General features: G+C 41.0%; 3 protein-coding genes across 9 annotated transcripts; 1 reads left to right on the top strand and 2 right to left on the bottom strand.

Annotated features, from left to right (window-relative positions):
• Positions 1-27,905: 27,905 nt before the first annotated feature.
• On the bottom strand, positions 27,906-32,664 carry ARMCX3 (armadillo repeat containing X-linked 3). 4 transcript variants are annotated; one of them, XM_066249351.1, is made up of 6 exons: positions 32,530-32,656; positions 32,381-32,422; positions 31,939-32,046; positions 31,561-31,641; positions 31,229-31,300; positions 27,906-30,951 (listed from the first exon to the last, which is right to left on the bottom strand). In XM_066249351.1, exon 6 carries the CDS (start codon positions 30,806-30,808, stop codon positions 29,669-29,671), a length of 1,140 nt encoding a protein of 379 aa, XP_066105448.1. In that variant the 5' UTR covers positions 30,809-30,951; positions 31,229-31,300; positions 31,561-31,641; positions 31,939-32,046; positions 32,381-32,422; positions 32,530-32,656; the 3' UTR covers positions 27,906-29,668. The 4 variants fall into 4 exon arrangements, with proteins under 4 accessions (XP_066105448.1, XP_066105446.1, XP_066105449.1 ...); XM_066249349.1 differs by lacking the exon at positions 32,381-32,422 and having other exon boundaries at positions 32,530-32,664; XM_066249352.1 differs by lacking the exon at positions 32,381-32,422 and having other exon boundaries at positions 31,939-32,026; positions 32,530-32,663.
• Positions 32,665-37,972: 5,308 nt separating this feature from the next.
• LOC136316796 (protein ARMCX6-like) lies at positions 37,973-40,857 on the top strand. 4 transcript variants are annotated; one of them, XM_066248976.1, is made up of 4 exons: positions 37,973-38,090; positions 38,406-38,483; positions 38,800-38,912; positions 39,264-40,857. In XM_066248976.1, exon 4 carries the CDS (start codon positions 39,409-39,411, stop codon positions 40,288-40,290), a length of 882 nt encoding a protein of 293 aa, XP_066105073.1. In that variant the 5' UTR covers positions 37,973-38,090; positions 38,406-38,483; positions 38,800-38,912; positions 39,264-39,408; the 3' UTR covers positions 40,291-40,857. The 4 variants fall into 4 exon arrangements, with proteins under 4 accessions (XP_066105073.1, XP_066105071.1, XP_066105072.1 ...); XM_066248974.1 differs by having other exon boundaries at positions 38,800-38,918; XM_066248975.1 differs by having other exon boundaries at positions 38,774-38,918.
• An 11,398-nt stretch (positions 40,858-52,255) lies between these two features.
• On the bottom strand, positions 52,256-54,739 carry LOC136317672 (protein ARMCX6-like). Its single transcript, XM_066250466.1, has 3 exons — positions 54,711-54,739; positions 54,610-54,628; positions 52,256-53,320 (listed from the first exon to the last, which is right to left on the bottom strand). Exons 1-3 carry the CDS (start codon positions 54,737-54,739, stop codon positions 52,823-52,825), a joined length of 546 nt encoding a protein of 181 aa, XP_066106563.1. The 3' UTR covers positions 52,256-52,822.
• Between the last annotated feature and the right edge of the window lie 17,350 nt (positions 54,740-72,089).

The following is a 72,089-nucleotide window of genomic DNA, read 5'->3' as shown; positions in this document are numbered from 1 at the left end:
CAGTAGGACTCTTATTAGGCAGAAATAATTTAACTATGAGAGAATCTTTTGTTCTTACTGGAGTAATAGACTCGGATTATACAGGGGAAATTAAAGCAATGGCTCACACTCTGAGGAATATAGTCACTATCTCCCTGACATGAAAATTGCTCAATTAATCCTTTTACCTCCTTTAGGACAAGGCCAAACTCTGCTAAAGGGACCTCGAGAGAATCAAAGATTTGGTTCCACTGATTTTGCCAATTGGATTTAAAAAAATAGGTCAGGAATGCCCTGAAATGGAACTAACAATACAAGGGCATAAATTTAAAGGACTTTTAGATACTGGAGCTGATGTATCTGTTATTGCTAAGCTACATTGGCCTTCTTCCTGGCCCACTCATGCAGCAGCCGCAGAATTACAAGATATAGGGCAGAGCAAATCCCCTCAACAAAGTTCTAGTTTTTTTACAATGGGAAGATAAAGAAGGCCATTCTGAAGTTTTCCAGCCTTAGGCACTCCCTGGATTGTCAGTTAATTTGTGGGGTAGAGATACTTTGAAAAATATGAGGACATTGCTTGTCAGTCCTAATAATTTAGTCAATACTCAAGTTTTAAATCAGAAATTTTTGCCCGCTAAGGGACTAGGGAAAGAACAGTGGGAAATTCTCACCCCCATAGAAGTGGCACCCAATACCAGAAGGTGTGGATTAGGATATCAAAATTTAGCATAGGGGTCTTAGTAGCTCCTGCTACCCCAATAATGCATTATGCAGACCAAATTACTTGGAAATCAGATAGTCCTGTATGGGTAGACCAATGGCCTCTTTCTCAGGAGAAACTTAAGGCAGCTGCTCAATTGGTACAAGAGCAGTTACAGCTTGGGCACATTGAACCATCCAATAGTCCATGGAATACACATATATTTGTAATTAAAAAGAAATCAGGAAACTGGAGACTATTACAAGATTTGAGAGCAGTAAATAAAACTATGGAAATTATGGCTCCTCTACAGCTGGGACTCCCTTCTCCTACTGCCATTCCACGGAATTTTCACTTTGTAATTATTGAATTGAAGGATTTCTTTTTTACTATTCCTTTAAGCCCTCATGATTGCAAGCGTTTTGCATTCAGTGTTCCTTCACTTAATTTCCAGGCTCCAATGGAGCAATACCAGTGGAGAGTTTTGCCTCAAGGTATGGCTAACAGTCCTACCTTGTGCCAAAAAACATGTTGTTCAAGCTATCTCTTCAGTATGAAGGCAGCACCCTAAGGCATACATAATTCATTATATAGATGATATTCTTATTGCTTATCCAGATGAAGACACTATGACTTTATATAGCTCCTAAAAAGGTACAGCAATCTTTACCTTTTTTTTATTTAGGACAAATTTTTGAGAGACAACAAATTCGCCCACAAAAATTAAAAATAGACCTTGAAATTAACTATTGGGGAACTGAAGCCAATTTTTGATATTCTTAGAGGCTCAGCTGAACCAGCTTCTCCTCGGCTACTTACATCTGTGGGACAGCAAGCTTTAAAGCTTGTAGAAAAAGCCTTGCAACAAGCACAACTAAAATACATAAATCCTGAAGAATCAATTGCCTTACTAATTTGTCCCTCAAGTTACACTCCAATGGGACTACTGTGGCAAGCTTCAGGTCCTATTGAATGGATTCATCTAGATGTTACTCCTAAGAAAGTTTTATCTCCATATTTTGATCCTGTTGCCTCCTTGATTATCAAAGGGTGTAGGCAACTCTTACAGCTTATAGGTTTTCAGCCTCAGATTATTGTTGTTCCTTTTTCAAAGGATCAACAACAATGGCTCTGGGAAACTTCCACTAAATGGCAAATTCATTTTGCAAATTTTACAGGACAAATTGATTCTCACTACCCAGCTGATAAAATAGTTCAATTTTCATTAATTACTACATTTGTATTTCCTAAGACAATTGTTAATAAGCCCATTCCTGAAGCACCTACAATCTTTTCTGATGGGTTCAGCTCAGAAATAGCAGGCTTAATAATCGATGGACAAGGTTTTTTCTGAAACAGTTGCTTTAAAATCAGCTCAAAGAGGCCCTGACCGGTTGGCTCAGCGGTAGAGCGTCGGCCTGGCGTGTGGGGGACCCGGGTTCGAGTCCCAGCCAGGGCACATAGGAGAAGTGCCCATTTGCTTCTCCACCCCCACCCCCGCTCCTTCCTCTCTGTCTCTCTCTTCCCCTCCCGCAGCCAAGGCTCCATTGGAGCAAAGATGGCCCGGGCGCTGGGGATGGCTCCTTGGCCTCTGCCCCAGGTGCTAGAGTGGCTCTGGTCGTGGCAGAGCGACGCCCCGGAAGGGCAGAGCATCGCCCCTTGGTGGGTGTGCCGGGTGGATCCCAGTCGGGCTCATGCGGGAGTCTGTCTGACTGTCTCTCCCCGTTTCCAGTTTCAGAAAAAAACAAAAAACAAAAAAACAAAAACCCCCCAAAAAAAATAAAATAAAATCAGCTCAAAGAGTAGAAGTACATGCCATTATCATGGCTTTTCAGCATTTGCCATGTTCCTCCTTAGTCTGTATACAGACAGCAAATATTTACTTATGGTTGTTTCCACTATAGAGACTGCTGTCTTAGGGAAAACTACTGATGAGGAACTATTGCAGCAATTTCTCCTTCTTCAAAGACTTGTATGTCAACATAGAGCTCCATGTTTTATAGGACATATTCAAGCTCACTCTATACTCCCTGGTGCTTTAGCACAAGGGAATGCCCTTGTTGATCAAACTACCCAAAAGAAAATTATTGGAGCAACCATGAAAAATCAAGCAATCCAGTCTCATATTATTCATCACCAGAACACTGCAGCCCTACGTAACAGTTGCAACTTTCTCAGGAAGCAGCATGGCAGATTGTTAAATCCTATCCAAAGTGTCCTATACTACAATCTGTTCCTTCATTTGGAGTTAACCTTCGAGGACTCCTACCAGGACAACTTTGGCAAATGAATGTTACTCATATACCTTCATTTGGCACACAATCCTTTGTCCACATTACAGTGGATACTTATTCTGGATTTATAGTAGCCTCTGACAGAACAGGAGAGGTTGCTAAGCATGTTATAGCTCATTGTATGTATTTTCTATTATTAAATTGTCCTAAACTGGTTAAAACTGACAATGCTCCTGCATATATAGAAAAAGCATTTACTATATTTTGTCAAACCTTTTGAATTATGGGTATTTCTTATAATCTTTAAAGTCAAGGTATTATTACAGTATACCCAGCAAATATTTAAGGTCAATTTATAAAAATATAAAAGGAGGAGTCATATCCTGGAACTCCTGCAACTCTACCTTATCTTTAAAAAATTTCTTTTGAATGCTGATGAACAGGAGATGTCAAATCTTTTTCTCCTACAAACTTCTACCCTCTTTTATTTGATTCAGCTTATAACACTGTTTTTTCTTTTTCCAAATAGCTCCAGATATGCGGAAGAGGTTTATATAGGTGGATGGGGATCCTCAAACCTCTAGCGAGATCTTCTGAGCATGGCTTTTAAGATCTATAATGATCAAGAGGCAGAAAAAGCCCAAAAGAGATCAGGTGAAATACCAGCTCTTGGCATATGCCCTTAAAGGCTCCAACACCCCAAAGGGGCCTCATAGGACTCCATCTGGGCCCTGCTTCAAGAGTGGAAAAGAAGGTCATTGAGCTGAAGCCTACCAGGCTTCTCGGCCCACACCAGGATATGCCTTTGCTGTGGGAGAAAGGGATACTGGAAGGTAGGCTTCCCCCTCACTCCTCTAAGGGAGGGTTCCATCTCTTCCAGCCCTGTTCCAGCCACCTGTGACCTAAGCTTGCCTAACTTGCTGGGACTTGCCACTGAAGGTTAAAGGTGCCCATAGCCATTGGCCCCATCTCATATGGACAAGCCTAGGGTATTTCTTCCAAGTAGCAGGTAAACTGATCTCATTTCTTACGGACACAAGGGCGACTTACTATGTCTTGCCTGAATATTTGGATTTTTATTCATTCCCTCAAAGATCTCTGTTGTGGATGTTGATAGTCCTATTTTCTGCTGCTTTGTTTAATATATAGTGTTTCCTTTGTTCCTCCTGCCTCAATGTCCCATTCATATTTTAAGCTAGGACCTACTCCTAATTTAAGGCTCTCTTTCTACTTTTTGCCAACTTACAAATTTACCTCTGCCACCCAGCTTAGTGTATCCCGAGGTTATCTTCACCACCCAATGGCTGTGAAGCTCCAGGGAAAGGCCCCCTGGGTCCATCTTTTTAGTTAAAGAAAACAGAATCTCCATCTTCATACGTGCTGCTGAAGATGGCTTTTCCAGTCTACCTGAATCGTTACCAGCTAGAAGCAATGGTCACTGGGACTTGGATGCAAGCTGTGAAATACAGAAATATGACAATTACATGCGGTGTGGACTTTTCCTGGACTCCCGCTCCTTGTGACAGCTTTTAATGGACTGAACTGGAGTTGAGTTGCATTTTCAGGGATGTGAAATGATGATGTGTCAGCATGGACTTGGTGAACATGTTAAGGACATTCAAAACAGCAAATACTCTATTATAGAGTATTCTAATACATTATAGGAATTAAAGCCTTGTTATATTGGCTAAGAATTTGCTTAAAGGCTTTAATTCCTGTAATGTATTAGAATACTTGTTTGGGTATCTGTTAGCATTGGCTATACTAATTTTGTGTTTGTTCTGTATTTTTTTTCAGTCTGCCTCCAAATTAGAATCTGGAAACTAGGAAATCAGATGAGTGCAAATCTCAGCACACAAATTAAAAATAGAAAAGAAAAGGAGGATATGTTGTGGACCGTAAATGGCAAAAAGCCTTTGTAGATTCGAGGCTTAGCAAAAGGCTAAGTTCTCCCCCCTCCATCTTTATATTGGCTATGATGCTGAGTATTTTCACTCACTTCACTTGCTTGCTTAAGTTGCTGGAAGCAATTTACATGCCCTTCCTCTTACTCTTTGTTTGTTCAGATGTTGGTTGATTTCATTTATGCATGGTAGGCGGATTCCTGTTTATGCCTTGGGAGAGTTCCTGTTTTAGCCTCAAATGTGTAACTTTGTATCAAGGACTTCCTTGATTTGCATAAAGCTATATAATAAAGCAAACTGGGGCTATGGGGCACTCAGATATTGCCATCAGCATTGAAGAGTCCTCCCGATCCCATCCTTTTCTCTTAATAAGTCTATTTCCTTAATTCTGCACCATTCTTAGGAGCCGTGCTGTTCCACAACAGAGGTGAATAAGGCTGGTGAGGTACAAACCTTTGATTCTAGGAAACTCGGATAAGTCAGTGGTTTGGGGAGCCTGAATGGAAAGGAAAGTGTTTTCCCACTGTGTGTATTTCTCGCCCACTGGGTGCAAGCTAGGATTAAAGCTAATGTCCCACTAGTTCTTGGCTCCATTGTTTCCTTACCATCTGTCCAAATCAAATGTGAACCTGCATGGGCCAGGTGGCTGTGATGGTGGCTGCAGCAACTGGCTTTACATTTGGCATTGTCAGCAGGATTCGATACAGATTGGTATGGAGCCACCACCACCTTTGAGTGGTGGAGTAGAGAACTGGCTGCTGTTGTGGTTCCCCATGCTGTCCTTTTGGGGGCCGTAGGCTGGCTGACTTTTACAGCCATGTGTGAGGAAACTAAGAGCTCTGTGGAAGAGGCTGCCTGGGACCTGCAAACCGAGCAGTGGAAGGAACTGGAGCAAACATGGGAGAAAGAGATGCTGACCCTGGAGCTGGAGCAAGCACAGGAGAAAGAGGCTGATCAGGTTCGTGAGATTCACTTGAAAATGAAGCAGCCACTGGGGAAGGAATCACAGGTTCATAAGTTGGTAATTGCCCTGGACATTGTGGAGAGCCAGCAGCAGCAAGAGGCCTGGGCTGAGGCCGGAGCTAGGGCTACAAGGTCCACAGAGCAGAAGGCGGCAGTGGCCCAGGGCTTAAGCTCGACAGCAGGAGCTGATGTTTTCAGTTCCTCTTTGAAGGATGAGGAGAATCGGGCTGGAGTTGCAATCCACAGTCTCCAGAAGGCGAGAGCCCAGCAACAAGGAGTACCTACTATGCCCCAGTAGGTCTGCAATTTTGGAACATAAGGATGTGTAATACCATCACGCTCTCTGGAGCAGAGATAGAAATGCTGACTGCCATTGCCACATGCTCTTCTCTGGACAGTGTAAGACCTGCCAGGACAACAGAGGTGAGGGGGGTGGCTGAGGCCCCATGTGTGTGGACTGATTCCTGGACTACAACCAGAGTGGGCACTGGCTCCTTTGTTGGATGGACTTGCAAACTTTGGACAATGTGAAATACCCTGATGGTGGTGGTGGGGGGTGGCCTTGTTAGAAGCCCTCCCCCTGTCCCAGAAAGCTTTTCCCATGACTAGAAAGAAGGCCAAGGACATTTTGTGCTTTTGGCAAAGTGCTCAGAGACTGGTGAAATGTACCTTTGTAATTGTTAAAATTGTATAATTTGTCATGTTGTTGTAACTTGTGTAATGTGCCTAATTTCCTTGTGCAGGGATACTTGTGCTTTAGATTGTGAAGTGAGCAAAAGGGGTGGAATGTTGGTCAAATAATTTTGTAAATATGTATATGTTTGCTCGCTTATAGTTTGTGTTGGGTGTGGGGGACAGGCTGTAGGCAGGCAGGGTCATTATAGCCTAAGGCTTAGTTTTAAGACTAAGCCTTTCCCACCTTAAGTGACTTTGTATCAGAGACTTCCTTGTTTGTATATTAGATTAAAAGTTTTTATTTCTACACTATAAAATGGAGCAGACCAAGAGCTTGCTCTCTCTCGGTTCCTGAGATTAACATTAGAGAGGAAAGCAGAGAAAGGCCACATGGAAGAGAGAAGAAGCAGCCAAGATGGCAGAGTGCTGAAGGAGAAGACAGTTTGTGCAGAGAGAAGGAGATGGGGAACAGAGGTGAATAAGGCTGTTGAAGTACAAACCTTTGATGCTAGGAAACTCGGATAAGTCAGTGGCTTTGGGAGCCCTGAATGGAAAGGGAAATATTTTCCCACTATGTGTATTTCTTGCCCGCTGGGTACAAGCTAGGATTAAAGCTAATGGCCCAACAGTTCTTGGCTCTGTTGTTTCATTACCGTCTGTCCGAATCTAATGCGAACCTGCATGGGCCAGGAGGCTGTGATGGTAGCCATGGCAACTGGCTTTACACCCCCACACACACACACCAGCTTCTTCTCTCTTTTCATTCATGGTGTCTCCCTAGGCCTAGGCCATGTCTGCTGCTTCTTACTTAATCTGAGGAGTAAAGTTTATTGGGTCTCTAATCCCAGTTTGTCAGGGAAACCAGGAAGAACCTAGCCTGACTGCAGAGGTTCTGCCTACCAGTCCACCTCTTCCCTTGTGGCCCTTCAGCCAGGCTTAAGCTAATACTCAAGGAACTCTTACCCACTGGCCATATGGATTAACCTAGATCAGGTATTCTCTGGCCAAGTCTATAAACACCTGGAAAGTATATGTAAGGCTATGTGTTAGGAGTGAAGGGATGTGTATGTGGATTTTTCAGGAAAAAAAGCTATATTTACCAGCACATTCTTAATGGAAAGTGTGACTCTCAAAGATGAATCACTGGCTCAAAATTTCTATGTTTGTATCTGTTCTAAAAAGGATGATTTTTATTGTCTTTAAATAATGAGAGTAATACAGTCATGGTAAAAATATTCAAACAATGAAAAATGTACCCATTTATTTATTTAATAAATATTTTAGTGTTTATGTAAGAATACAAAGATAAAAAAACAAACTAAGTTTTTGCATTTATGAAACTCACAGACTGGTGAGGGATATACATTAATCAAATAATCACACAGGTGTATGTATAATCATAATTTTAGTACAAAGAAAAAAATGGAACACAGATATACAAAACTATACAGCAGAAGAAGACACACTCTGAGGGGATAGATAAGGGACAGGAAAAAATTACCTAAGGAAGTAAAACTTGAGCTGAAATAAATAAAAGTATAGTTAACTAGACAAAGAAAACAATATAGATGTTTTGTAATCTCACTGCTACAGAATGTTATGGCTAATATAGTGTGGCATATACTTCCAAATGTTTTACTTATCCATATACAAATATGTATGAGCATATATATGCATGTATTTATGTTTATCACAAACTCAAGTATGTAAGACATCCAACTATTATATTTTATATGAATATTTCTATAGCAATATTTATAATCTCTATTTTTGTCTTTTCATTCCATAGGTGTGACTGAAACATATCAGTTTAAGATTTACTGTTTTCTCCATGGTTGTTTCTAAGTTCAAGGATGTTTACAGAATGCCTTAGAGTTGTTGGAAGGAAGCAGAATGTGATATTTTAGCAACATTGTTCTTCATAACTGATCACTCTTATTCCTTCCTTGTGGTCCCTTCAGACATGGTGATTCTCTATTTTCTCTATTTGCTTCTGTGTCATCCTTGAATAGTCAAGACTTTCTCTGCTGGTTCCCTGCCATTGTTATGTGGGGATACAGAAAGTTTGGTTACACTATATATCATCTGGCTAGAAATAATATGAAACAGGCATACCTCCAGATGTCTCTTGAGAGGTATGACACAAGTCACCTACACGATCCAACAAACTATCTGAAGAACTTTCAATCAATAATAGCCTGAACCAGCTTGGAAATTTTTCTCCTTCCCACTTGAAATTCACAGAAATGATAGAATGTGCACCACCTTCTAAAAATAGTAATATAGTCAAGCTCATAACCATAAAATGGAAACCCTCAACAAACAAAGAAAGAATGAATAATATTTCTCAAGCAGGAGATAACAACAGACAGATATAGTCTTTAAGGTCAGAGACCAGGCTTTTAATCCCACATGGTGAGTGTTACTGGAAAAAAGACCCACCCTGAGTGGGGATGCCATGGGCCAGGGAATAGTGTGTGAGTTCTTGACTTTGAGCAAGAAAGATTTCACAACACAAGTCAAGGTAATTTTGAAAGTACATTTATTAAAGCTGGAGACTGAAACAAGAAAGGGCTTAGCATAGAAGAAGAAATAAGAGAGGTCCCATGCAAAACTGCTTTGGCTCACTGAGACATCAGAGAAAAGGGATCCTTGGAGACAGTTACAGGGAGTTAGCCCTGAATGAGCTGCCACTGCTCATTGTTCCTGGTTGCAAGTTTCTTGGGGTCCCTTAGAGTTTAAGAGATACATGCTGGTGGGAGAAGAAGAGGGGGAAGGGAAAGGTGCAGGCATGTTCCTAGGTGGGAGAGTGCATACTGGATGTAAGGTCGGTGGACAATGGGGAGAGGTCACATGAGGAACCAGATTCTGGATCTTTGGCTAGAACTGCCCACACCCATGCGCACCAAGAAATAACTTACCAAAAGTCGTTTGGAAAAAAGCGACTGTCCATCAGCCAGTGGGATTTAGCCATGTCATATCAACTTGCCTTCATCCTAAGGACCCTATAAATTTCCCCCAGGCAGTTTTATCCATGCGACTTCTCTGATCTCTGTCCCTAGGACCAGAGAATATCTTCTGGGAAGCGCTGTACTAAATAAAGCATTTATTATTCCACACTTCATGGCTATGGCCTTCCTTCTTCCTCAGCAGAAAAAAATACCTTACATTTGGTGCCAAAACCTGGGAGGAGTTGAAGCCCACTGGGGCCACTCCTCTCCCTTTCCCCTTTGAAAAAGAACCAGGATCTTTGACTTTCCATCCACTTCAGCACACAGTGCAGTAAGTCCCCTGCCTCCAGCCTCCCCTCAGTTCTTTCTGCTGAGACTCCTTATTCGTAATCACAGCTGTGTCAGGGACCTCTTTTCCATTCCAAGTGTGTGTGTGTCTGTGGAGACGTCCCAGGCACATCCACTTTACCTAACCATCTGGTGGCCAGAGCTTGAGTTGCGGGGTGCCGATTCTCATCTCTGACCATTCCAAGGATTGAGGGCAGCCATAGAGGCACAGGAATCTAAACCTAATCCAAAAACACTCCTGGAGTTGCCTTATCCAAAATCTCTCCTTCCCTAAAGAAGAAGAAACTGTTCTTCTCTGCTGTGGCCAGGACACAGAACCCACTGGATAATCAAACCAGGTGACCTCCTGAAGGGACTTTCGATTTTAACATCCTCACCAATTTAACTATCACCAAAAGAACTGGGAAATGGTTAGAGATCCCTTACATCCAGGGCTTCTATTATTTGTGCTCCCGTCCTAATTTCTGTGCTGCCTGCTACATGATGCAGGCCCTTTTTGGCCAGAGAAACCTCACCTCAACCCTCCACTCCTGATCTTTCCTCCTTCATCTGATCTCCAACTCTCTCCCCCCCCCTGCCTGACCACCAGAGGCACCCTTCTCTTGGGACCCCTCTCTGGTCCCTCTGCGGACCTCTTTCACTTGGGTCTCTTCCCTGCAGGAGCCCCCTGCCCTGCCTTCACAGGATCCTGTTTCTCATTCACCTGCAAATACCATTCTTTCTCCTCCCTTGCTGGCCAAGGGCCCCTTCTTCTCCACTGTGTTCTTAAGCCCCTCCCCTGTCAGGCAACCCTCCGAGGGCCTTGACTTTCATGTCGGTTTTCAGTTCTCCTTGACCCCACAGCCCAACCCCGATCTTCTTGTGGAACACCCGCCCTTGTCCTATTTCTGGCTCCAGTGTTTCTGGCTGGATCTGGGTGCCAGGCACCCAGGAGCCCCCCTCCTCTTATTCTCAACCCCTAAACCCCTATCCAAGACCTGTGAACATGGTTTTTAAAGTTTTTAATGGTCACGACTAGTAGAAAAAGGCTGAGGCTGTTCTCCAAGCTCACATGCAGCAGAAGGTAACTCTCCAAACTCAGGTCTTGTGGCAGCCCTGAGGCCGGCAGAGCAACAGGGGCAAGGCACAGGAAGTGCCCAACCCAAGTCCAGGCCGCAAAGAGATTCCCTACCAGGAGTTTGCTTTAAGTGTGGCAAGGAGGATCACTGGTCCCGACAGTGCCCCTGACCTGACTGCAAGCAGCCCAGTCACTGGCAGAGTGATTGCCCTTTTTGGGCAACAGGCTTTTCCTCAGCGCATCTATGTGGAGGACAAGCCACCCAACTGGGAGGCCAAGCCAGCCAGGCAGGCCCACTGCTCAAACTCCTAGACCTCATGGATGACTGACACGACTGGACTCGGAGACTCCCATCACCCTCACCAAACCATGGTTAGTGCTACAAATAGTGGGTAAGTCCATCCCATTTCTTGTGGTCATGGGAGCTACCTTCTCTGTTTTGCCATGACAGTCTGAACCTCTAGTTCTCTCACAGGTCTCAGTTATGGGAGTGGATGGGACCCCTTCCTTTCCCCTTTATATGCCACTTCTGACATGCAGTTTTGCCTCAAGTTTGCCTCCATGCAGGACTGCTGGTAGTCGGAATCACTGGGCCCTACCCATATCTGACTCACCAAAAGGCTGGGCCCTGCAGATCCCCCTATTACTCCTCTTTTTTTTTAATCCTTACAGGACCGCATCTGCTAAGTTTCTCAAGTCACGGTCAAACAAATGTTCATCCTGACTCCCCTCAAAGCCATCACTTTCCAATCTCCCCTCCCCACGACGCCTCTAACCAGCAGGAAGTAGCCAGACAAATAGTGGCACCCTATTTAACACAAAAGGTCGGAATGTAAGGTGGTGGGCAGTGGAGAAAGGTCATGTGAGAAACAAGACCTGGGAACTTTGGCTAGAAACTCTCACACTCATGCGTGCCAAAAGAAACTTCCCAGGAGTCCTTGGGAAAAGAGCGAATGTCTGCCAGCCAGTGAGATTTCGCCATATCATATCAACTCGACCACCCTAGAGACCCTTTAAATATCCCCCACATGGTTTAATCCATGCAACTTCTCTGGTCTCTGTCGCTGGGACCAGAGAGCCTCGTTGGGCGGGATGTGCTGTACTAAATAAAGCTTTTATTATTCCATACTTCGTAGCTACTCCCTTCCTTCTTCCTCGGTGAAGGAAAATACCTTACACTGGGTCTTTCATTTTAAGCGTTTTTTAAAGGTTGGGAGTTTAGGTGAGGATCCTAAGGAGGATCTCAATAGAACATTCATCAATTTATGCTGATTTGCCAAAATGAGATTTAGTCCCTTAACTTCATTTGTCCTTGGGTGTGGTTGGAAAAGGTATTAATTGGATTCTGCTATCTTCCTAAGTAAGGTGATTTAAGCTATTTACCCTCTTGTTGAGGAAAAGTGTAAACCATTTACTTTAAGTGCCCTTAATTATGAGAAGATAAGGTTTTGTGTTTACCACATGGCTGTAAACTGCTTAGCCATTTAACTGTCTCAGTTGTTTCTTTATTCCATTTATCCTGGCTTTCTAGCCAGTCTCAACAGGAAGCAATATCTCTAGGCAGTGGAAGATGAGAAACTAGTACAAGCTCCTGTCCAAATTCAGACTCTTACAGAAGCACAACCAGTGCACAAAATGATAACTAGGAAACCGTTTCTCATAGCAAAGATATATGGTAAGAAAACTTGTCCTTTATGTGAGCAATAAGAACCCAGAACCCAGGTCAGTTCCACCTGTAGGTGTCAGGTTGAATTCACAGTTCTTACATGTTAGAGAATCCAAAAGATATAAAATAACAAAAATTAATCTGGAATTGGTGAAATTTGTATGACCCAGCAGAGGTAAACACCAAAACAAGGAGATAAAATATTCAAAGAGCACAGGAACTTCATTGTAACAGCACAGGAACTTCATTTTTTAAATATAACATTTTCCTTAATTCAAGCTAACTTTGGGCAGTCTAATAGCACCATAAAATACTGCATGTCCAGTCTTAATTATTTAGTCCTTAGAACAGGGGTCCCCAAACTATGGCCCGCGGGCTGCATGCGGCCCCCTGAGGCCATTTATCCGGCCCCCGACACACTTCCGGAAGGGGCACCTCTTTCATTGATGGTCAGTGAAAGGAGCATAGTTCCCATTGAAATACTGGTCAGTTTGTTGATTTAAATTTACTTGTTCTTTATTTTAAATATTGTATGTGCTTCCGTTTTGTTTTTTTACTTTAAAATATGTGCAGTGTGCATAAGGATTTGTTCATAGTTTTTTTTATAGTCCAGCCCTCCAAAGGTCTGAAGGACAGTGAACTGGCTCCCTGTGTAAAAAGTTTGAGGACCCCTGCCTTAGAACATTAGGTTCTTATCAGCATCAAGTCTGTTGATCAAGGGGAGAGTTTCACTCAAACTAAAGATAACATCTTGACCTCAGTTGTGTTTCATCCCCAGGCTCATGAAAGCAGATCTTACCTACCACACCCTCATGTAACTAAAATGAACTAACTTATGGCTGACATCATGACCTGATAAAGTGATCAACTACTTCTTACCCTGGCCCCAAACAATCAGTAGAGCCTGTAAGCTCAACTCCGTTAGTCACCATGATTGATGATTTTCCCCGTATATAATCTATCCCATAGGAGCCTTTGGGAAGCCAAGCGTTAGAGCACTAACTCACCTGTGTCTCCCAGTTTGGCACTATTTACTTAAATAAACCTTTACTAACTGTTAGGCAGGAAAAACATATTATGCTCACTTTGTTAAAGATGGTGCTGCCCACATGGAAGCCCGTTGCCCAGGTGATTGCTTGGGATGGGTGTGATTGTATTAATGTGTGTTGGGGGCACGCTGTGGGCAGGCAGGATCCTTGTAGCCTGGGTCTTGGCTTTGGGACTAAGCCTTTCCCACCCTATTTGCTGTAGGGTGGTGCACTCTTATGAGCAATCCCATCATGCCTCAGATAAGTGACTTTGTATTAGAGACTTCCCTATTTTGTATATTGAATTAAAAGTTTGGATTTCTACACTATAAAATGGGGGCAGACCAGGAGCTTGCTTGCTCTTGGTTCCTCAGATTAGCATTAGAGCAGAGATCAGAGAAAGGCCAAGTGGAGGAGCAGAGAGAGGCAGCCAAGATGATGGAGTGCTGAGGGAGAAGCCAGTTTGTGCAGAGTTTGTGTAGAGAGAAGGAGATGGGGAACCAAAGAGAATGAGGCTGTGAGGTAGACACCTTTGATTCTAGGAAAGTTGGATAAGTCAGTAGCTTTGTGAGCACTGAATGAGTGGGTTTTGGAGCCCAGTGTGTGTTTTTACTTGCCCGCCGGGTGCAACCTAGGATTAAAGATAATGGCCCACCAGTTCGTGGCTCTGTTGTTTCATTACCATCTGTCCGAATCCAATGCAAACCTGCATGTGAATAGCCACGATGGCAGCTCCTGGCCTTACACTTATTTTGCTGGAAAAAATAATCACCCACAATGCAGTACACACACAAAAAAAGTGTAGTGTTACAAAGTATACAGAAGGTAGAAAACATGGAAAAAATAATGGAAAGTATCAAAATATGCCTAGAAGAAGTTCATAAATAGAGTCTGGAAAGAATATTGTAAAGCCAGTAGCCACAGCCGCCTGGCCCATGCAGGTTCACATTTGATTGAGTGGCCCCTTGTGCAAGCCAGTGACCATGGGGTCATGTCTATGATTCCATGCTCAAACTAAATAGTGACCCTGGCTCAAGCTGGTGAGCTCTTGCTTAAGCCAGATGAACCTGTGCTCAAGCCAGTGACCTCGGGGTTTCGAACCTGAGTCCTCTGCATTCCAGTCCAATGCTCTATCCACTGCACCACTGCCTGGTCTGGCTTATCTCCCATAATATTTCTTACTTTCTCATTTTCCCCATTCTTTCCTTCAGGAAAAGTTCATGGAAGGGCTTTGTAATTTCCCAAAGCTCAATACACATGAAAATATCATGCTATGTATAATTGATGCTCTATACTGAGATGTATCTAATTATGATTAAGCATGTTCAATAAGAGGATTTGTGTCTTCCTTTAGTTGTTGAAAATTTAGTGCCACAATCTCTTCAAATATTGCCCTTTCCATCTTTGTTGGTCAAATAAGTTATTAAATACGATATATATGTTTGCTCGCTTATAGTTTGCATCGGGTGTGGGGGACAGGCTGTAAACTGGCAAAGTCATTATAGCCTAAGGCTTAGTTTTAAAACTAAGCTTTTCCCCCCGCACCCTTGACTGTTGTTTGATGTGGGGTGGTGCACTCCCGTGAGGAATCCCATTATGCCTCAGATAAGTGACTTTGTATCAGAGACTTCCTGCTGTAGCTCTCCAGTCAAGGCACATATGAGAAAGCAATCAATGAAGAACTAAGGTGCTGCAACAAAGAAAAAATGCTTCTCATCTCTCTCCCTTCTTGTCTGTCCCTATCTGTCCCTCTCTCCGTCTCTTTCTCTGTCTCTGTCACAAAAAAATAAGACATATGTTTATATCTAAAACATAATATTTTATTATATATGTATGCATGTAAAAATGTATATATTTATAATCTCCTGTGCAATATTAATCTCTATTTTAAGAAATAAGAAACTATTTTCAAGAAAATTGCATTTTTTCCCCAGGATTCCAGTGAGAGAGTACATGAAAATGTTCAATAGTTTTTGGTGTCTTTCACCCCATCCCTTAGTAAATCATTGTATATTTAGTTCTTTTTGACAATTCAGAGGATTCCCTTGGACCCATAAACAGAATGAGCCCACTGGGAAATGGTATCTTTCAGTTATAGGCCAAGCCACAGTTTCTACACAGCTTTTTTCCTTGTACCCTGTTTCCTACTATATCCTAAATTCTGAACAGAGTTTTTTAAAGCTACAAAGTAATCAATGTACAATGCAATTCAATACAACACAACAAAATACAATACAATACAACACAACAAAATACAATACAATACAATACAATAATGATAGCTGGAGCACTAAATTATGGGTAACAGTCTAAGGATATTTTCTGAAAAATCATAAATCTACCACTTAAGTAGGCATCACTAGGTATGTCTAAGAATCAATTGTGAAGAAAATGTGGATATAGCGAAGAAAAACACAGAATAATAATATTCATTTCAATCAAATCCCAGTCCTTGTTGAACTATGCAATCATAACATCTGTACTTCTCTGTAAGTAAATAAAACATTCAATAAAACATTCATTTCAAAATATATCCTTCACAGTAAAAAAAAAAAAAAATCCCAGTTCTGCCTCCCAGGGATATCTCCAAGAATACCTTGTTTGGAGTTTTATAATCTCCAAATCTCTTTAGTCTCTTGTATTACTTCCATTGGTGACTATTAATATCATTATCTGTGCACTTCAAAAGTTACATTATTTCTCACTGAAATAGAACTAGTAAAAGAGTCAGATATAGTCTTTAGCACAATAAGTAATAACAACACTGAAAAGAATAATACAATTAAAGCAGAGAAAAACAGTTTCTGGAATTGAAAAACATGGTTTTCAAATTTAAAAACAGATTAAAACTGGAATACAGTCAAAAGAGGAGAAAATTTATAGGCACATCCTTTTATGTTAACAAAATAAAATAGAAATAAGTGAGGAAAGATCATCATAAAAGGTATCTGCATGATAATATAGCACTGTTCACTAAAATAAACTCTGAATTAAAAAGGAAATTTAAAATAAAACTACAAGCTATAAGGAAAGCAAAGAAAAACCCATGGGGCATGGCTAAGGCAGTACCCAGAGAAAAATAAATTGTCTTAGTTACCTTTATTATTTAAGAAGACCATAAAAAAATAAATAGCCTTTTCTTAAAGAATTAAAAAAGCACAACAGCTCAAATTTAAAGGTAGAAAAATGGAGTAAAGTTAAAGTTAAAAATAGTGACCAAGAAAAATAATTGTAGAAGTGATAAATAAAAAACTGGTTCCTTGAATAGTTCAATAAAATAAACAGACTTTTCATGAATACAACCAAGGAAAAACACGGAGAAAGCAAAAGTATACAAATTATAAATAATAAAGGATTTAACTACATAAATAGATGTGATTAAAATAAATATAGTTTTACATGCAATTCTATGACATCAAATTTTAAAATCTAAAGGTAATGTATGATTTTCTAATGGAATTAAAAGTTACCAACATCGTTGGTCAAATAAGTTTGTAAATATGATATATAAGTTTGCTCGCTTATAGTTTGCATTGGGTGTGGGGGACAAGCTGTAAGCAGGCAGGGTTGTTATACCCTAAGTGACTTTGTATCAGAGACTTCCTTGTTTGTATATTGAATTAAAGGTTTTGATTTCTACACTATAAAATGGGGCAGACCGGGTGCTTGCTCTCTCTTGGTTCCTGAGATTAGCATTAGAGAACAGAGCAGAGAAAGGCCACGTGGAGGAGAGGAGAAACAGCTAAGATGGCAGAGTGCTGAAGGAGAAGCCAGTTTGTGCAGAGTTTGTACAGAGAGAAGGAGATGGGAAACAAAGGTGAATAAGGCTAGTGAGGTAGAAACCTTTGATTCTAGGAAACTCAGATGAGTCAGTGGCTTTTGGAGCCCTGAATAGAAAGAGAAGTGTTTTCCCACTGTGTCTATTTTTCGCCTGCTGGGTGAAAGCTAGGATTAAATCTAATGGCCCACCAGTTCTTGGCTCCGTTGTTTCATTACTGTCTGTCCAAATCAAATGCGAACCTGCATGGGCCGTGGCTACTGGCTTTACAAACATTAACTCAAGAAATAAAAAATTGGCTGGACAAATTACTAGAGATAAGATTGGAAATGTGATTATAGATTTACTACCCAAAAAAAGAATCAGGGTGTGCTCACTTAAAGCACATCTGCTTGTACCCTTCCTTTTCTCGGGTGTGTACTTTTGCTCTCTTTGTCCTAAACCCTAAGGGTCCCCATGAGGTTTGCAATCAGGGCAGCAGGGGACATCAGCAGGTTATCCCAGGCTAAGCCAATGAGCCTGTCCCCAAGGCTTCCTTTTCTCTTACTTTTCAATGAGCTAAAAGCAGTCCCACCTTGGCTCACATCTGTCACTGTGACTTTTACTTTTCCATGAATCCATGCAGCCCTGCATGGCTCACTTCTTTCTTATGTTTCTAGAGGACCAAAGAGGCACAGCTTAAGCCCTCTCCTGTTGTTTCTTATATTTTAAACCTTTCTTTTGTTTTAATATCTCCAGCTATAATTAATGTACTCTCAAAATAAAAGAAAGAAACCAGGATCAAATGGTTGTAGTTCAGTTTTATCTAACCACTAGTTGTACCTGGCCACACGTTGCTGTGGCTCAGTCTGGTTAAATGGAAAAGAAAAAAGAGAGAAAGTGCATGTTTCTAATATGTTTAATTTCACAATGCTTGTGGCTATACAATATTTTTGTTGTTCCATTGTCTGTGCAGATATAGAGATTGTCTGGTTTGCCGACTCTAGAACACGCAACATGTAATTGTCCATGTGAGAAACAATCCATGTCTAGATCTAAACCGCACAATCCTAAAGACTGGCCCTGAGCTTTGTTGATGGTGATTGCAAACGCCAATCGAATTGTGAACTGCAATCTCTTAAATTGAAATGGCATATCTGTGAAATCATAGAAATGCGAGGAATGAGGACATCTTCACCTTTGAAAGGTCCTGTCAAAATTGTTGCTTCTACGATGCTGCTCATTAATTATTTTACTGCAAGCCGCATGCTGTTACAAAGCCCTGGCTGGTTGATATTTCGCAACATGATAATTGGCACGCCGATTTTCAATTGCAGTACGTGCAGTGGCATCCTTGGCAGATCGAGTGAATTCAAAAATTCTGTTGGATAATTAACTGCTTCATCTGCTTCTACAACAGTGCCGACAGATTTGTATGTGACTGCCTCGCTTTGAATGTTAGACTGAATAATATTGTTAAGTTCGTAGATGTCTTTGTTCTTGGCTGCAAGAATAGCTCTCTTTATGTGTCGCCACAAAGTAAAGTATTTCAGGCAAGCATTTATTTCATCTGCTAGTGTCATCGAGGAATTACAGGTAATGTTTGCCTGAAATCTCCTGCAAGCAATATTAATGTGTTCCCAAGTGGTCTGATGTTTCCACGCAAATCTTGCAATGATCGATCAAGAGCCTTGAGCGATTTTTTGTGCACCATTGTGTATTCATTCCAAACAATAAGTTTGCATTTCTGCAATACTTTTCCCATGCCGGATGCTTTGGAAATGTTGCACTTGGGAGTTTCAATGAATTGCATGTTCAATGGCAATGAGCAGAATGAACGGAATGAGTAGTTCTTCCACCTGGTAGCAATGTCGCAGCTATTCCAGATGACACAAGAGCTAAGGCTATGTCATTTTGGGATTGAATTGCTGCCAGAATCAATCTGATTAGGAACGTTTTACCAGTTCCTCCTGACGCATCTAAGAAGATTTCTCCAACCCCGTTATTGACAGTTTGCATTATTTGATCATGAATGCCTTTTTGCTCAAACGTTAGCTTAGGAATATTTGATTGCACATACAACAAAAGATCACCCATGTTGTAATTTTGTTCACGATGTAATTCTACATTGAACGAAGCAGCAGCAGATCAATTCAGTGGTGGCATTCCCAATTGATTGAGAACTTTGTTTGCGATTTCTAAGCACATATCTTCAATCATTATCAACGCTTCATTGTAGATTTCTGCTGTGAAATCCATGTTCATATTTGAATTTTTCTTGCATATTCGACGAAAAATATCTTCAGCCATGTGCAATTTATATTTCTTCCATAGCACTAAAATGGAATCGTAAAATATTTAGTATAGTGTGTGTTGCATTTACATCCAACAGATGGCGCTGTTTTTCAAAAAAAATGTTTTTACTTGTCATAGGTGTGACATCTACATAATAGTAGGTATATAAAAACATGCACGTATTTGAATGCAACATTGTGTCAAAATTTCAAAGCAATTGATGAAGAGCTTTCAGAGATTTAAGATTTTGAACAAACATTTATATTTTTCTTTATATAGATTAAGGGAGAGATAATATCAGTGTTATTTAAACTCTACCAGGAAAGAGAAAACCAAATTAAAACTTTAGCAATGAATTTTATAACTCTACCAAACCGAAGACCAAAACCAGTTAAAGATTGTACAGAAAGATAACTATTAAAATACAGATAAGTATAAAAATCAAAGTAAAATATTAACAAATTATAAAACATATAAACAAATAGAATACAGCAGTTTGGCAAGAAAAAGCTATACCATGGTCTATTATTAGGGACTGATCCATAAAGACAAAAAATTGTTAAATAAAAAATTCCATCAGTATAATTTATGTCTTAAAAAATTAAAGGAGAAAAAATTACATTTCTGTCTATAGACATTGAAATGCCATTAAGGAAAAAATCAGAATTTACTTCTGATGGATACTAACAAAAATAAAAGGGAATGACTTAACTATCAAAAGGGCTTCTTACCAACAACTAATAGCAATCCTCATTCTAACTATTAAGTGCCAAAGTCACTAACACTAAAACCAGTAACAAGTCAGGGTCACCCACAACCTCCATTTTTATTCAAAAGTATTTTTGGAAATTAAAACTATTGAAATGAGATAAGAAAATAAATAATTAGTGTTAAACTAGGGAAAGTTAAAACTAAATTCTATGCACAATTGATATGATTGTATTTGTCTAAAACACAAAGGAATATTTAAAAATCACAAAGTCAATAAACAAATTACAAGAGATAGTGAGACCTAAGACAAATACAAATATAATTAATAGCTTTTCTCTATTTCAGCGAATTTTAGGGAGTATTACACTGTACAGACTATGTATTAATATTTCTTTCCTTCTTTCTCTCTCTCTCTCTCTCTTTCTCCCTCTTTCTTGTTTTTCCTACCTTCCTTCCTTTTCTTTCTTTCATTAATTTTTGTTTTCTTTCTGTTTTTCTTTTTTTTATGTAAAAGGACACATATTACAGGTGAAAGGAGTATCATCTATCATATTCATCTATAGAATGTGTTCATCAATTGCTACCTCAAGCAATTGTCTTGGTCTCAATGGTCTGCTGATATTTATTTCACTTTTTCATTCTATTATTTTCTTTATTTGTACCCATGTTTCATTAATTTAAATCTTTATATTTTCCAGTTTTTTAATAATATTACTTTATTTTGTAAATGTCCACTAAAAAGTACTTCTAGAACTGACAGTTCATTTCACGTGTCAAAAAGAGCAGTTTCTTGCCTGACCAGGTGGTGGCACAGTGGATAGAGTGTTGGCCTGGGATGCTGAAGAGCCAGGTTCAAAACCAGAGTTCACTGGCTTGAGCATGGGATCATAGACATGACCCTATGGTCACTGCCTTGAGCCCAAGGTCACTGGCTTGAGTAAGGGGTCACTGGCTTAGCTGGAGCCCCCCTCCCCCATCAAGGCACATATGAGAAGGCAATCAATGAACAATTAAGGTGTCGCAATGAAGAATTGATGTGTCTCTTCTTTCTCCCCTTCTTTCTGTCTGTCCCTCTATTTCTCTTGCTAAAAAAAAAAGTTTCTTAATTTTAATTTCAAGGCACACATTAAAATCTGTACTAACTCTCTTGCTTGGAAGATTGAATTAACTAGCAGATTTTCAAACTCTCAAATACACTGAATATACTGATTAGCTCACTCATTGTCATGTGCCCCAGAACAACATAAAGATTGCTTTGAACACAAATTGTGACATTTTCATAGCCTAAAGTGCATTGCATTTATCTTTTGTTGTTTTAAATGTCTTCATAATAGATAAATAGCACAATGATTTACGAGTATCAGAACCCAATACTAATTAATGCCATCTTAAATAAAACAGGTTCTATGATACAAGACTTCATCAACAATCCTCAGAGCATCTTATTTCAAAGATAGCAAAAAGAGCAATATTTTCCTTTATAGAGAAGAATAACATTTTGTAAATAACTTATGACTAATAATGTATGAAAAGTTCTGACAAAAATGGAGGAAAAGATGGCTTATTCAATGTCCGAGTCTGGGCAAAAGAAGTTAAAATTACATCTCTACTTCATAATACACATAAAAGTATATATGAGAAGGACGAGAGAAAGAAAAAGGGAGAGATAAGGAAAGCTATTTTTAAAAGCTTGAATAAAATTATATTAAGACTTTGGGGTAAGAAAAGGCTGTGTGGGCAATAGCCCAAAACCTAGAAAGCCTAAAGAAAAAGGGTGAGTGATATGACCACTTAAAAATACAGATTATCTTCAGGGAAAAACACCATTCACAGAATTAAATTAGGTAAGATAGGAATAGAAAGGTACACATCATGTATTTTAAGTGAAATAAAAGTTGTAAATCAGAACCATATATGGACTATGAGTTCATTTTTGGATTAAAATGTGAATATGTATTTCATTTATATTTGTACATGCACAGAACACATTATACTGGTAATAGTAGGTAACTGTAAAGACAGGTGAGAAGAGGGCAGTTTTATGTTTTAATTTATATGTTTATCTGTTTTATTTTTAATAGCCATGAGTTATTTCTATGGCTTAAGGAAACACAATGAAGAAGTTTAAAATAGAACTCATTGTGAAAAGTAACCTCTCAGAAGGCTGACAACTCTCAAATCTATCTCAGACTGATAGTCATATACTCAGTTGGAATGTACCATCCTGTCCACCAATGCATTGGCTAAAATAAGCCCCTCATCCCAAGACATTAATTTTTCTCCTTCCTGAGTTGGAACAAATATATCTGGAACTTTTATTAATAGTTTAAAAATAGGTAAAAAGCAATTCTAGAGTGTTACTAATATCTTCATACTCTCTCAATTATAACTACATCCAACTAAACAAATATGACTACATATGTGTGGCATATACTTATGGACATTTACAAGATATGATATTTATTTATTTATTTATTTTTATTTTTATTTTTTTTACAGAGTCAGAGAGAGGGACAGATAGGGACAGACAGACAGGAACGGAGAGAGATGAGAAGTATCAATCATCAGTTTTTTGTTGCGACACCTTAGTTGTCCGTTGATTGCTTTCTCATATATGCCTTGACCATGGGGCTACAGCAGAATGAGTAACCCCTTGCTCGAGCCAACGACCTTGGGTGCAAGCTGGTGAGCTTTGCTCAAACCAGATGAGCCCGTGCTCAAGCTGGCAACCTCAGGGTCTCGAACCTGGGTCCTCAGCATCCCAGTCCGACACTCTATCCACTGCGCCAATGCCTGGTCAGGCCAAGATATGATATTTATAACTAAAGGTTTAACCTTTATATAAGAATAAAATCAATCAAAATTTACTGAACTTTCATAAGTGACATGGTGTAATTTTAATACTTTCAATTTTTTTTGCTACAGATTACATGAACCAACTTAACAAGAGGTGATAATTGATCAGGTTGTATTATAACTGATTATAAAGAATCATTCTCTAAGTCATTTTGAATGTTATGTCCAACTAAGACAGTTGAATATATAAAACATAGAATATTTATATTTTAAATATTGTTCATTTTATTTCTCTTGCCTAGATCATTCATCTTTTCATGAATTCTTTATGAATCCATTCAATTCATTGTAAATGATGGAAGAAGAAAAAATATTTTGTTTTATGGATTGATTTCATTATGTCCAGATTTTTATTACAGTTTTTTAAAAGAAATACACAAAAATTAGCATGAACATAGCTAAGCCACATTTTAGCAAGCAAAAGACTGAAATAAAAATGGAAAAATAGGCTCTGGCAGGTTGGCTTAGTAGCTAGAGCATTTGCCCCGCTTGCAGACATCCCAGGTTTGATCCCCGGTCAGAGCACATATGAGAAGTCACCATCTGCTTCTCTTCTCCTCCTTTTCCTCCTTCTCTCTCTCTTCCCCTCTCACAGCCAGTGGCTCGATAGGTTCGAGCATCGGCCTCAGGTGCTGAGGATAACTAGGATGATTTGAGCATCAGCAGCAGATAGGGGTTACTGGGTGGATCCTGGTCGGGGCAGATGCAGAAATCTATCTATCTCCTCTCCTCTCACTTTAAAAAAAATGGAAAAATAACTAAAGAGGTGACAAGTCATTTTGCTTGAGTTTCCAAAATTTTAATAACAAGTTATCATTATTCAACAAACCCCCCCCAAAAAAGGGAGACTAATTAACAGGTAGAAGAGAATACATTGCAAATACTAGAGATATTCGTTGCTATAAAAGTGTACCTCTCAAACTCTGTATGAAAGTTAATTGATAATACATACTAATAATCATAAAACGACCACCCACTGATGTTCTGCCTTCAGCAAAGGGACACCAGGCAGACAAATGTATAATTATGTCCAGTGAGAAATGTGATCTAGCTCTTGAATACAAGTATTTTATTTTAGCAACAAGCGAATTCCCACAACAGACATGGATATAACAGGCTCTCCTACTTCTGTGGCACTAACATCTAGCTAAGTCAGCTTGCCCTGATTTCTCAAGCACTAAATAAACAATCTTCTGATGATAATTTTGTTTCTGATGTAGAATGATCTCAAGAAGAGAATGTTCTGAGAAGCCAACACTAACACTCTTGTTCTCTACACGGTAATTATTTCTTATAGTAACATAAATTATCATTTTTTATTTTCAAAAAAAATTTCCACCCTATTTGATAACATGTCATGTTCTCTGTGAACTTTAAAATGCTCAATAAACAGAAGGCTTTATGCCCGAACAAGATGCTTTATTACACCTTCACTTTCAGTTTTTAAAATGTAAATGGTCAACAGGGCCAAAGAGTTACACTTAGCCCACTTTCAGTGGTGGATTGAATTACAAGTGCATGAACCTGTCAGGGTAAAGTTACTTTCTATTAAAGCTTCTTTTCCTCTTCACTCATTCTCCCTCCCCCATCCTTATCCCCAAACACAGCATTGCCTTGCCAACATTGTCCACTAACACAAGGCCTGAGATCCAGTGGAGAGTCAAGTGTGGAGTCATACCATTCTGAAAACAAATATCTGTTATTCTGCTAAACACCAACGCCACTGGACAGGTGTTTGAGTTCTGCATCCCTGGACTGCTGCAAGATAGTTCTGGTGTAAAGGCAAGAAAGAGCCATAGTTTAAACAGAGAAACCAGAAGAAACCTTCAGACTTGGATGTGATCTAAAATGCATATAAAGCCTGACCAGGCAGTGGCACAGTGGATAGGGCGTCGGACTGGGATGCAGAAGACCCAGGTTCGAGACCTTGAGGTCTCTGGCTTGAGTGTGGGCTCATCTGGTTTGAGCAAAAGCCTGCCAGCTTGAACCCAAGGTCGCTGGCTCCAGCAAAGGGTTACTCAGTCTGCTGAAGGCCCACGGTCAAGGCGCATATGAGAAAGCAATCAATGAACAACTAAGGTGTTGCAACGCTCAATGAAAAACTAATGATTGATGCTTCTAGTCTCTCTCCATTCCTATCTGTCTGTCCCTGTATATCCCTCTCTCTGACTCACTCTCTGTCTCTGTAAAAAAATAAATAATAAAATAAAATGCATATAAGGAGATATTACTGAAAATAATCATTCTTAGAAAAGCCATTCTTAAGGGAACTTAGGAAAGAAATTAACTGGAGACAGATATACAAAATTTGCCTGAACCACATCAATTTGCTATACCTACACTTGGAATGTTTTTTTAAGGCAAATAAAATATGAATTAAAAAATAAAACTAGTTTCCTGAGGCCAAGAAATATTATGTTTCAGGTGGCAATTTATAAGAGACCTTTATTCCATCTTTATAAAATTGCCTTTGAACACATATGACTGAAATAGACCCGCCTACTTTTCTAAAACCACTACATGAGAACAAAACCCAAATAGCAGGATAGCCTCTGAGTTTCTAAATTCCTCAGTTTTCCAGAACTGCCACCCTCTTTACAGGAAAGACACTACCTCTTCCTTGGTCCCAAGAGCTGCCACAATCATGGCCGCAGTCCTAAAACTGTGCCTTTCCCAAAATGATTGAGAGAGGCCACCTCTCATGTGAAAGTATAGCATCATTTGGCTCAGCTGGCCTTGTGGCCTGTCTAAACCAGGCAGTCACACGTGTGTCTTACACAACACTTTGTAAAGTCCAGGTGATTTAGTTCCAAATAATACCAGGTGTGGGACATCAAAATACATGCAAGGCACATAGGGCTGTGCCATGTTAAGTCAACCGTATTTCCCTATGTACAAGACGCACGTTTTTGGAAAAATTTGGGGTTTAAAAACTGGGTGAATGGGCCCTGGCCCATTGGCTCAGTGGTAGAACGTCAGCCTGGCGTGCAGAAGTCCCGGGTTCGATTCCCGGCCAGGGCACACAGGAGAAGTGCCCATCTGCTTCTCCACCCCCCCCCTCCTTCCTCTCTGTCTCTCTCTTCCCTTCCTGCAGCCAAGGCTCTATTGGAGCAAAGATGGCCCCGGCGCTGGGGATGGCTCTGTGGCCTCTGCCTCAGGCGCTAGAGTGGCTCTGGTCGCAACATAGGGACGCCCCGGATGGGCAGCGCATCGCCCCCTGGTGGGCGCGCTGGGTGGATCCTGGTCGGGCGCATGCGGGAGTCTGTCTGTCTCTCCCCGTTTCCAGCTTCGGAAAAATACAAAAAAAAAAAAAAACCTGGGTGAATGTGATATAGTGATTGTAGATTTTTTACTTGCATTTCCCAGTTTTTCATGCTTGTTTTTTTTTTTTTTTTTAATTTTGGGCCCCCAAATTAAGGTGTATCTTATACATAGGAGCATCTTATACATGGGGAGATATGGTAATTCCTTCTCAGCCTGTGTTCAACAAGGATTCCAAAAACTCTTGGCATTCAGTCACACCCAAGGTCACCGTATTACCATGGCAACCACCATTATTATTCTGTATTAAACCTGCTGGTGTGTGACCTGGTGTCATAGGAATTAAATGCTCACTACAACCAAGACAGAAACATAGAGATGGCTACCAATTATTTCCCACAAAAAGGAAATAAAGAAAAAAAAAAGTTCAAGGAAAGGAGAGAGAAATAGAATGGGAAGAAAGGAGGGCAGGACACAAAAGTCCTACAAGAGCACTGTGTCACTGTCTCATGGTGGCTGTTTATTACTCAAAGTTCACCTCATTTCCCCCCCAAACATGAAAGTCACTCAGCATCCCAAGTTTAACATAACTTGATCTAAATATTTCTTAGATTTTTAAGCTACATATTTGGGTAAGGGGACAAGTTTGTTCTCACTGCCTCTATTTTCTCAAGTATCTCCAATGAATATCATCTAAGAGAAAAATAGAAAAACTTTAAATCGGGCTCTGAAAATTTATCTACAGTGTCCAATTTTACATATAGAGAGTATAATGGTGTATGGTTAGTAAAAGTGTCTGGAATTATATACACTCAGTTTCAAACCTGTGTTTTTCTCCCCAGCTGCCACAGTCCCTTACATCGCTCTTTTTGCAGCCCTTCACTCTTATACTCTGCACCCTCTCTCTGGGGATCACATTCACTCCCATGTCTTAATTATCATTCATCCTCTGGTGGCTTCTACATCTGTGTTTGCAGCCTTGTCTTCTCTCCTGAGTGTCTGAACAATACATTCAAATGATAAGATTTCTCCATATGGATGTCTCATAGGTACCTCAACCTCAATTTTAAATGGATTAACCTTCCTCTCCTAAATCTTTTTCTCCTAATAGAGCAAGAAAAATGTTAGTTCCCTTTCCCCTCAACCCACCCTTAAAACTGGTGTCAAATGAATCCCCACAGGTGTATGATTTGGTAGGCTCACCATGCCCAGCAATGTTAAGCCAATCAGTGGCTGGGTGTTTGTCTACTATAAAGAACATTAAAGTAAATGGAAACCTGGGGCTAAAACCAAATCGTAACTAAACGAAGGATTTTACCCTTTCCTGGCTTATATATAAAGCAGGATAACATCTCCAACCCAACTAAGAATATATTGTGGGAGCTTCTGAGATCATGTCTGAGGAAACACCTTGAGTCCTTAGAAAAAAAGAAATAAGAACTTAGAAATAAGAACTATTCCTTTGATAAATTATTTTAACAGTTGCCTTGCAGGAATGACAGAAGTCTACATAGTAGTCACTTAATAAATGTTAACCTTTATTATTGTTATTATTTTTAAATGACACTGATACATGACAAAATGCCCCCAGCGAAACAAAGGTCAACCAAAAACAAACAAAAAATTTAACCTTGTATTTTAGGAAATTAATGGTGTCTGCTTTTCTTAATTAACTGTTATGTGCCAGAATATTCTAAATAGTTTGCATGTATTACTTCATTTAATCTTCTTGACAAACTTCATCTTCATTACTCATCTACCATTTCAGAGAGGAAACTTTAACCCATCTCATTTTTAATCTAAACACTATTTCCACTCACTACATGCTCCAATCACCTGCTTCATTCCACTTTCCTTTTGCAAAAATTTCCCAAAATCAATATTCATTTTAGATAGATAAGAACACATCAATGATTAAAAAGTAAAAAAGTAAAAGATCACTCATTATCTTTTCACCCAAAGATAATCACTGTTACTATTTGGGTGACTATAATTCAGTGTTTTTAGTGTCTACTTAAAAATGTTTTATTATTCTCAAAAAAGTGAAGTCATACTATGAATACCAAGATCTAACCTGCCTTCTTCACTTAACAATACATGATGAATATCTTTTCCTGGCAATATGGATTAAAAACAACATATTTATCATACACATGTGAACATTCCTTAATTTATTTAACCAAGCCAATGTGCTAGACACTTGTTTCCAATTTTTACTATTTTAGACAGTGCTGGGATGCACAGCCTTGTACATGCAGTCTTTGGTCAATTTTTCTATTATTTTCTTAGGACAGAGTGTATATATATTTTAAGGCTTATGATATGTATTACAAAATGGCCTTCCACAAATCTTGTGCAGATGTAAATCCATTTCTACCACCAGGGTTTGAAAGGGTCCATTTTGCCACACCCTCATGGACACTGCACAGTAGGTGAGAAAGAGACTTTTATATGAATTCTAATTATTTTTTCTAGTTAAAAATATTTAGTGGCTTTTTGTATTCAGTAGAATAATGTTGTAACAACTCTTCAAAAACTGGTTTCATCCAGCTTTCCAAATTTATTTACTTCCATTCCCTAAATGCTCCACTCTAAGCAGACTAGCTTCTTCACTATTATAGGAAGAAAGTTCTTATCTCCATGCCTTTCTCACATCAGTCTCCTCTCACTCCCCTCATGGGGTGCCCTAACTACTTGCCCTAGTCAGGATTCCTTTATAAATGGTCTTTTCCTCCATGAATCTGTAGTTGACTCCATCCTACAGAAATCTCTGCTTCCTCTGTGCTCTGAGAATGCATATTTGACGATGAGTATAGGCTCCAGATAGTCTTAGTTATTTTGTTTGTATGTTTCTTATCTCTCCAACTAGATTATAAACAGAAGGGCAAGGATGGTTTATTTCTGTTTTCTTTTTTTTTCTCTTACCAGCATTAACACACAACTTTATTAATGATACACAAATGTAGTCAATGCAAATGGTACAAGGGAGCTTACTTAGGACGAATTGGTTCACTGTCACTTATGCAGAAGAAATAGTAAAAATACTTCAATCTAGGCAGTGATATATAAAGCAACAAACATGTTTTCAGAACATGTAGTGACATTCATTCATCCAGTTTAGACCTAAAGACCAACTCGGATAAATATCAGCATTGATGATACAATATGATATTCATTACTCAAAATTGGTAGCTGAAAGGATTCCTTTAACCATATAAACAAGGTGGAGAAAAGGAATAGTTTACACTGTGTGTTGCTTCTAAACTACAAAATCAAGAAGTTATTCCTGGCTGTTTGGGAACATATGCTCAGCCAGTTTGGCCATAAAATTTCCAACTTGTACTTTCATCAAAAAATCATGTTGACTTTCTATCCCCAGAATCTTATCAGCACACACTTGAAAATCTTTTAAAAAGAAAAAAAGTGAACCTTCACTGTGTTGATTCTGAGTAGGTTCATTTTCTTCCCATTTAAAATTGTCATTTATGTTCTCAAATACAACCAGAAGTTCCAGAATAATCTCTTTGTTCTCCTTCTTATCAAAGAGGGAACCCAGTGAAGATGGTACTTGGGCCCTGAGAAGGTCTCTATTCATGGCTGGATTTTCAGCCAAATTCATAAAGAGCTTCAATATCTGTAATTTGGTTTCTTCATTTCCTACTGAAAATAAACGGAAAAGGTCTGAAATGGAATTAGCAAGCATGTGCTGATACTCATTAGTAACAGTCATATTTGTAAGCAATCTTAGTCCAGCCAGCTGCACAGGTGAGTTCAAGCGAGAAGTGATTGTGTCATCACACACTTGATTCATGTATATCCTAAGCCTGCGCAGATTTTCAGTATTCACACTCAGGTTATTCAGGACAATTAAAGCCTTTTCTTTAACGATGGGATCCCGAGTATTGAGAATCTTTGCAATAATTGGGAGACCACCTAGATCACGAATAATATCTCTGTTAAATGCATAAGCAGCATTGTTACCCAGAGCAATTAAAGCTGCTTCAAGAATATAAGGCTTGTCAGCCATGTCAACCAAGCAAAGAACTTTTCGAAGCTCTTGAGGGGACAAAATAGTATCATCTGAGTTGGGGGAAGCCCGTTTCTGAATAGCCCGTCGAGCCCGGGTAGCCCTGGCCCTTGCTCTTGCCCTAGCTCTGGTCCCAGCCTCAGTCCCAATCCGGGCCCAAGGTGGGTACCATACTATACCCTTGCTCTCACTGTTTTCATCATCATCATCCGACCACTCATTGTATCTGGCCCCAGGGCAGTCTCCAGCATCATTCACATCCATGGGCCTACCCTCAGCCATGTTCTCTTTGTTCTGTTTTCTTCCCCGGGCCAGTCTATAAATGCAATAGCAGGCACCAGCCCCAATCACCAGTCCCGCAGTCACCCAGACTACTTTCCTGGCGTAGCCCATGCAATCGTCCCTGACAGCAGCAGGGACCAAGGAACGGAGTAGTCACTCAGGCTTGGGGAGAACTATAGGCCTGGGTGCCGACCTGTGGAGGGTGATTGTCTTCAACCACTTCAAGGCCACAGTAGCTGATACTGGAGGTGAACCTAGAGGTGGAGAAAGAAAATGGGATTTGAGTTTCTTTTCTCTTTGTGTTCTATGCAGGGAGTTATGCAGAAGGACAGGAGAGTAGTAAATAAGTACTTGGTAGAAAATGTAGATTGTTAATAAACTTTCTTTACTCTCCTCATTTCACCTTCCACCTACCCTTCCCAGTCCACCACCTCCCCAAGCCTAAATAAAAGCAATGGATCCCATAGTCTCTACAGGGGTCCCAGCCAGCCCAACCCCAGGTGTCCTCAAGAGTGGCACAATTGCACTAACCTCCTCCAGACAGGCAGTTTACCCCTTCTTCCCTCCCCTAGAGTTGCGTCACGGCCAAACAACCCTTGAGATCTGCAGAGAGACCAGAACCAGTGAGAACTGAGGATTTGGTTGATTGACTGTTCATTCCTTGCTTTCCTGATTCACTATTCAGGCTGTCAGATTTGTTTAAAACCTCTCCATACCATCCAAAACATGCACATGCCTGCCCCTTCCCTAGCCTGAAATGGGAGGGATGTTAGGGAAATAAGGTAGGATTGGGTGAGCCTCTCCAACCACAGCCAATTTCCAACCCCTCTCCCATTCCAGTCAGCCCCCACGCCTACACCGACCTCTCCCGATCACACCCGATCCGATCCGATCCGAGGAAACCTCCCCCCTCTCTTCAAGTGGTGCCACCTGCTACAGCAGACCTGCAGGATGACAGATCGAAAACATGGGGACTAAGTACTGTTGAGAGAGGAGGATTTTGAACAAACTATCTGATAGGTATTCCTTTTGTTATTCTCCTCCACCTCATCCCTCTTCCTCACCGGCGACACACACACACACACACACACACACACACACACACCGCCTGCCATTTCACCACAGCTCCAGGAGTGCTACAAACATACTCAGACTTAGACTTAACCTAGATTATTGTCATCTCTTGTTTCTCCCCACCCCCAACACCGTCTCTCTTAGGGTCGGTCCCCGTATGGTCTTACCTTCAAATCGACCTTTACCGATCAGGATTAATTTCCTTCCTCTTCGCTTGCCTGCCGTAATGCCACAAAGTACGGAAAGACGGGCAACCTGGGAGAGACTCAGACCTACTAAATAAACACAGAGCCATAGGAAGACACAGCGCAGTCAGAAAGACCAGCAGCTACCGAGTGTTCAATGGACAGACCAGTCCCCGGAATGTGAAATTCTTTCCTAATTCGGAGGCCCGGTTGTCAAAGGTTTCCCACTCCTGTTATCCCTCTCAGGGTTCTGCTGTCACATCACGGTGCACCCCCACCTCACCCCCCACGCCCAACCTTTCCCGGTTGCCACTGTTCTAGAAGACTGGGGGCCACAGCTCCCTTTTCCGGATTACGGTCTCGGCTCCCAGCAAATTCCCACTTTCTGATCCCTGGGCTGCTCCCCAAACACCTCCCTGCTCACCATTTCGCAGCATCGAAATGGGCTGCAGGCGGGACAAATATCCTGGAAAGCGAGTGGAAAAGACGACGCAGGTTGCCTCAGGACCCGCGACGGTCTCCGCCCTACCGCCTAGGACCACCCCCACTTTATGGACTATCTCAGGCACTGACCTGCCGGTGTTCAAGACAATTTCCTTCTCCTACTTATTTCTTCTTCCACAGGCCTGCTCTCCCTCAAGGCAGTGGGGAGCTGGTACTCAGACGGAACAACGACCAGTACAAGAAGGTCTTCTGCACACGTCAGCTCTTGGTCACGTGAGATATACGTCATCCACCAACTCTCTAATTTCCCCTCCCACCAGCAGTGCGGCAGAAGAGAACCCGCCCCCCTTCATTCCCTCCCACATACCAGGCCTTGCTACTCTTTCTTCTTCACTAATCCCATCTCCCTGTAGTTGTGTTTGCCTTCCTCTGATTGCCAGAAGCAGACAGAATTTTCCCCTGGGGATACTGGCCACTTGTACTTTTTGAAAAATTTACTTCTTCCTTCTCTAAGCTCCTGGGACAGAAACTTCTCCTTCCACCTCCCCTCCTCCCAGCTATTAATGTCTACCATTTCCTCTGAAATCTAGTCCCAGATCTGAAACGAAAAAATATATATATACAGAAAAGGAGACCTGAAGTGAGAGTGTGTTTTTTTACTTTCTTAATATTTTTTTTGTTCTGCCCTCTCCCACCGCCAGCCTGCATTCTTTGCATGAGAAAATTTGCTATAAAGCTATTTTTATTTGAGAAAAAAAGAGAGGGGGAGTTGGAGAGTGATGTTGGGTGGATGGCCTCCGAAAATCCCACATTTTCTCACTTATGCAGAGTGTTATACATTTCATTTCATTCAAAGCAATCTGGGACCTAACAGATAACACAACCCTGAATGAACTAATCAGTGTGTCTGAGAATGCATAAATCTTCTGACTAGGCCAATCTTCTGAACAAGAGAGCTACAGGCTTCCACTTGTATCAGTTAGCAGGGAAGAAGCATAGAGCTCTAAGACCTCAGAAGCCAGTAACATAGAAAATGTTAAATAAGAACCACAACTGTGTAGTGGTAGATATACAGGCATGCACAACAGACAAAGTGGGTTGCATATAAAAAAACATTACAAAATATATTTGGGCACAAATACAGAATATCATCTTTAAATGAATGGGTTTTAGAGGAAATCTAAGACCAAGACAAAATTGATTGAACTAGCATCTAGCAATTACTGGGAAGCCATTTCATTGATTGCTTTAATGAACTCAGTGATTGAAAGTAACAAAATAATGTCAGAACATGGAGTCTGCAGTGGGATATTCCCTAATAGTTCAGAGATAAAGTTACTATCTGAGAGTATAACTTTTGAAATCCTTAGACAATGTGGGAGTAAATCAAGAGACTAGGAAGTTTAGGAACAGGCAAAACTCCTGGGAAATTCAAATAAATGTAACTTCTGAGGTACTGCTAGAAAATGACTGAAAGTTAGTAAACAGAAACCAAGTGAACTATATGATTCTGTGTATAGGGAAAGATCATGTTCAGTGAAGGGAATTATTTAAGCACAGACTATACAAAAAAGAAAGTCAGAGGAAAGTGTTGGTCGTTCCCACCCAGGCACTGTCTGGAGGAGAGGGAGTCTTGGCTAAGATGATCAGAACGTTTAGTTTTTCTTGGCAGAGCCATCTTCATGATGTGCCAGTGTACTTCAAACTTCCTTAGCCGAATGAACACCACTTCTTAAGGTGAACCAATAACCTTGCTCTGATTGCAAGGTCACCAAGCAACTTCCTGATATATGGCTTCCCAACTAATAGCTTGCCTACAGGAAGTAGGCTAGTAAGACTGACAGAAACCTCCAATATGTCTGACAAATGTATTTTTCCGGGTAAAATATTTAGTTGTACCTCCTATTGAAACAGCTTCCCTTCTAGCATAAGCACAGGGATAGAATGCAGAGATCCATGGTTTGGCCACTCAGGTCTAGATTTATATATAAGTCTGTATGAATGGGTGTATTTCCTTGATAGAAGCATCTGCTGTCAGCATACATACAAAATCAAGGGTTGATCATGCAACAATGAGGACAAGAACCTGAACTGTAGAAACAATTCTGTGGAATCTTGTCAGGGAAACCAGGTAACTTTGGCTTAGAAGACAACCTTGGGGTTTCATGATTTTAGAATTGTACCTATTTAATGTTCAGTTAATGTGAAAATTAAGACATGCTATAGCAAACAGGCCCTCCACAACTCAGTCGTAGCTGGACAATGGGTTCATATCCAAAGCTGTTAAAGAACTGCTGCAAATCAACAACATCTGAAACAGTTTCAATTTCTCTCATGGAAAAGAAAGAAAATGTATTTTACATTTTATATACCCTGCATTTTCTACAGCAAAAGGGTGGACATTGTACTCAATCAGATCAACTCAATACTCTTTTACTAGAATTTAAATCTTAAACAGTGATAAAAATAGAAAATCAGTGGAATTGTGGCATTTTGAAGAGACTATTAATTCCTCCTGCCTAGACCCCACAGAGCTGATCCTGGTTTTCAACATCCTCTCATTATTTAAGTTCACTAGGTTTGAGTGAACTTAATCAACTAGTACACAATACAAAAGCAAATAACAAAATATAAAAAGTAATAAAGCTTTTAAAGGTAACAATCTTCTATATTTTTTCTCATCCTTTACAACTCCTTTAGAGTTACCATCTGCTTATGATTTTTGTTTGTGTGTTTGTTTGTTTTCAGATACTTTATAAGTTACAGTTCACTTATCACCATATACTGATTTAAGCCAAAAAGGTCCTTTTGATAGTGGCTTCCCCATACTCTTCTTCAGCCTTAGGAACTTCAACAGGCATGTCTGAAGAATTGCTTAAGGATTTTCCTTTTTCACTTATAAAAATGGTCTGGCAAATAACATGCCTTTAAATATTTGTTAGTGAATGTATAATAAGGAGCAAAGTATATTTTAAATGTTAGTCCCAAGTTTCCTTGGTAGGAATTGTAGATCAAAATTACAAAGTAAAATATTGAAAGGTTGTTCTTTTTCCCCCTGTGGGGTTTAAGAAGTTTTAGGCCCTGGCTGGTGGCTCAGTGGTAAAGCATCTACCCAGGTATGGATGTCCTGTGTTCAATTCCTGATCAGGGCACACAGGAGAAGCTCCCATCTGCTTCTCCACTCCTCCCCCTTCCCCTTTCCTCTCATTCTCTCTCCCCCCCCCTCCCCGTCCCACAGCCAAGGCTCAATTGGTTCTGGTGAGTTGGCCTCTGGATTTGAGTTGGCCTCTGGATCTGAGGATGGCTCTGTGGCCTACACCTCAGGCTCTAAAAAAAATGGCTCAGTTGCTGAGCAACAGAGCAATGGCCCCAGATGTAAGGCATCACCCTCTAGTAGGCTTGCCGGGTGGATCTTGGTCAGGGCACATATGGGAGTCTGTCTCTCTGCCTTCTCTCTTCTCACTAAATTAAAAAAAATAAAAAAAAGTTTTAGAGAGGAAGTGGATTCAAACAGGAAAGGTCCGACAGACTGGGAAAATGGTGGTCAGGGGTTATACACTAAAACAATTGGAAAATATAACAAAGGACAAAGTTACTTTATACTAGTAAGGAGAGGTAAGAGTGGAATTTTTGCCCTTGAAGCTTTGTTAAGCTTTACATACTCCTCAGTTCTTTCTCATGTATACATTCAAAACAAATAAAAGCCACTTATATGAGTACTTTGCAGCCAAAAATTGAGTGATGGACAGTTGAATTTCCAAGTTCTGTTTGTATGGATTAATAAATAGAATTCACTTGTCTACAATAATAAAATAAAGTCCATGAAAAAGAACAGTAGAAGGCAATGATGGCAAAAACAAATGAGGTAAATGTTTAGAGAGAGGGAGTATGATTGCTGAGTGAGTTTGGACTATAAAAGTTTGAAGAAGACCAAAAAGTTATAACATGTTCTTGACTTCTGAATATTCACCAGCAAAGAGCTCTGGGTTCTCTGGCTCACCTCCTGAAAGGGCCTTCCCCCACAGGGCCTCTCACTGGGGGAGCTTCCTTCTGAGGTGTCAGATTTCAATGTTCTAAGAAGGAGGCTGCCTGAAGGGTCTATATTTAGAGTATTACTGCTCAGCAGGGACAGCTGGATGTCTAGGGACTAACCTCTGCATACTTTGACCCTGAGTTCTGGAATTATTTTGAGGGGCTTGTAGGAGAGGTACAGTGAAATTTTAACAGAAGACAAAGAATGAAAACACTTTCTCCTGCTGACTACTTGGGCTCCTGTAAACTGTGCTTTTCACGAGGGAAAAATAACATGAATATCAGGAGTATTGCAGTGATTTACAGACACAGATTCTCATCGCTATCTCTACTGGTACTGCACATTAACCTGCTAGAATCACATAGCAAATGAATGACAGGTACTGAAGATATTGCACTAGGCCCATGATTAAATGAAAATCCATCTATTGAGTTGCACTTTTATCAATGGGATAACAAGAAATTCTTTAAATTCTGGATGATTTATGGGTTACCCTATATAATTTCAGAATAGATTATAAATAAAGACCTTTGAATGAAGAACAGGCTGATCTGTGAAGTTAATTTGTAAGGTGCATCTGAAGATATATGGTTCATTTGAACTTGGGGTGTGCCTAAACTCTGTCCTTTGGAACAGAATGAAAGCCATCCAGCAGTCTCCTGTGAAGATCTCAGTAGTCTAACATTATGAGTTCATCCATGAAGAAGAAAGGAAGAATGGTTCACTTCTCTAAAATGGTCATAACTAAAATACTGACCACCTCGCTATAGATTGATATTATCCATCAATTTATAAATCATATCGAAAACACCTGCTTTTCTTTGAAAGAGTATGTTTTTAAATTTTAATATACTGTTTGAAAGTTGCTATTTTTTGTGCAGTCAGAATAAAATACTTCAATGCATTACAAATTAACTTAGCCAAATCAACAAGATTTCCCTATGAACTGGGAAATTTTTATAAGTATTGTTATAGATATATAGATATAGGTATTAATTAATTGATATATAGTTGCATTTTTCCCAAGAGGCATAGATTTATTGTATCTTCTGATTACAAAATAATGTATGTAGCTTGAGTCAATAAAAAAGTGAAGGAAGAAAAAATATAACGTAAATGTATCAAAAATACTAATGAAAACATAAATGTATCAAAAATACTAATGAAAACTTCACAGCAACTTGGGCTTCCTTTTCTGGCCCTCCCCCCAATTTTGGTGCAGTGACCACATGTGGGAAGGGGTAGAAATTAAGGCAGCAAGACAGGAATTTAGGAGCCAAGGAAAGCGTAAGAAATTTCTCCAAAAAGTTTAAGTAAAGGGTAGACCCAAGTAAAGATGCTGCCCTTTCCTATAATTAGAGAAAGGCAAATTCAAACGCCAGAAATCCATGACGGCTTCTGGTTTTTACTATTGTTACAGAGGAAAAGATTGGCAGGGACCAGTATGATGGGGGGGGGGCGGTACGGAGCAGGCTGGCGCCTGCCGCGCTGCTTATGGGAGTGGAAATTGGGGGCCAGAGCTCGGTGGTGACGTGTCGTCACGTGATCAAGAGCTACCTAGAGCTGAACTCCTGCTAGTCGCTTCTGTCTTGGTACCAGCCCCCTATTACTCTGCAAGCCTGTGAAGGAAGGAGGAAACTAGCCTCGGACTGTGCAGGTCGGTGGGAGTGTAGGCTCTGCTTGGAGAGAGGTGGGGGTGGGAGACGGCCAAGAGCGCCACGAATCCACGTTCGGGCCCATTGGGGATGTGTTTCCCTCTCACCTACTTTCTAAATACCACCCCGCACTTCCCACCCCCTGCCCATTTTAGTAAAGAACTGTCAGGCGTTGGGTGGGGGTGGTGAGGGGAGTGAATGGTGATTACTGAGACTGCGAGGAAAGAAAGGGTCCACAATAAGGGAGGGTAGTCGTGTCCTGTATGCTGCTCAGTCCACCAAGCACTCCGTTTCCTTGGTCCTCTCTCTGTCTGCAGATTTGTAAGTCCGTTGGCCCATAGGTCGCCGTCAAAATCAGGGCGAGGGAAGGAGCAAACTGTCTTGGTATCCTGCAGGTCGGTGTGAAGGTGGGATGAGCCCTGGGTGGGGGTGGCTATGGGGTGGCGGAAGAGAGAGGATCTTTGCCCACCAGCCCGAGTCGCCCTCTCCCGGTCCCCCTATTTCTCCACACCCCCTCCCATTTCGGAGCAGGGAAAGGGGTGTGGCAGCCTTTGCTAGGGAAATGGCGGACAACAAGGTGGGGGGTGGAGCGGGGGAAGCTCGCATAAGAAAAGCCCGGAAGGTATAAGAAATGTCTCAAAGGCTGAAAATTCAGAAAAGCAAGTATTGGGATCTGTGTTTGCAGTATTGATTCATCCACTACACTTTCAGTTCTCCACTGCTGGCATCTGTCCATCTGTCCTTCTGCCACACTGTCCATCAATCACTGGAAGGAGGACTGAAAACAGAGGACAAGGGAAGAAGAACGGATTTACCTGACTTTGGTAGAGGTTGGTGGGAGAAACTGCCCGTGAATCTTTGGGGGTAAGGGTGTAGTGGAGGAGACTTCCTGAGACTGAGCCTCCCCCATGTCATCCTCCTGGCTATCTTAACACAACCCCACTTTCCTGCCCTTTTCTATGGAGCCTGAAGGTAGAGAGGAGAGGATGACTCACCTGTTCGCAAGCATGGGACTCAGGGACGCCCGCGCACACACACACACATGCACACACACACACACACACACACACAGTGTCCTAACAACCCACCTCTATCAACCTAACTTAAACGCCCTGTTTGGTGAGTCACAAACTCAGGCAAAACCCAACACCCTAATACTACCTTTTCACTCATAGATTCATCACAAGAGAGCTACAGGAACCTAGGAGACGCTAAAGACCACTACCTCCACCGATCCAGACCCTATCCCTAAGATTACTCTTCAATCTGGTAGAGAAAGGCCCTCCCCTGTCCTGCCACAAGGCTGGCACAGACTTGAACATGGGCCGTGCTCGGGAAGTAGGTTGGATGGCAGCAGGACTGATGATTGGGGCTGGTGCCTGCTACTGTGTTTACAAACTAACCATAGGAAGAGATGACAGTGATAAGTTGGACGAGGAAGAAGAGGAATGGGAAGATGACCAAGAGCTGGATGAGGAGGAGCCTGAGATGTGGTTTGATTTCACAGCTATGGCTCGGCCCTGGAATGAGGATGAGGACTGGATGAAACCTGGGACACCTGGTGGAACCCAGAACAGGCCCTCAGGTGGGGGCAAGGCCAATCGAACCCACCAATTAAGACAGCGTCCATTTCCCTATGAACATAAAAATAAGTGGAGTGCCGAAAGCTTTGCAATTTTCAGTTATGCACTTGGCCTCCCCCAGGGTCCTTTCATTCAGGAAAAAAGGTTGGCTCAGCCCGAGGATGCTGGTTTTTCACTTAGCCACAATATCAATAGTCATTTGGCCAGCCTCTCCATTGTTGGAAACACAATCCCCATTTCTGACCCCACTGTTAAGGGAGCTTTATGTGCCCCGGATAACGTGCATGCCAGTGTGGCAAATCGGGGCCAGATTAAGATGTACCCCAATCAAATGTGTCAGGAAACTGTGTCACATTGCTGCAACTCATTTCTGCAGCAGGCCGGATTAAATTTGTTAATAAGCATGACAGTTATTAATAACATGCTTGCCAAGTCCGTTTCAGACCTGAGGTTTCCTTTGATATCAGAGGGAAGTGGATGTGCAGAGGTTCAGGTTTTGAAACCATTGATGGGTTTCTCTGAAAAGCCAGTCTTGGCAGGGGAACTGCTGCTCTCATTCACGTCCCTCTTTATCAACAACGGAAATGAACAGGTTCTCCTGGACACCCCTGCATCTTAAATGGCCATCGCAAACAGAACGGGACTGAACCTACGCAAAGCCCATTTGATGAACACACACTTGTGTTCTCATTCAAAGATTCTGCAGTGGGTGCTATCGAAGATCCAGCCTCAGCCAAGAACCACATCATGGGGTGAAAGTAACACTTGTTAAATTGAAGACCACACTCTTATTGGCTGGGCAAGGGTTCCCACAGAGCTTTGAGTAACCTCTTGGTGTTGCAGCCTACAGGCGATGTGTATTGTAAATGACTCCCCTATTCCTGTGGTAAAGGGCTCTTTCAGCTGCCAGCTGTGAATAAAGCATCATGAGGGATGCTTGCCTGTGGTGGTCGCCCTGTCTAAGCCGGACTGTTCTGTGGATACCAGACGCTTAACGGAGCTTGTGCTGAAAATGCATTTGTTGCTGCATAGGTTGAATTCTTTTTTGTTCACTCTTTCTTCTACACCAGCTGATGGATGGTGAAGCTCTTCATCAGAAGAGTACACTCCCTTTCTCTGTGCTGCACGGACTTAACCTCATCCACCCAAGTCCACATTTGTATGTTTCATCAATAAACTTGTGTGCTTTCACTGACAAAAATGACACATGGTGGTTGTCCTTGAGGTGACAGTCTGCATGCAGACAAAGACAAAACTACAGGATAAATGCTAACTCAGTGGGCGGGGCAGGGGAGGGAGGGAGGCATTCACTCTGGCAAATGCTCACTTATCAGTGCTCACAGGAGGCAGGGGTAGAGGTGGGCTACAGTGTTCAGGATGAACCTCAGCAAGGGGTTGGGGCTGGGAGCAGGGGGACTTGGTGGAACTAGGATAAAATGTTGGAGGGGCTAAAAGAGACAATGCTCGTGAAGCAGGCAGCACAGTGCCTGTCACACAGAGCAAGAAATCCCTCAGTGATGGCGTCTTTCCTTGACTACTACTGCCTTGGAGAGGAATGTCAGTATCCTTGCATCTGTCTACACATCCTTGGGGGCCACTGGGAAACACATCCCTGCACACTTAATGGACGGTTGTGGCAATAACGGTTTCCACTTGCTGAGGGCCCACTTTGCGTGTTTCTCTGTCTTCTGGAAAGCAGTTGTTAAACCTACTTCCAGGCCCTCTCCCTTCCTTGGGATCCCGTGACCAAATCCTTGACAGAGTGAGAAGGGTTGGTCACTGCTTCTCTTGGTGGAACTACCTTTCTGCACCATCCCTGGTACATTCAGTGGGATCCAGGACGAGGAGAATGGAGTTCTCCACAAACTTCCCATGGGGGTTGTAGGGCAGGTGCTGAGGGTGCTTGGAATGGCTGTGGCTGCTCCACTGATCGGGACACACTTCCTCCCCTCCACTCAAGTTCCAGACACCCTGTGGAGGAAAGGCAGAGCCCAGCCCTACCCTTGAACCGCTCCAAGAAAAGGAGCAACTCACTTCCAGGCCTGTGAGAACAAGCCTTAGATCCTGCGTCACCAAAGCCAGGTTCCCTGCATGTTTTGCATACGTCAAACAGCGGTCCTGTTCCTCAGAGCTCTGGCCAGCTCAGCGGACAAGAAGCTTCCTTTGCACAACACTGCTTCTGTGCCCAGGGCATGCACTCTCCTGCTCTCCTGGGACGCAGCTCTGGGCCACTGGGCCCCAGGCATGAGTGCCCTCCCAGTGCTCGACCCCCTGACTATTCTCTGCCACAGAGAGCATGGTTTAATTTTAGTTTCTTTCCTGTCTTCCAGAGCTTGGGTTGCCGTGGGCTACAACTCTCTGGCTTGTACCCATTGCCCTATGTATGCTTCATGCTGTCTGGTGGGCACTGGTGCCTGCCAGGTCCCTGGGCCATCTTGGATCCTCCTACAGAGTGGGGATGCTACTCCTTCCCAGGTCCTGGCACCTTGGACAGCTGGCACATGACTTGAGATTGCAGTGATACCATGCCCCCAACAAGGATCATCCTCCTGGGGCTTTTTTGCTGGCTCTGAGACCCTGCCTTATTTCCTAAGAGCTGCTAATGTGACCACCTTTTTCTCCCAAGCAAGCCAAGCCTCAGGTGGGCTGGGCAACCTGTTTTCCACATCGGACTGCCCTGCAGACAGCTCCCGCAGCCACTTGTCCCGGTGCTGTCCGCTTGGCCCATGCTGTCTTCAGTGACACCTTACTACCCAGCCCCTTTCATGTCAGCACAAAGACAGGGATTTCTCCTTCCTCCTGCCTCAGCGTCCCAAATTAATACGTGCCTCCCTATTCCTCTGCACTCTGTCAAATCCCCCTTTGTGTTCTGCCTCAAGCAGTCGTTCCCCATCCCTGAGACAGGCACTTGGAGCTTGTAGGCCACAACTAACTCTCAAAGCAGGGAGGGCCTCAGCGCCTGTCTGCATTGGCCTGGCTCCATGCTGTGGTGCTGGCCCAAGTCAAGAGCCTCCTCTCCATTTTCTGGCACTGTCCTAAAAGAAGAATCTCCCTGTGTGTGGAAGCGCAGGCCTCTGGTCTACCCTTCATCCCTTGGTGGGATGCTGTGCCGGGGCAGGAACCGGGCAGGAACCCAGTTCCCAGTGGATTCTGCCTGGCGACATGGAGGGCAGTCGGGAGCATGTGTGCCGGTCCGGGTCCGATTAAGATATTCAGAGGGGATGAGCACTGGAAGAAAGACGATGGTGCTGCCTCTCATACTGAATCCAACATGAAACAGCAAGAGACCTCCAAGCACAGAATGGGCCTACCTACTTGCCTGCTGCAACTAACAGATTCTTTCTGGGTTTCCCAGTGGTGAACACTTGACATGATCACCAAAGCTTGAGCTTGTCACACTCTGTGGGGAAGCAGCTTGTCCCCATGGGGCTGCCCCAGCCTCAGCTGTCTCTTGTGTACATTTGGAGCTTCTGCCACAGACTGCCTTTTAATCGCAGAAAGGGCCTTGTTGTTCTTATCCATCTGTTATTATGTCTACATTTGCTGCCTGTAGATAACTCATTAATTCCCAGTGCCCTCCCCAGCCTGCAGCCTCTCCTGGACATTCTGGGTTTTACATCCCCCCGCCCACCGCCTTAAATGTGGGCAAGGTTGCGGACATCTGCTTCCAAGCTCATCTATCCAGTCTCAAACTCTGCATCTTCACTGTGGCCCTGTGTGCCACTCTGAGCACAGTTCCAACCACAGTCCCCTCACTTTGCAGTGCCACTCGTGGACAGGCGCAGCCCTCATCAAGTCAGTCTCAAAGCTGCCATATCGCCATGTGGCTGAGAGTGACAGCTGTGTGGAGGACTGTCTCCCTGACCCCTTCCAGGGACCACTGATTGGTCTAAGATCCAGGTGGGCGCCACTCCAAAGTCCAGCACAGTCTTGCAGAGGATTGGCCAGTCCCTTGTCTGCTACACATGCTGCATGCACCACCTCACTCTCTGTCACTTCCCTCCATTCGCTGGCAGGTAGTTGATTTCTTTTCCTAAATGGATAACCAATTAACCCAGCGTCGTTTATCACTCACTGCATTCTCCTGCTGCAGAGTGACACATTCTGAGATCCTCATGTACCCAGCTGAGCACCCCTTCTGTGGCCTCCTGGTGTTGAAGTTCCCCCTGAGACACAACCCTTTCTTCCAGGAACCTCTAGCTTAGGAACCTCAGGCCCCCATGTGGTCTATGGTGGGTGGGTGGTGTGTGTTGGTGTGGAGGGGTGTGTTGGTGCTTGTGAGCAGGCCTCTGTCTCAGGTTCCTTCTCAGGACACATTCTGGCCCACAGGAAACTTAGAAATCCTCACCATGCCTGTTTAGCACCGTTGGAAACTGGGGACTGGTTTCTTCCCTCACCACAATTACTTTATTTGTGTGAGAGAAAAGCAAGTTGTTTTTTCCTCTATGCGTAAACTTGCTGCCTGACCTGTGATGGCACAGTCGATAAAGCGTTACCTGGAAGGCTTTGAGGTCACCGGTTTGAAGCCCTGGTCTGGCCTGTTCAAGGCACACATGGGACTTGATGCCTCCTGCTCCTCCTCCCTTGTCTCTCTCTCTGTCTTTCTCTAAAATTAATAAATAAAGTCCTTAAAAATTAAACTTGCTATCCATATGGTTGGGATTCATTGGCCACATTTGAAATATAGTTATTGTCATGCAGCGGTTTCTCTCAACCTTTCGTTTGATTGCTTCTTTCTTTTTTTTTTTTTTTCTTTTAGTGATAGAGTTGATCAGTCTGGAATTTTAAGTTTTCTGTTTTGTGAATATTATTGTAAATATTATATATGCCATTTAATTATTTATTACAACAAATTATTCTACATTTTGTAATATCATCTGTTTCCTTTGTAAAGATTCACAAAATAGGGCATAGCATTAATGGTCCTTTCCAGAACTCTCCTTCTAGTCTCTTTCATTTCTTTCATTTTACTTTTGTATTTTCTTTTGCCCTTTCACCTAGTAGTGGAGTAATTAAAACTGGTTCTTCCAGTTTAGTCAATCTTGTTTCTTTTACCCTGTCAAGCTCTTTATGATGTCTAGCCATCAGAGTTCTACTGTTATATGTTCTTGGATATGTGGATATGGGATGCTTTGAAGGAAGGAAAGGCAGTCTTATGGCTCAAGTTTTTGCCACAAATATGCCCCTAAATAACCATTGCACACAATCTCTCTTTAAATAAATATTTTCATCTTACAAAGACCGATTGTTAATGTGTAAATATATATTTAGAATTCTGTATTTTTTTTATTATTATTGAGGCCTTTAAATTGGGTAGTAGATAAATTTGATGACTTTCTCAATTGGGGAGGGCATGAGGAGGTCAGGAAACTGATAAGGAATATTCTCACCAGTCTTTTCTCTCAGACTTTTCTACCTTGCTACTTAGGCTGTCCCATGTTGGATCCCTCAAATTTTGAAGTTTGTACATGGAGAAGTTAGAAACTAACCTGTATTCTCAGATTTTCTGATATATTATCTGCTCATCTAACACCCACCCCCTCCAGGTTTTCAACTCAGGGACTGATTTGATCCAGAAGACATATGGTTAGCTTTTCTTCCTTCTTCTGCCCTCTCTTCCTCCCTCAAGTATCTCTCTAGTGAGCACTTCCTTAAAGTCCTAAGTTTTCAATAGTTATAGCTTGCAGGAAATGTCTATGTTCGGAGTCTTCCAGGCCTGATTCCTGATATAGGATGAGAATGTTTGGAATTTAGGAAAACTCTAAATTGATAGCTCTACACTTTTAAAATTAGCTTTCAGAACTCTAAGTTGTTTGAGCCAGGTACAGGCAGTAGTTTGCTTCTCTTTGTGTGAGGTTATCATCCTAATTACTTAGTCAATGGTAAATGGGTTATACAAGAACATTATTTACAAGGGGGATTGTATAGTTTGGTTCAATAGTTTTATAACATTGTTCCTGTTAAATGGTAAAGGGGCTACACCAGTTCAGGGTTAAAATTTGGCAGGGACACAGGGGGTCCAGTGAACACTGCCCTTTATGTTTTAGTCTTTAGGAGGACCAGATGAAAGCGAGATTTACGTTGGGATAGGAGATTTTACAAATACTATATCAGGCATTTCACATAACATGACATCCACAAGGCTGAGCAAGGAGAGGTCAACTAATTCTTTACATTTTGTTTTAATTTAATTTTTATTTAAAAATTAAATTTAAGGGGGTGACATTGATGAACAAGAGTACATGAGATTATAGTAAACATTTTAAATTTAAATTTAATTTATTTAAAAAAATAAGTGACATTGGCTCAGTGGTAGACCATCACCCTGGCGTGTGGAAATCCCAGGTTTGATTCCCAGCTAGGGCACACGGGAGAAGCGCCCATCTGCTTCTCCACTCTTACCCCTCTCCTTCCTCTCTATCTCTTTTTTCCCCTCCTGCAGCCAAGGCTCCATTGGAGCAAAGTTGGCCCAAGCACTGAGGATGGCTCCATGGCCTCCACCTCAGGTGCTAGAATGGTTCTGATTGCAGAGGAGCATCGCCCCAGATGGGCATAGCATCGCCCCCTGGTGGGCATACTGGGTGGATCCCGGTTGGGCACATGTTGCAGGAGTCTGTCTGTCTGACTCCACCTCACCCTGACCCCACCCCCGCTTCTCATTTCGGAAAATACAAAAATAAATAAATAAATAAGGTGACTTCGTAGTGGTTCATAATTTAAAAGATAACAAAGAGTATACATTGAAAATCTCCCTTTCACCTCTCTGTTGCCACAACCTAGTTGCCTCCACCAGAGGAAATGTTATTAGTTTCTTGTACAACATTACTAAAAAATTTTATATTTATTTATTTATTTATTTCCCCACATTCATAATAATCTTAACAATCCTTCTATATCACTACAGAAAATTTTTGTTTTTTAGTTCATAGATGAACAGTATTTTATTGCATAAATATGACAATTATTTAGTCAGTCCCCCAGGTGTGGAGATTTTGGTTCTTTTCTCCATTTTTCCTTGATATTAATTACAAATAATGATTCAATACTTATACATATTTATATTTCTTTCCTTCTGCTTTTTCTCTTTTCATCCACATGGTGATTTTAGAGCAGAAAGAGTGCATGCCCACTGAAAATGTGCTGTTCAAACCTCTTCATGAGTCATGTTTGCTAATGCTTAAATTGGCCAAAGCAAAGCACATGGCCAGCCCACAATCAGTGTGGGAGGGAACTACACAATGGTATGAATACAAGAAGTATGACTCACTGAGAACCGTTATTATAATATTTTCTTAGAAGATCTTCTAATTGTCTTTCTTCTCTTATTTTCCTTTAATTTTTCTAACTTCTCAATTGATTTTACCCAGACGACTTTTGTTCAGAGTTCACCGCTATTCCAAATCTTCTGTCATCTTGTTCCACTTTGGTCTGGTCAGCCAAACCTGTTGTTTAGCTGTCATCTTAAAACCAATCTTTATTGCTTTCTCCAGTTGAGATAATAATTGCTTGATTCCATTCTTACCTTTGTTGTGATTACTACCTTTTTTTGTTGGAGTACATGTTCAAATAACTTCTTATGATAAGGTTCACAGAAAGTAAACTTACCAAATACCTTAAGTCTTGAAAACACCTTTATTGTTGCCACAGACTTGCTTGATAGTATGTTTAGAGATAGAATACTAGAGAAAAGCATACTTTTTAAGGATTTTAGAACATTTATATGTTGACACTTAGAATCCAGTATTATGAATAAGAAATTTGATGCCAATCTGATTTGTAGATGACTTTCCCCCTATACTCAAAAGATTTTAGAGTCTCCTTTTCATTCTCAATATTCTAAAATTTCTTGAGGATATATTTAAGTGAGGGTCCTTATTTACTGAATGTACTGGGCACACAAAACACATTTCTTTTTCACTAAAAAAAATAAAATAAAAATGATGAGGATTTATGTATAAATCATCCATAATTAACAACAAACATTAAAAAAAGAAAAAACCAAACATTAACACATTTCTGTATTGACTTAAAATGTTTTTATTAGAAGACAAAGTTAGGCTACATACGATATATTGTTAGTATCACATTTGACTCCATCCCTTCCTGAAGGCAATTGATATAATAATAAAATGAATATGTATTTTTCAGTACCTATTTTTAACTTGGCTATAAAGATATGTATCCAAAATAATATATAGTATTGCTTCATATGTTTAAAATTATATAAATGGCATTATAGTGTATCTTTTTACAAGTTGCTTATTTCACTAAACATTAAGTTTTTGAGAATTGTCTAGACTGCTATATAGAGATCTAGTTCATTCATTTTTACTGTTTTATAAGTTCTGTTATATAAATATATGATGTATTTATTCAAAAACTTACAGGAAACATCAACCTTCCAGTAAGCTGAAACATTGACCATTAAAATCAGCAACAAGACAAAGTAAGTATGCACTGTATAATCAATACTGATGTTCTAGAGGTCCCTGACAGTGCAATGAGATAAGAAAAAGAAACAAAGTATAAAATACTGAATTGAAAAAGATAAAACTGTCATAATTTGTAAACTATGTTTGTATACATAAAAAGCCAGAAAGGAAAAAAAGCAAGATAATAAAATTAATAACAAGGTTTAACCAAGAAGCTTGACTGTACAAAAGCAATGTTACATTAATAGCTTTTACACAAACCAGAAATGATCAGTTTTTATAACATTTATTATGGAATAAGAACTATGTATATAAATATGTACAAAATTCATAAGGCACAAAAAAAAGAGTCATTATTCACTTTTTCCCAATATGTACACTTTTCCCAATGCATACCCAGTATATATGCCAGGAGTCAAAAAAAGCTATACCCTGTTCTGTGAATCTTTACAAAAAAAAAGATGATATTACAAAATGTAGAATAATTTGTTGTAATAAATAATTAAATGGCATATATAATATTTACAATAATATTCACAAAACAGAAAACTTAAAATTCCAGACTGATCAACTCTATCACTAAAAGAAAAAAAAAAAAAAAGAAAGAAGCAATCAAACGAAAGGTTGAGAGAAACCGCTGCATGACAATAACTATATTTCAAATGTGGCCAATGAATCCCAACCATATGGATAGCAAGTTTAATTTTTAAGGACTTTATTTATTAATTTTAGAGAAAGACAGAGAGAGAGACAAGGGAGGAGGAGCAGGAGGCATCAAGTCCCATGTGTGCCTTGAACAGGCCAGACCAGGGCTTCAAACCGGTGACCTCAAAGCCTTCCAGGTAACGCTTTATCGACTGTGCCATCACAGGTCAGGCAGCAAGTTTACGCATAGAGGAAAAAACAACTTGCTTTTCTCTCACACAAATAAAGTAATTGTGGTGAGGGAAGAAACCAGTCCCCAGTTTCCAACGGTGCTAAACAGGCATGGTGAGGATTTCTAAGTTTCCTGTGGGCCAGAATGTGTCCTGAGAAGGAACCTGAGACAGAGGCCTGCTCACAAGCACCAACACACCCCTCCACACCAACACACACCACCCACCCACCATAGACCACATGGGGGCCTGAGGTTCCTAAGCTAGAGGTTCCTGGAAGAAAGGGTTGTGTCTCAGGGGGAACTTCAACACCAGGAGGCCACAGAAGGGGTGCTCAGCTGGGTACATGAGGATCTCAGAATGTGTCACTCTGCAGCAGGAGAATGCAGTGAGTGATAAACGACGCTGGGTTAATTGGTTATCCATTTAGGAAAAGAAATCAACTACCTGCCAGCGAATGGAGGGAAGTGACAGAGAGTGAGGTGGTGCATGCAGCATGTGTAGCAGACAAGGGACTGGCCAATCCTCTGCAAGACTGTGCTGGACTTTGGAGTGGCGCCCACCTGGATCTTAGACCAATCAGTGGTCCCTGGAAGGGGTCAGGGAGACAGTCCTCCACACAGCTGTCACTCTCAGCCACATGGCGATATGGCAGCTTTGAGACTGACTTGATGAGGGCTGCGCCTGTCCACGAGTGGCACTGCAAAGTGAGGGGACTGTGGTTGGAACTGTGCTCAGAGTGGCACACAGGGCCACAGTGAAGATGCAGAGTTTGAGACTGGATAGATGAGCTTGGAAGCAGATGTCCGCAACCTTGCCCACATTTAAGGCGGTGGGCGGGGGGATGTAAAACCCAGAATGTCCAGGAGAGGCTGCAGGCTGGGGAGGGCACTGGGAATTAATGAGTTATCTACAGGCAGCAAATGTAGACATAATAACAGATGGATAAGAACAACAAGGCCCTTTCTGCGATTAAAAGGCAGTCTGTGGCAGAAGCTCCAAATGTACACAAGAGACAGCTGAGGCTGGGGCAGCCCCATGGGGACAAGCTGCTTCCCCACAGAGTGTGACAAGCTCAAGCTTTGGTGATCATGTCAAGTGTTCACCACTGGGAAACCCAGAAAGAATCTGTTAGTTGCAGCAGGCAAGTAGGTAGGCCCATTCTGTGCTTGGAGGTCTCTTGCTGTTTCATGTTGGATTCAGTATGAGAGGCAGCACCATCGTCTTTCTTCCAGTGCTCATCCCCTCTGAATATCTTAATCGGACCCGGACCGGCACACATGCTCCCGACTGCCCTCCATGTCGCCAGGCAGAATCCACTGGGAACTGGGTTCCTGCCCGGTTCCTGCCCCGGCACAGCATCCCACCAAGGGATGAAGGGTAGACCAGAGGCCTGCGCTTCCACACACAGGGAGATTCTTCTTTTAGGACAGTGCCAGAAAATGGAGAGGAGGCTCTTGACTTGGGCCAGCACCACAGCATGGAGCCAGGCCAATGCAGACAGGCGCTGAGGCCCTCCCTGCTTTGAGAGTTAGTTGTGGCCTACAAGCTCCAAGTGCCTGTCTCAGGGATGGGGAACGACTGCTTGAGGCAGAACACAAAGGGGGATTTGACAGAGTGCAGAGGAATAGGGAGGCACGTATTAATTTGGGACGCTGAGGCAGGAGGAAGGAGAAATCCCTGTCTTTGTGCTGACATGAAAGGGGCTGGGTAGTAAGGTGTCACTGAAGACAGCATGGGCCAAGCGGACAGCACCGGGACAAGTGGCTGCGGGAGCTGTCTGCAGGGCAGTCCGATGTGGAAAACAGGTTGCCCAGCCCACCTGAGGCTTGGCTTGCTTGGGAGAAAAAGGTGGTCACATTAGCAGCTCTTAGGAAATAAGGCAGGGTCTCAGAGCCAGCAAAAAAGCCCCAGGAGGATGATCCTTGTTGGGGGCATGGTATCGCTGCAATCTCAAGTCATGTGCCAGCTGTCCAAGGTGCCAGGACCTGGGAAGGAGTAGCATCCCCACTCTGTAGGAGGATCCAAGATGGCCCAGGGACCTGGCAGGCACCAGTGCCCACCAGACAGCATGAAGCATACATAGGGCAATGGGTACAAGCCAGAGAGTTGTAGCCCACGGCAACCCAAGCTCTGGAAGACAGGAAAGAAACTAAAATTAAACCATGCTCTCTGTGGCAGAGAATAGTCAGGGGGTCGAGCACTGGGAGGGCACTCATGCCTGGGGCCCAGTGGCCCAGAGCTGCGTCCCAGGAGAGCAGGAGAGTGCATGCCCTGGGCACAGAAGCAGTGTTGTGCAAAGGAAGCTTCTTGTCCGCTGAGCTGGCCAGAGCTCTGAGGAACAGGACCGCTGTTTGACGTATGCAAAACATGCAGGGAACCTGGCTTTGGTGACGCAGGATCTAAGGCTTGTTCTCACAGGCCTGGAAGTGAGTTGCTCCTTTTCTTGGAGCGGTTCAAGGGTAGGGCTGGGCTCTGCCTTTCCTCCACAGGGTGTCTGGAACTTGAGTGGAGGGGAGGAAGTGTGTCCCGATCAGTGGAGCAGCCACAGCCATTCCAAGCACCCTCAGCACCTGCCCTACAACCCCCATGGGAAGTTTGTGGAGAACTCCATTCTCCTCGTCCTGGATCCCACTGAATGTACCAGGGATGGTGCAGAAAGGTAGTTCCACCAAGAGAAGCAGTGACCAACCCTTCTCACTCTGTCAAGGATTTGGTCACGGGATCCCAAGGAAGGGAGAGGGCCTGGAAGTAGGTTTAACAACTGCTTTCCAGAAGACAGAGAAACACGCAAAGTGGGCCCTCAGCAAGTGGAAACCGTTATTGCCACAACCGTCCATTAAGTGTGCAGGGATGTGTTTCCCAGTGGCCCCCAAGGATGTGTAGACAGATGCAAGGATACTGACATTCCTCTCCAAGGCAGTAGTAGTCAAGGAAAGACGCCATCACTGAGGGATTTCTTGCTCTGTGTGACAGGCACTGTGCTGCCTGCTTCACGAGCATTGTCTCTTTTAGCCCCTCCAACATTTTATCCTAGTTCCACCAAGTCCCCCTGCTCCCAGCCCCAACCCCTTGCTGAGGTTCATCCTGAACACTGTAGCCCACCTCTACCCCTGCCTCCTGTGAGCACTGATAAGTGAGCATTTGCCAGAGTGAATGCCTCCCTCCCTCCCCTGCCCCGCCCACTGAGTTAGCATTTATCCTGTAGTTTTGTCTTTGTCTGCATGCAGACTGTCACCTCAAGGACAACCACCATGTGTCATTTTTGTCAGTGAAAGCACACAAGTTTATTGATGAAACATACAAATGTGGACTTGGGTGGATGAGGTTAAGTCCGTGCAGCACAGAGAAAGGGAGTGTACTCTTCTGATGAAGAGCTTCACCATCCATCAGCTGGTGTAGAAGAAAGAGTGAACAAAAAAGAATTCAACCTATGCAGCAACAAATGCATTTTCAGCACAAGCTCCGTTAAGCGTCTGGTATCCACAGAACAGTCCGGCTTAGACAGGGCGACCACCACAGGCAAGCATCCCTCATGATGCTTTATTCACAGCTGGCAGCTGAAAGAGCCCTTTACCACAGGAATAGGGGAGTCATTTACAATACACATCGCCTGTAGGCTGCAACACCAAGAGGTTACTCAAAGCTCTGTGGGAACCCTTGCCCAGCCAATAAGAGTGTGGTCTTCAATTTAACAAGTGTTACTTTCACCCCATGATGTGGTTCTTGGCTGAGGCTGGATCTTCGATAGCACCCACTGCAGAATCTTTGAATGAGAACACAAGTGTGTGTTCATCAAATGGGCTTTGCGTAGGTTCAGTCCCGTTCTGTTTGCGATGGCCATTTAAGATGCAGGGGTGTCCAGGAGAACCTGTTCATTTCCGTTGTTGATAAAGAGGGACGTGAATGAGAGCAGCAGTTCCCCTGCCAAGACTGGCTTTTCAGAGAAACCCATCAATGGTTTCAAAACCTGAACCTCTGCACATCCACTTCCCTCTGATATCAAAGGAAACCTCAGGTCTGAAACGGACTTGGCAAGCATGTTATTAATAACTGTCATGCTTATTAACAAATTTAATCCGGCCTGCTGCAGAAATGAGTTGCAGCAATGTGACACAGTTTCCTGACTCATTTGATTGGGGTACATCTTAATCTGGCCCCGATTTGCCACACTGGCATGCACGTTATCCGGGGCACATAAAGCTCCCTTAACAGTGGGGTCAGAAATGGGGATTGTGTTTCCAACAATGGAGAGGCTGGCCAAATGACTATTGATATTGTGGCTAAGTGAAAAACCAGCATCCTCGGGCTGAGCCAACCTTTTTTCCTGAATGAAAGGACCCTGGGGAAGGCCAGGAATATAAGTGACATTTGTATTATATTAAGCATCACAAGTCACCATTTTCATTGGCAAATAGTGATTTTTCTTTGTTGGAACTATATCGTTTTGGGGAGGCCTTGGGTTTTACTGCTCCCAGGTTATTTCAGCTTCACTTTCAGGAGTGGGTTATTCCCGTATCTTTGACTGAAGTCCAAAGCCCTTAGCTGTCTTCACTCCTGTCTAAAGCCCTCTATTCTTATGTTCTTCCTTACAGTAATTGCCCCCTCCCCTGATTAGCAGGTGTTACACTAGCAACTTCTAGCTCTGATCTCCAGACATATTTTTACTAAATAACTAATTTCAGCATATCCCATATCTGTGACAAGTTACAGAATGTTCCCACTCATGAATAAGCCATCTAATTCTGATGTTCTAGGAAGGAAGTTTTTTTACCTTTTCTTCCTGGACACAAATTACACTAAACTTCTATCTAACATCATGGTACTAGGGGCAATGGAAATATATAGATCTCTTAACTTGGAATCCACAGATATGCATATCAAAACTCATGTTACAAGGATATTACTATCTCTCTTTTTCCATTTAGGCTGTTAGTTTTCAAATGTTTCTACTCTGGATTTTAACTCTCTTAAGCTTGTTCTCATTTTTTTTTTCCTCAGAGGTACCACATTTCATTTTCCATGCACCGAAGTGAATAGAGAGAACAAAGGCTGAGAGAGAGAGAAATGATTTCTTTTTAGATTCTGTATTCAGACTAAGACATTTGTCCAGAATATGACACTGTATGGAGCAATTTTCTTCCTTCTTTGCCTAGATCTATGTCTACTGGTAGACAGACAAGACAGACTAGAGATTGGCAGATGTACATAAGTGTTCTCTCTCTCTCCAGAGTGAGAAATCTAGCTTTCAAATATCTCCCATTCATTTTAGGCACACTTTCCACCATGCTCCCCAGCCACTGTCACCATCCTTCTCCTCCCCCACAAATGCCTTCTTTTCTATTCCCCTGCCCCTACCTATTCCCTTGAACTATAGCTCTCTCCTCAAATTCCTATTTTTCTGTTCTACACCTCATTTCTGCTCCATAAACATTGCAGTTACTTCCTCAGAACCAGAAAGGATTGGGATTAAGTAATGCTTTTCTAAAGACAAGACAGGAGTGGATAAACAGGTTCTGATTTTGCGCTTGTCTCTACCACCCTCTTGTGACCGATTCAGGTTCCACAGTTCCTTGAAGGAAAACTCGATTCAGTTTCTACTAAAAAATCCTGTATGGTTTTCTTCCTTACTTTTGTGTTGTGTTGCCTCCTACAGAGGGCAAACAATCTAACAGAAAAGGGCTGGTAAATGCTTAATGCTGGGTTGTAAGACTCTGTCAAAGGATTCTCACCGCTCACTTCCAGATTCCAGCATCTGCATTCGCCCAACACAATGCATCATTTAGAAAACTAAAATGAGCTGGCAGGTAGCCTGGAGGTGTCAGGAAAGTTGACTCTGCCTCTTCAGGTATCTGTCCCCAACCCCTCCCTGACCACACCCTGAGTGCAATGTTCACTCTTACACCAACTTGCACGCAATGAGAGTAGTGTCTTCCTTCTTCCCTTGGCTACAAACATGTTTAAGGTCAATAGAGAGCTGATGGATGAACTAAAAACAAACAAACAAAAGAACAAAAACCTCTCCACAATTCTTGGTCACCTGAGATACATGTCACCGATGAGCCATGGTCTCCAAATTCTCCTTTCACCCCAGAACTCCTGATTTGTCATTCGTTTTTCTCTATGTGAATGCTGAAATCCAAACAAAAATGCATTTTACTTTGCTGAAATTTATCTTTCTCTAATTTCCTGGAGCAAGTATTTTTATTTATACTTCTTATCTAGATAGAGTACAGGGAAACAGTTCATCTCTTGATTTCCCCTCCTTTCAGCTACTAATATCTATCATCTTTCTAGGACCCTCGAGAAAGAAGATTTCATGAGATAAAGCATAAATACATATTTACCACCTCTTTTTTTCTTGGAAATACTGGTGTTTAAATATATTTGTACATGCTTTTATATGTATAAGAGGTTTTCTGGAATGATGTTTGACAAAATGCCATTACTAGTTATTTTTAATAATGGGATTTAAGGCAAAGCATATGCTAGCCACAATGTCAACGGGCATGGAGATGAATAGATCTGTCTCTTGGGCAAGACCACCTGTCTTTCCAAAGAGGCCCCCACAAAGCAGCATTTACTTTGCTGAGTGCATTACACTCCAGGTGCCAAATTTTAATTTTGACTAAAAATATACAGAATTAATGGCCTTATTCACAACAGATACATGCATGTACTTATCAAAAGACACAAGAATTTTCATAGTAGCACTATTTGCAATCTCCCCAACTTGAAAATAACCCAAATATCCAACAAGAGTAGAGTGGATATTTATAAATAGGGTTCATATTCATAAATGGCAATAAATATTATACATGTAACAGTATAGATTAATCTCACAGACAATGCTAGCAAAAGAATATATACTGTGTAAACCCATTTACATAAAGTTAAAAAAATATGCAAAACTAATCTATGCTGTTAGAAGTCAGAATAATGGTTACTCTTGGGACGTATTATTGATTAGATGGGAGCATAGGGGAAGTTTTCAGTGTGCTGTTAATATTTTGTTAATTGTTCACTTTGTGAAAATTTATTGAGCTGAACACTTATGATTTGTGTACTTTTCTATATATATGGTATATGTCAACAAAAGTTTACCAAAAGTCCTAAATAGTGAGTTATAAGGAAATGGAAGATGTATAAATAAAACCAATCTTTCTGCTGATCTGGTGAAGCTAGATAAATATATTTTTTAAATTATCTTGAAGGTGCTAGAAAGATGTCAAGATAGTGAAGAATATAGGGTTCAAAGTAAGAGTTGAGAAAGTTGAGCCTGATGTTAAGACCAGTTTTTCCAATTGAGCACATACAATTACTGAGAGGACTGTTGAGTGGCTAAGCAGAATTTTGGACAGCCTCTGGAAGCTAGGGAGACAGACATTAGAATTCAAATTTTGTCAGGGGATATGTACTTTATGAACTCCAATGTCCATGGATTGTGATGCTGAAAAAGCTGCACCTCACAGTGAAAGTGAAGGAGATAGACAGGTTTTCACAAAGACTTTAGACTTTGAAATTTGGATTAAGGTAATTCCAGGGCGCTAACACCCTAGATGCCTAGCAGACAAATATATAAATTGGTTGAATAAATATAACATGAGCTGCATATTATTTCTGAAGTTTTATAAAATATAATATTGTCACACATAAGAAAACAATCAAGTACACAAGATTACAGACACAATTAACCAAAGCTATCTAAATGACAATAGAAAAAGACTCATTGGGACCTCAGATATTAGAGTTATTAGACATAGAGTTAAAGTAAATATTCTTACTGCACTTAGGGAGATAAAAGACAATATATAGAATCTCTTCTGATAAATGGAAACTATAAAAAAGTACAAAACAGAAATTTTAGGAGTTTCTAATCAAGATGGTGGCATAGGTAAATGCTATACTCAAATCCTCCCACAAACACATAAAAATTACAGCTAGACTACAGAACCATCAGTCAAAAACACCTGAAATCTAGCTGACCATAAGTCCTACAACTAAGGATATAAATAAGAAGCTACATTGAGACTGGTAGGAGGGGCAGAGACTTATACCCAGGGGCTGATCTTATACTCAGGTATGGCATATAAAAATGGATAGAAGTATCTCTGAAGCAGACATTCCCCTAGAGCAGTGATTTTCAACCTTTTTTTTTTTTCATGGCACAAACACACACTAATTACTAAGCTCAGTGCCCCTGGCTAAATACAACCATTTTCATCTTATGGCACAAATAAATTAGTTACTAAGGAAGAAGAGGTTAGGGCTCTTTTTTCTTTAGTAATTAGTTTATGAGTGCATGAGAAACAAAGGTTGAAAATCACTGCCCTAGAGGGCCAGGGGTTCCAGCTCCTCAGCCCAGGGTTCCAGTGTCAGGAAGACAAGTTCCCATAACTTCTGACTGTAGAAACCAGCTTGGATTGTGGCTGAGTGCAACACAGGGTTGTTGGAGTCCCAGGTGTTCTTTTTTTTAATATTAGTTAGAAAATTAAATTTCCAGGTTTTCTTTTTAAAGGGTCCACACATGGACTCACTTGCTTTGAGCTCAACACTGAGCCAGCAACTCAAAAGGCACAGAAAGTTGCCCTGGCCAGTCATGCTGTGAATACAGTATCATTCCAGGGTGCTGAGGTTGCTGGTTCAATCTCAAAGTCATTGGCTTAAGTCTGGGTGTGCTGATACCAAGGTCTTCAGCTGATCCAGGGTCACTGGCTTGATCTCAAGGGTGCCAGCTCAATATCGAGGATGCTGGCTCCATCTTGAGGATGTTTATTGACTCATTCCCAAAGACACTGGCTCGATCCTGAGGTCACCATTCAAGCCTGGGTCAGAACTCAACCCTGAGGGTGTTGGTTCAACCCTGAGGGCACCAGATTGACCCCTGAGGTTGTTAGTTCATGCCCCAATCAGGGCATATTTGAGAAGCAATAAATGGCACAACTAAGTGAACAAGTTGATGCTTCTGTTTCTCTCTCTCTCTCTCTTCTTTTCTCTCTCTTTCTCTCTCTCAAAAAAAACCATACATTTAAAAAGGCACCAGAGCCTGACTGGGCGGTGGCGCAGTGGATAGAGCGTCAGACTGGGATGCGAAGGACCCAGGTTCGAGACCTTGAGGTTTCCGACTTGAGCACGGGCTCATCTGGTTTGAGGAAGGCTCACCAGCTTGGACCCAAGGTCGCTGGCTCGAACAAGGAGTTACTCAGTCTGCTGAAGGCCCACAGTCAAGGCACATATGAGAAAGCAATCAATGAACAACTAAGGTGTTGCAACGAAAAACTAATGATTGATGCTTCTCATCTCTCTCCAATCCTGTCTGTCTGTCCTTATCTATCCCTCTCTCTGACTTTCTCTCTGTCACTGTAAAAAAAAAAAAAAAAGGCACCAGAGACATACGAGGAGGAGTTGAGGTATCTAGCATCAAGGAGAAAACTGGAGGGAAAACTTTCACCTAGACGAAACCCACACAGAGCCAGCAGGCCAGCAGTATTTTTGAGTCTCCATCAACGTGGTTAACGCAGTTTACCTGGTCCTGATGAAGTGACAGCAGGCCTGGTTTGCAGCTTGGCCTCTCTTGAGCACACAGGCACAGAAAATATAAGAACAAATAGTGAAATGAGTGGGAGTTATAGACAGGTAACTCACAGTGTATTTCAAACAACATCTGACATCAACCTGGACTTGGACCCCACCCAAGAGGACCCAGAATCAACACAATCATAAGGGATTGCAGATGTGACTAATGCTAGATGCAGTGAGCCACACAAGTAGTATACCCAAAGGAAGAGTTCAGCAGGGACCAGACCTTGCTGAAATAACTATGACCCAGAAGATAGACACTGCATATTATCTAATACACATGATCAAGGTTGACTTTTAGAGCCAGCCAGCCTGAAAGGTTAACTCCACCCACAAAAGGGCCAACAACATCCAAGATTCACATACGACAAGAAGATAAATGTAACTCTCAAGAAACATTCCTAGAGCAAAGAGCTCAGGTGACTTGGAAGTTAGTACCACTAAACCCACCTTCTTCATAAAGACATCAAAACAAATTCGAAAGTCAAAGCAGAACTACCTAATACACAGACAAAATGGGCAGACGAAGAAATATATTCTGAAGAACTATATGCCAAAAAATTGGACAACCTGTGCAAAATGGATAAATTCCTAGAAACATACAGTTTTCCAAAACTGAATCTGGAAGAACCAGAAAACCTGAGAAGACCAATTACAACAAATGAAATTGAAACAGTTATCAATAAACTCCAAGCAAACAGAAACCCTGGACTGGATGGTTTGACAGGTAAATTTTACCAAAGATTCAAAGAAGAACTAACACCTAGCCTTCTCAAACTATCCCAAAAAATTCAAGAGGAAGGAAGACTTCCAAACTCATTTTATGAGACATGCATTATCTTAATTTCAAAATCAGATTAACATACTGCAAAGAAAATTATAGGCCAATATCCCTGATAAACATAAATGCTAAAATTCTCAACAAAATATTAGCAAGCAGAACCCAGAAATACAAAAAAATCATGCATCATGATCAAGTGGGATTTATTCTGGGGAGGCAAGGCTGGTACAATATTTGCAATTCAATAAAAGTGTTTCATCACATAAACAAAATGAAGCATAAAAGTCACATGACCATATCAATAGATGCAGAAAAAGCATCTGATAAAATCCAAAACCCACTTATGATCAAAACTCTCAGCAAAGTGCAAATACAATGAACATACCTCAATATAATAAAGTCCATATGTGACAAACCCACAGCCAACATCACACTCAGTGGCAAAAATTAAATGCAATTCCCTTAAGATCAGGAACAAGACAGGGGTGTCTCCTTTCACCACTCTTATTCAGCACAGTACTGGAAGTTTTAGCCACAGAAAATCAGACAAGAAGAAGAAATAAGGCATCCAAATTTGAAAAGAAGTAAAACTCATTATTTGCTGATACTGTATACAGAAAACCCTAAAGTCTCTGCCAAAAAACTACTAGATCTGTTAAATGAATTCGGCAAAGTGTCAGATTATAAAATTAATATTCAGAAACCAGTAGTATTTTTATACACTAATAATGAACTGTCAGAAAGAGAAATTAAGGAAATAATTCTGTTTACTCTTGCAATAACAGCAATAATAATAATAATAATAATAATAATAATGTACCTAGGAATACATTTAACTAAGGAGGTAAAAAAAAAGACTTGTATTCAGAAAATCATAAGACATTGAAAAAAAAAAGTCAAGAAAGATACAAACAAGTGGAAGCATATACCGTGTTCATGGATAGGATGAATTAACATCATTAAAACGTCAATAGTAGCCAAAGCAATCTATAGATCCCATATGATTCCTATTGAAATACCAATGGCATACTTTACAGATATAGAACTAATATTTCAAAAATTTATATGGAACCAAAATAAAATCCAAATAGCCTCAGCAATCTTGAAAATGAAGAACAAAGCAGGAGTTATCACACTTCCTGATATCAAGTTATACTACAAGGCCATTATAATCAAAACAGCCTGGAACTGGCAAAAGAACAGACATACAGATCAACGGAATGGAACAGAAAATCTGGAAATAATCCCATGCCTTTATGGTCAATTAATATTTGACAAAGGAGGCAAGAGTATACAATGGAGTATAGATAGTCCCTTAAGTAAATAGTGTTGGGAATATTGGACAAGTACATGCAAAAAATGAAACTAGACTACCAATTTATATCATTCACAAAAATAAACTGAAAATGGTTAAAAAACTTACGTGTAAATCCCAAAATCATATAAATCCTAGAAGAAGACATAGGCAGTAGACTCTCAGCCATCTCTCATAGCAATATATTTGTTGATATATCTTCTCGGGCAAGTGAAATAAAGGACAAAATAAACAAATGGGACTATATCAAGTTAAAAAGCTTTTACACAGCAAAAGACACCATCAACAAAATAAAGACAACTCACTCAATGGGAGAACATATTTGATGATACATCTGATAAGAAGTTAATAACCAAAATTTATAAAGAACTTATATAACTCAGCACCAGGAAGGTAAATAATCCAATTAAGAAATGGGCAAAGGGCCTAATAGACAAAGAGGACACATAGATGGCCAATAGGCATATGAAAAAATGTTCAGCAACACTAATGATGAAAGAAATGCAAATTAAAACCAAAATAAAATATTACCTTACACCTGCCAGGATGGCTTTCATTAACAAATCAACAAACAACAAGTGCTGACGAGGGTGTGGAGAAAAGGGAACCCTCCTGCACTGCTGGTGGGAATGCAGACTGGTACAGCCACTGTGAAAAATAATGTGGCATTTTCTCAAAAAATTAAAAATAGTACTGACTTATTTCCCAGCTATCCCACTTCTAGGAATATATGCTAAGAATCCAAAAACACCAATTCAAAAGAAGATATTCACCCCCATGTTCATTGCAGCATTGTTTGAAATACCCAAGATCTGAAAACAGCCCAAGTGTCCATCAGTGGATGAGTGGATAAAAAAAGCTGTAGTACATTTACACAATTGAATACTAAACGGTCATAAAAAAAGAAGGATATCTTACCTTTTGCTACAGCATGGATGGACCTGGAGATTATTATACTAAGTGAAATAAACCAGGCAGAGAAAAACAAACATAATATGATCTCACTTACATGTGGAATCTAATGAACACAATAAACTGAGGAACAAAATAGAAACAGAGGCAAAATCACAGGGAATGGATAGACAACTGTCAGAGGAAAGGGAGAAGAGGAGAAGGGATCAAAGAAAGTAAAGGGATTAGTGAAATTATATATACATAACATACAGACAATAGGGTATCAATAGCCAGAGGAAAGGAGGAGTGGAGGTGGGGGGAAGTGGGCAAAGGGAGAGAAATGGGAGTGGAAGGAAACATTTTATGGGGCAGGGGAGCATGATGCAGTGGGTAGATGGCGCTATATTGAATGGGACACTTGAAACCATGTCAACACAATAAATTAAAAACTATAGAAAAAATTAAAACAATTAAAGAAAAAAAGTAGGGAAAGAAGAGTTCATTTATATTGCCTACCAAAGACCCCTCTCTACAACTGTTGGTGATTTCTAGCAGATGATTTGGGAACAAAAATCCTCAGTGATTGCCATAATGACCCAAGAAGAGGAAGAGGAAAAAATCAAATGCTCGTGTTATTGGCCTAATATCCTAGGCAAAATGACAGTGGTCAGTGAAAGGCTTCAGTTAACTTTTGTAAGAAGGCAGCATATGAAGGGCTTTGTAGCAAGAGCAATTAATGATCCTAGAAGATAATTCAGACAAGAGAGGTGTGACATATTTATCATTTCTGAATTTCACTGTGTGGCCAGACAATGATACACCTTCTAAGCCAGACGACTTGTTCACTTTTATCCCTTACATGAGACACATTCAAAATCAGACCCAATCATCATACGCTGCAGTGCTGCTGGCATTGGACATTCAGGGACACTGATATGCATAGATGTAGTTCTAGAATTAATCAGTCAAGATCTTGAGTTTCACATCTCTAATTTAGTACACTTCATGAGATTACAAAGACATGGAATGGTTCAGATGGAGGATCAACGTATTTCCTGCTACCATGTCATCCTTTATGTATTGATACATCTTCAAGCTGCAGAAGAGCAAAAACACCAAAACGAAACAACAACAAAAACACAACTATCCACAGCCTCTGAAATGAGCCTTCTGTATGTCTTTCTGGTTTGCTCCTTAACTTCCAACTTTCAGGAGAGCTTGTGCTCTCCACTTAAAACTAAGGTCACAGAGCTGCAAGTCTATACAATATCATTATACTTATTCTCCTCTACCTTAGAGGGGTGTTGTTCATAACAATAAATAATATTGAAATGCTGTATTTTTATAGCTACTTTAACTTGTGATAATTACTTAAAAATTTTAACATTAACTGAGTAATTTAGCTTTTAGGGACAAATAAGCATTTGATTATAGTGGACATTGGTGAAAGGACATGCTGAGCCTATTTTTAATGTACTAATCTTGTTTATAAAAATGATTTTTCAATATTTAATAAAGTACTTATTTTATAGAGAATACTTAAAACCAGTATTTAAGCTTTAAATTACAGTAATATTAGCATAGAAAATAGTGGCAAATGTTTATTGTATCAATTTCTAATGTTTATTATATAGAATTTCCTGTAATATATTAATATACTTTTTCATGAAAATAAAATGAAATGATCTGATGTTTGTAACTGTACATCTCTTTGTTTTGCATCATCTCATTTTGTAAATAAAAATACCTTGCTCTGGCCGGTTGGCTCAGCGGTAGAGCGTTGGCCTGGCGTGAGGGGACCCGGGTTCGATTCCCGGCCAGGGCACACAGGAGAAGCGCCCATTTGCTTCTCCACCCCCCCTCCTTCCTTTCTGTCTCTCTCTTCCCCTCCCGCAGCCGAAGTTCCATTGGAGCAAAGATGGCCCAGGTGCTGGGGATGGCTCCTTGGCCTCTGCCCCAGGTGCTGGAATGGCTCTGGTCACAGCAGAGCGACGCCCCGGAGGGGCAGAGCATCACCCCCTGGTGGGTAGAGCGTCGCCCCTGGTGAGCGTGCCGGGTGGATCCCGGTCCGGCGCATGCGCGAGTCTGTCTGACTGTCTCTCCCCGTTTCCAGCTTCAGAAAAATACAAAAAATATATACCTTAAAACACCAAGAAGCAAAAAAAAAAAAAAATCAGCATAATTTGCCACATTAATGTAATAGAGGGTGAAAAAAGAGTATGTAATCATCTTAATTGATGCAGCATAGGCATTTGATAAAATTCAACCTCTATAAATGATTTAAAACTTTTAGCAACCCAAGAGTAAATGAAAGATTTCACAATTTGATAAACATTGTCTACAAAAACAAACAAGGAAGCAAAGTCATAGTTAATGTTGAAACACTGGGAGCTTTCCACCTGAGATCAGTAACAAGAAAAGAGTCACCAGTTTTATTCATCACCATATTAGGGAAGCTAGACAGTGCAATAAGAAAAAGATAAAAGAAATAAAAGCCACAGAATTGAAAAGAAAAAAAGATAATCATAATTCACACACAAAATGATCGTATATGTATAAAATCCTACAGAATGATAAACTATAAAAATTAATAAATATCACTCATTACAAAGTCATTGATATTTTTAAAAACCAGCTCTATTCTTATATAGCAGTAAACAATTAGAAATTAAAAATTTAAAAACCACCTGACAAGGTGGTGTGGCACAGTGGATTGAGCATCAACCTGGGATGCTGAGGACCCAGGTTTGAAATGCCAAGGTCACTGGTTTGAGGGCAGACTTATCTGGCTTGAGTATGGGGTCACCAGCTTTAGCATGGGATCATAGACATGACCCCACCCATGGTCGCTGGCTTGAAGTCCACAATCACTGACTTGAGCCGAGGGTTGCTGACTTGAGCCCAAAGTCACTGGCAAGGGATCATTCGTTCTGCTATAGCCTCTACTCCCTGTCAAGGCACGTATGAGAAAGCAATCAATAAAAACTAAAGTGCAGCAACTACTAGGTGATGCTTTTCACCTCTCTCTCTCCCTGCCTGTCTGTTCCTGTCTGTCCCTCTCTCTCTCTCTGTTTCACATCCACACACAAAAATTAAAAACCAAGCAACTTAGAATAGCATTGAAAATCCACCAAATCTTAAGAATAATTTTAATAAATATGTGCAAGTTTAAAGATGAAAATTCAGACATTATTGAAAGAAGTTAAAGAAGACTTAAATCAATCCAGTGACTTGTCATGTTAATAGATTGGAAATATCAATATTGGAAATATCTTAATTGTCTCCAAATTGGTCTATAGATTCAGGGCAATCCCAATCAAAATCTAAATAGATGGTGTGTGTGTGTGTGTGTGTGTGTGTGTGTGTGTGTGTATGTGTGTAAGTGTGTAATTGGTAAAACTTTTTTAAAAAATCTATATGAAAATGCAAAGGTCCAAGAATAACTATGACAATCATGAAAAAGAATGATAAAGAGGATTTATACTACCAAATCTTAAGATATATTTAAAAAACTACAGCAATTATGACAGTGCCCAAGGACACTGGTACAAGAATAAACAAATAGTGGACAGCATGGTATTTTCAGAGTTAGATCCGTACATATAGCAACAATTTATCACAAAGGTGACACTGTAGTGTAGTGGGAAAAGAATGGTCTTCTCAAATTGTTGTTGAGTACACTGGATATTCATATTGAGGAAAATGGGATCTTGACATTTATTTTACACCACATACAAAAATAAATTCCAGGTGAATTATAAATCTAAATGGGAAAGGCAAAACAGTAAAAATTTTAGAAGATAATGTAGATAGTCATCATGACCTTATAACATAGGAAAACATTTATTAAAGAATAAAATAAAATGAAGAAAAACATTGATAAATTTCTCTTTATCAAGACACCATTATGTAAGTAAAAATTAAACAATACAATCTTAATATCAAAACTTGATGATATAAAAATAAAATTATAGGTACAGTCCACCAAAGAATGTAATAGAAAAATTCTAAATATATTAATAAATAGAATTCAGAACTACGACAATGAAATAATCAGTTGATGCCTGAAATGAGAAGTCAAACAATTGTTTCAGTCCCAATGTTCTTCTTACACATATTTTATTTTGTTCTTATATTATTTACTCTACTTGTGCTCAAAACTTTTTAAAATTATATCTGTACCTTACCTACTTTGTCAGGCAAGATTTTTGTCACTTTATCTTTCAGGTGCTGGCAAAGATGGCTTGATTAGTACTGCTCATGTCTTCAAAATCTAATAGTATGATTTGTATTTTTAGGACACCAATTTCCTTTCTTTGGTTGCAAGGTACAGATAATAATGAGTAACTTAACAAGGTTAGGCAGCAGATTTGAAAATACTTGAATGCGGCCCTGGCCGGTTGGCTCAGTGGTAGAGCGTTGGCCTGGCGTGCAGAAGTCCCGGGTTCAATTCCCGGCTAGGGCACATAGGAGAAGCGCCCATCTGCTTCTCCACCCTCCCTTTCTTCCTCTCTGTCTCTCTCTTCCCCTCCCACAGCCAAGGCTCCACTGGAGCAAAGATGGCCCGGGCGCTGGAGATGGCTCCTCGGCCTCTGCCCCAGGCGCTAGAGTGGCTCTGGTTGCGGCAGAGCGACGCCCCTGGAGGGCGTGCCGGGTGGATCCCGGTTGGGCGCATGCGGGAGTCTGTCTGACTGTCTCTCCCCGTTTCCAGCTTCAGAAAAATACAGGAAAAAAAAAAGAAAGAAAATACTTGAATGCACTGTTTAAATCAGATGATATTATGAATACTTGAATTGCTGACTCATAATTTACATATGTAAAACTAGGCTTAAATGTCTTATAGCTCTCATAGGAGAGGAAAAAATCTTTTCTCTATATGCGTGGGTTTCTAGGTTGGGACTCTATAAGAAAAGATGGATTAACAAGAAAAAAGTATGCAAAATTTTTCACATAAGTTTTACATGACTTAGGAGCCTTTATAAGGAAATAAAGATAAAAAATAGCAAAACTTACATGCTAATATATTAGGTTGAATGAAGAGAGGCAAATGTATAAAAGTAACTAAAATTGAGAAGACTAAAGAAAGATAAAAATTATTTGAACAAGATCTGTTTGTACAGAATTCTCTTGGCCTCAATTCTTCATCTCTGGTGATAATGTTCCTTTTCTGCTCATATAGGAAGGACATCTTTCAAATGGTATTTTTATCTCCTGCCTTCAGGAAGAAAAGGAAAGTCAGAACACCCTTCTTGTACCTGCCCTCTTTCAAGTATTTTTTAGCTACAAAGAACCTGATGCCAAAGTAGCATATTTTGGGGTGGCAGATTCTGCCATCCTTCACTCCCATGCAAAGTATAAAACAAAAACATTCACATATTAAAAGTAAATCAAGCTACAACACTAAAATATTTGAATTAATGTTAATTCAATGAGATTGATAGTGCTGCTTTTGTGGCTTTAAATCACAATCTACAGAAATTAATACCTACTGATGACTCCCCTCTACTTTTTACCAGTTTCTTAACTCAGATGACTGCAAAACCTCTATCAGTACAAAATGATGTACTTATTATGAAGCAAACTCATCCTTTATGTATTAAGTACATATTTACATTTTTCTTTTGTTTTTCTTTTTTTTTTTAATTTTTCTGAAGCTGGAAACAGGGAGAGACAGTCAGACTCCCGCATGCGCCCGACTGGGATCCACCTGGCACGCCCACCAGGGGCTATGCTCTGCCCACCAGGGGGCGATGCTCTGCCCCTCCGGGGCGTCGCTCCGCCAGGACCAGAGCCACTCCAGCACCTGGGGCAGAGGCCAAGGAGCCATCCCCAGCGCCCGGGCCATCTTTGCTCCAATGGAGCGTTGGCTGCGGGAAGGGAAGAGAGAGACAGAGAGGAAGGAGGGGGGGTGGAGAAGCAAATGGGCGCTTCTCCTATGTGCCCTGGCCAGGAATCGAACCCAGGTCCCCCGAACGCCAGGCCAACGCTCTACCGCTGAGCCAACCGGCCAGGGCCTACATTTTTCTTATTGACTATAAACAGAATTTCATTAAACTAAAATGCCTTTGATTATTAGCAATATCATTTTATATACTACTGAGAAAGAAAAAAATACTTCCAATTAAACTATGACACAATCCTGAGGTACTGTCAACTGTAAGAGTCAACTTTAAAGATACTAAACTATGGGGGGAAACAATTTTATCTTGTGATCAATGAATACAGTAGTATTACTTAATTCATGAAAATATTTAACAAACATAAAATTACACAGAATGAATTTATAATGAATTTCATTAATGAAAACAGAACACTTAAAAAAACATTTACAAGAAACTTGTGAAACTCAAAAACATGTATGTGTATTTCTAGAATTCTACCAATCCTACTTCAATAAACATAGTTTGGCTTCATGTCTAAACCACAGTAGCATCAGGAATGTTGTAAAAATTGATGAGAGTCTATTGAAGAAGCATTTACAGTTCTTAGAAAAAACCATAGACCCTATTTCTCAGAAGATTTATTTCAACAGTTTATTTATTAAATTCCACGAGGTCAACAGGTACACAAAAAGGTGGTCAACATTACTAACCACCAGGGAAGTGCAAATCAAAATTTCATTGAAATATCACCTCACACCTGTTATAGGGGGTATCATCAAAAAGACAAGAGATGCCTGACAGGCAGTAATGCAGTGGATAGAGCATCGGACTGGGATGCTGAGGACCCAGGTTTGAAACTTGGGGTTGCCGGCTTGAGTGCAGGCTCATCTGGCTTGAGCACGGGGTCACTGGCTTGAGCAAGTGGTCACTTGCTCTGCTGTAGCCCCCTGGTCAAGGCACATATGAAAAAGCATTCAAAAAACAACTAAGATGCCTCAACAAAGAATTGATGCTTCTCATCTCTCTCGCTTCCTGTCTGTCTGTTCCTATCTGTCACTCTCTGTCTGTCTATCTCTCTCTCTGTCTCTGTCACAAAAAGAGAGAGAGAGAGAGAGAGAGAGAGAGAGAGAGAACAAGTATTGGCAGAGGTATGGAGGAGAAAAGGGAATTCTTGTGCACTGTTGTTTGGAATTTAAATTGGTATAGCCATTATGGAAAACAGTATTGAGATTCCTCAAAAAATTAAAAAATAGAACTACCAGAAGACCCAGCAATCCTATATCTATGTAGATATCTAAAGGAAATGAAGTCAGGATCTCAAAGAGATATCTGCATTCCCATATTTCATGTTTGGTGCAGCATTACACACAATAACCAAGATATGGAAACATCCTAAGTGTTCATCAATGAATGAGTGGATAAATAAGATGTGGTGTGTGTGTGTGTGTGTGTGTGTACACAACTGAACGTTATTCATCCATGAGAAAAAGGAAATCTGCTGTTTGTGACAACTTGCATGAAACTTGAGGGCATTATGCTAAGTGAAATAAGTCAGACAGAGAAAGATAAATACTGTATGGTGTCATTCATATGTGGAATCTATTGAATAAAAAAGCCAAACTCAGAGAAACAGCGATCAGAATGATTCAAAACTTGGGCTTGCCAGGTCAAGGCACATATGACAAGCAACCAGTGAACAACTAGAGTGAAGCAACTACTTCTCAGCACTCCCCTATCCCCTGTAAAATCAATAAAAAATATTTTAAAAAAAGAAATTGTATATATGTATGTATGGACTACTACTCAGCCATAAGAAATAATGGCATCGGATCATTTACAACAACATGGATGGACCTTGATAACATTATATTGAGTGAAATAAGTAAATCAGAAAAAACTAAGAACTGTATGATTCCATACATAGGTGGGACACAAAATTGAGACTCATGGACATGTATAAGAGTGCAGTGGTTACCAGGGGGAGGGGCAGGGAGTAGAGGGAGGAGGTGGGAGGAAGGTAGGGACATAAAGAAAACCAAATAGAAGGTGACGGAGGATGATTTGACTTTGGGTGATGGGTATACAACATAATCAAATGTCAAAATGATCTGGAGATGTTTTCTCTGAATCTATGTACTCTAATTGATCAATGTCACCCTGTTAAAATTAATTGTCTAAATTAAAAAAAAGAAATTGTAATTATGTGACAGGGTGGAGGTGGTAGCTAATGCTATGTCAGTAATCATTTTGCAATATAGAAATGTATCAAATTAAGAGTTTGCATACCTTAAACTTACACTGCTATATGTAAACTATATCTCAATAAAGCTAATGAAAATGCCTCTAGTGTATGATAAAATGACTCCTTAGAAAAAGGGAAATCAAAAATTACCCACCCTGTCTTTTAGCTAATTAAGGTTGTTCACTTTTACTTATTAACTGCTATGCTCCAGCATATTTTAATACTTATATACACTGCCTCGTTTTATCAGATAAGGACTCATTATCCACATATTGACAACTTATCTATCATTTTAACACATCACCCTTTTTAGTCTAAAATTTTTTTCACTCAGTATGTATTCCAAGCAAATCTACATAAATCCTGCCATTCTCCCATTCTATATCATCTTCATAATTTCATTTCCAACCTAGACTGCATTAAACATTTTTCTTTCTCAACAATTACACACACACACACAAATCAACATGTATTACAGATGAGAAAACATAGATGAGAAAAAGATTAGAGTATTAAATTCATGCATTATCTTATTATTCACAACCATTCTTATTTTGATATATAAAGCTTTCAAAAGTTTTAATACATGTAAATGTTTTATATTTCCTAAAATGGAATATACCATGTATATAATATACAGTCATTAACTGGTTTCTCCACTTAAGACTATACACTAAAATTTTTTCCAAGTAAATGTTCAACCATGATTTCAGGAGCTGCATGATGTATCAAAGGGTAGACACATGCTAATTTGTTTAAGTAAGTAACTATTCGGAGACATTTGGCTCATTCAGTTTTTCATACTTCACACTTATTCAAACCAAGCATTTAATTATTTCCTAAGGATACATTTTTTATGATATTAGAAAGAATATTTTATTCCAAGCCTGGTAATCAGAAGATTGTGTAAAGAAGTTACTCTATTCTAAAGGTCTCCACACAGTAGAAAATTCTAGAAGGTGATTGGCATACCTTCAGATCAGCCATGCCCTAGGAGGCCTGCAGAGAGCCCAGGCCAGGTCTGCAACAGTATCTGATGTGGAGACATCATGGAAGAGGTTATGGAAACTTCATTTCTGTAGGGCTGCTGGTATGCCTGGTCTACCTGGTAAAGTGGGTGAGAGTTTACAAGTGTGTTTTCCTGTCCTTCTGCAAAGTTTTGCCAAGGTCTTTCTTGAAGTCAATTGGGCAGTGGGCAGGTAAAGAAAGTGTTACAGGCCCTGGCCGGTTGGCTCAGCGGTAGAGCGTCAGCCTGGCATGCGAGGGACCCGGGTTCGATTCCTGGCCAGGGCACATAGGAGAAGCTCCCATTTGCTTCTCCACCCCCCCTCCTTCCTCTCTGTCTCTCTCTTCCCCTCCCGCAGCCAAGGCTCCATTGGAGCAAAGATGGCCCGGGCGCTGGGGATGGCTCCTTGGCCGCTGCCCCAGGCGCTAGAGTGGCTCTGGTCGCAACAGAGAGACGCCCCAGAGGGGCAGAGCATCGCCCCCTGGTGGGCAGAGCGTCACCCCTGGTGGGTGTGCCGGGTGGATCCCGGTCGGGCGCATGCGGGAGTCTGTCTGACTGTCTCTCCCCGTTTCCAGCTTCAGAAAAATACAAAAAAAAAAAAAAAAGAAAGTGTTACATACCTTGGTTTTGTTGTTCATGCTTATTATTATTTGCATATCAAAACGCATATTGCATCTTTTCCCTTTGAGGAAAAATGTGTAATTTTATAAGGATAAATTTCTACCAGTGGAATTTCTGGGTCAAAGAGCATGAACATCTTGAGGGCTTTTGAAATACATGTCCAAACGGGCCTTGACCCAATGCATGTATGCTCCCACCAGCACACTGAGAGCGCCCCCGACACCCTTTCACCACACTCTGGGTTGGAAGAGGGGTGGATCTTCTCTGGTGTGGATGCCAACAGCTCCCTCGATGATTCCACAAAGGCCCTGCCTCAACCAACTTGATAAAAGAAATCTGATAGAAGCACTAGAAATTGTTCTTTCTTCTATTATATTTTCTTACTTCAAAATAGTAACCAACTGACTGACTAGGTGGTGGCGCAGTGGATAGAGCATCGACCTGGAGTGCTGAAGTTGCTGGTTCGAAACCCCAAGCTTTCCCCAAGGCACATATGAGAAGCAGCTACTACTAGTTGATGCTTCCTGCCCCTCCCACCCCCTTTTCTCTCCTTCTTCTCTCTAAAATAAAAAATAAATAAAATGTTTTTTAAAAATAAATAGTAACTAACATATTCACTTATATAGGTACAAGACTGGCCAAGAAAGATGTTTTCCTATCAAATGTCCCCAGGACTCTAAAATAAAATTGTCCCTCCCTGAAGGCCCCCAGAATAGGTCCCAGCACAGCTTCGTCCAGGGGTCTCTCATTTCCTTCATCCCTTTACCATCCCCATGACCAGCAGTGACATT

The sequence above is a fragment of the Saccopteryx bilineata genome, chromosome X (genome assembly GCF_036850765.1).
Source record: "Saccopteryx bilineata isolate mSacBil1 chromosome X, mSacBil1_pri_phased_curated, whole genome shotgun sequence".
NCBI classification, from domain to species: domain Eukaryota; kingdom Metazoa; phylum Chordata; class Mammalia; order Chiroptera; family Emballonuridae; genus Saccopteryx; species Saccopteryx bilineata.
The sequence above is the reverse complement of the archived record's forward strand: the minus strand, read 5'-3'. Positions and strand labels throughout refer to the sequence as shown.

What these genes read in the sequence shown, in the direction of transcription:
- ARMCX3 (XM_066249349.1), bottom strand. Translation starts at nt 30,808, where the DNA reads ATGGGCTACGCCAGGAAAGTAGTCTGGGTGACTGCGGGACTGGTGATT.
- LOC136316796 (XM_066248976.1), top strand. Translation starts at nt 39,409, where the DNA reads ATGGGCCGTGCTCGGGAAGTAGGTTGGATGGCAGCAGGACTGATGATT.
- LOC136317672 (XM_066250466.1), bottom strand. Translation starts at nt 54,739, where the DNA reads ATGCAGATGCTGGAATCTGGAAGTGAGCG.